The sequence below is a fragment of the Thermobia domestica genome, chromosome 15, assembly GCF_964235325.1.
Source record: "Thermobia domestica chromosome 15, izTheDome1.hap1.1, whole genome shotgun sequence".
NCBI lineage: Eukaryota > Metazoa > Arthropoda > Insecta > Zygentoma > Lepismatidae > Thermobia > Thermobia domestica.
Genome location: NC_137468.1, coordinates 102,653,306 through 102,725,394, shown reverse-complemented (window position 1 = coordinate 102,725,394; position 72,089 = coordinate 102,653,306). Strand labels below are relative to the sequence as shown.

At 34.3% G+C, this 72,089-nt stretch overlaps 1 protein-coding gene across 1 annotated transcript; it reads left to right on the top strand.

Annotated features, from left to right (window-relative positions):
* The first annotated feature begins 22,761 nt into the window (after positions 1-22,761).
* LOC145671173 (protein Fer3-like) lies at positions 22,762-62,729 on the top strand. Its single transcript, XM_081740015.1, has 2 exons — positions 22,762-23,638; positions 60,000-62,729. Exons 1-2 carry the CDS (start codon positions 23,382-23,384, stop codon positions 60,397-60,399), a joined length of 657 nt encoding a protein of 218 aa, XP_081596141.1. The 5' UTR covers positions 22,762-23,381; the 3' UTR covers positions 60,400-62,729.
* The last annotated feature ends 9,360 nt before the right edge of the window (positions 62,730-72,089 follow it).

Genomic DNA, 72,089 nt, shown 5'->3' with positions numbered 1-72,089 from the left:
TAATAATAATAATAATAATAATAATAATAATAATAATAATAATAATAATAATAATAATAATAATACTTTGCTGCCTAGAATACGAAACAAAACTTATAAACTACTATGCAATTTTAAATTTGTTTGGAAGTTTGTCAAATGTAAAAAAACAAAATCTAAACAAACGCTGATATTTATAGGTAAGGCATAAATAACAATAGTAATCAGAAAATTAATGTAAGCGTGTAATATACGTCCGCCAAATTTTGTAAGTAGTATTAACATATTGGTGCCTTCCAAGAAAGATTTTATTAAGTGGAATTACACTATAGATCAAAATCAAATTATCTTTGTATTAACTTCAGCTAGAAAGACAAGACGACTCACCCTTTCAATTAAAACGTAAGCTAACGACCGTTGAAAATCCAGTGACAGACAAAAGAATGGAAACGTGTTATTAATATCTTTCTGTGGGTGAGGGAAGGAGGAATCTTATTAAGAGAGTGAATGGACCGAAATTAGTGTCAATCCATGAAAATATGTTTCAACTGCGGTACTCTCCCTCCCGCCCTCCCTCTCACACACACTCATATATTCAACAAATGTATGTGTTTGAGTGTGTATATATGATAGGAAGTTGCCAACGATTAGCGAAATGAAAAAGGGAAGAAGATCTCCTTCCCTCAACAACATTCTCCTTTTGCCTCTCTCGCAGTTATTGGTGCAATCTCACACATTCGCCACAGAAAGACTGGGACGAAGAAGTCACACGTGTGCCCAATAAGACGATTACTGTCTGCGTACTTTTTCCATAACTTTCCGCATCATGCTCTTTTTTGTAACAATAACTGAGAACGGTGGATGGGAGGAAAAATCTGGAGCAAGCATTTCTTTTTCCTCTTTCTGGTCATTGAGGAAATTGCAAAGCTCAAGAATAATCCAAAATATACTGCAGGGTAAGACAATATAAGTTAAATCTATAAAGAATTGTATTATTGGTGCACTGTTCCTCAAACTCTGATCCGCGCACCACAAATGATTCTCGAGGTTTATTCTTGTGGACCTCTTAGATTGAACATTAATCCAAAAGAAATAGAAGGAATAAAATTCAGATGAACACTTTGCGTTCACAAAATTTAATAAGGCAAAAGTTATGGAAATTCTAATAGTTTATGTAGATGTATTTTTATAAAGTATTTATGATAGTTAAGGTTCATATATTTAAAGAGTTTACAGTTTGAGTGATACGGGACACTTTTCCATCACAATTACATGGTATAATGTAGAGATTTTCAGTCCTTAGATTTTCCATGAGAACATACATCCTGTTTGGCATTTTGAAGCACATGAAACGATTTTAATTCATAGCAGATCAATATCACATCAAGCTAGTCGTGCTTAATTATTACCGTGTCCGCTAGTGGCACTATTCTCACAACAAATAGTATGATAATCAATTGAATCGTTCAGTTCCAAAACGCCTCTTGTCCATTTCTATCAAATCCCAGTAAAGTGAGAAAAACTATAGAATCGATGCGTTTTGTAGAACTGGAAATATTTGAGGATGTTCAATTTTTTCACATGAACACATTGAAGTATTTGCAGTTCTACAAAACATGCAGATCCTACTTTTTTTTTTTTTTTTTTTTACGTTTTCTGGGATATACTGTAAATGAACAAGGACCGTTTTGGAACTAGACGACTCATATGACAATTTTCTGACGATAGCTGTCGATTTCTTGGCAATTATGTTTTAATTTAAAAATAGGACAGTTAAACACAAACCCACAAATTACGGGATAATTCTACTGCCCGAAGAATTTTGTTGGAACGCCGGGACACAGCCTCGTAATAAGGGACGTCTCCGTAAAATACGACATGTATAGTATCCTATTGCTAGTCTCTAATTATTTATTATTATTGAAAAAAAAAGACTAATCGCAATGGATCGGCTGATTTTAAAAACGAGAAAATGATTATATTTATTTGGGTGTAACAAGTTGGAATACAAACTAGACATAAAATCATTTAGTAATTTCTTAACTTAAATCACCGAACAGAAAGCAGTGTTGAACACACACACACACACACAAAAAAATCGTACTGCATCACAAAAGAAAATTATCACAATGATATATTTTTTAAAAAAAGAAAGAAAGACAAAGAAAAGAGTTTTCTTGTGTCTGTATGTCAATTCCAGAACTGAAACGTCGCATTCACAAAGAAGCTTGGAGAATTCCTTTAGATATGCTGCAAAGAGTAATGAGTGACCTTAACAAGAAGGCTATTAAATATGTACAGCGAAATGGCAGCCATCTGCAAAATGTCATTTTTGGGCAGTTACGTTTTCGGTGGAACAATATTTCTCTTTATTTTATGCCACACTGTTTTCTGTTTGGTAACGTAAACTCATAAATAACTATGCTATCATGTTTAGTTTGTGCTCCAAATTGTTACACCCAAATAAATGTAATCATTTTCTCGTAATAACGTTTTAAAAATCGCTCGATAAACTGCCGCACCCTGTATGTACTTTTGCTCTGTTAATACCAATATAACACTAAAGGAATTTAAATTAATACAATTTTAAAGCATAGTGTTAGTGCTCAAAACGTTTTAAAATAGATATATTTGGTTTCGAATGGGCTATGAGTAGGGTAGTCCGTAGAACATTATAACTAACGAAAGTGGTTCTTACTTGAAAAAAGTTTGAAAAACACTGGTCTAGCTATAGTTAGGAGCTTCTATTTATTTATTTATTTATTTATTTATTTATTTATTTATTTATTTATTTATTTATTTGTTTATTTATTTACAAATTGATTTTAGTATATCTCCATTCATATTAAATGATGCTTTGCTACCATATATAGTACCAATTACACTTGAATAAATGTCTAACACATCTAAAACTCAATTTTTATCTGACGAAAGACTTAGTTGAACATTTTCTCGGAATGTTTTAAAAATACATAACTGTATTTTTGAACTTCTGAAACGGTATGTTTTCCCTGAGAATTGAGAATTCAGTCTTCGAGGGACTATAGATGAAGAAGAGGCTTTTATTTGAGTGATGTGTTGACACCACATGTGTTCTGTCATAATTGATTCTAGTTTTCTAGAACGCAATTCGATAGCTTTTAATTGTGTAGCATCCTAAATATTTTACGGTGCTGGGATAATACCAAAACTTTTATGCATCTGTTTGTAATTGAAAGTCCAAATTGAAAAACCGGAGTACTTTTTTCCAAGAGGAACAAAAAGCATTACTATATTGAATGTTCTCGTTAGAAAGTGCATTTTGTGCTTTATCTTTTTAATTATGTTCCTTGTAGCCCCTCCTTAAAGTTCCTCCAAGCAGATATATCAACACGAAACATGTGTATATATGTCTTTCTGGACTTCTGATGTTTTTCAATTCACGTCCTCAATTCCAAACATTTTTATGTTGTTAAATATCGTTATATGTTCAAAGTGTGAATGATTGGTTACATTTTAATATATAATTGAAAAAATGTGAATCTCTACTTAGGCCTACTAAGGTCCAATAAAGCATTACAGCAGAGTAAATTTTTTTATGTCCATGGGCGGCGATTAGGGGGAACAAAGGGGGGCAGTTGCCCCCCCACTTTTTTGAAGCAACCCATTAATGTATATACGGTAGTTTCATTAGAAAATATAAAGTTTATGTATGTATTACTGTTTCATAAATAAAATGGTGCTATGTAACATTTGCCGTTGCGTGAGTACGTATTGGTTGTCTTCCCGTGAATTTAAGAAAGCTACAGGAATTGCATTTTAAGTGCGACGAAAAACAACCCAAAAATTAACGTATTGGAGCACAACAATTCGAGCATACTTTCAATCCAGAGGTATAGAAGCCAAACCTGCTAAATCCATTTTCAGTTTTGTCAGGAAACGAAGAAGTGGTGTCCTTATGTTTCAGAATTGTTTAACAATTTCCTTGTTTAGAGGTCCCTACTTAATACAAACCAGTGAAATCAACCATTAAACAAAAAAAGTTGTTCAACAATTCTGAATACATTCTTTTTCTTCGTTCCCAGACAAAATTCAAAAATTGATTTAGCAGGTTTAGCTTCTATACCCCCTTCTTACAAGGGCTCGATATGTTAGTCAGCCGCTTTGAAAGTAATTGAGAGAACATTTCGCAAAAAAAAAAAAAAAAAAAAAAGTATTTCACAAGTTATTCTTTAATTGCACAAAAATTGACAAGTCGTAAAATGTCTGCTCTTCTTTCTAAAGTAAGAAATATTGATTAAAAAGAGCGTAATAAGAAACAACTTCTACCTTTTCCATTGTTTTGTAATGTAATATACGAGTGAAGTGGTGTGTGTTTAGGGGTGTAACTGTATATACAATTAAATTTAGTAAATTCAACATAATTCTAGGTTTTAGAATTACTTTGTATAGTAGGAGTATGGAGTGATTTTAAGTATTGTTGTCTTTTGATGTGTTCCAAGAAAGTGAAAACTGCATCTAGTGGCAACGAACATGTTTCGGGAAGCTGCAAAAGCAAATATTGCTTTAAATGTCGTAGCATATGCTTGTAGTATTTACTGTCTTTCATTTTCTAAGAGTAATAACATGCATTTAATAGCATATGTGGAACTAAAAATTAAGTTGTTCAATTATTCTCAGTTTCAGTATAGCATCTACAAAACAAGACTCCTTATTCATTACTATGATTAATATTATTATTTCTATTTATTTGGTTTTCAAATTTGTTATTAAATAATCTGATTACACAATTTTCCAGACAGAATTTTAAGATGTTCATGAGCAAGGAATCCAATCTCTTCTTACATTTTCGTTATTTCAGAGTACAAAGTTCTTGTATCTACTTGCGTTGGTTTTGTCAATTTACTTAATAAAATATGAAATACGATATACAGTATTTTAACTTAAGAATATAGTATCCTATTAGTTATACAACCTATCGTGAAACAAAGTGTTAGAAACAACCAGGAAAACTAAGATTGATATACAAATATTCAGATCATGTCTTGCCCCTTCACTTTTAACGTCCAATCGCCGCCACTGTTTATGTCATTCAAATTTTCCATTGTAAAGATGTGATTTGCATGAATGCAAAAACCTAAATCGCTCAACTGTAGTATTTAGCTGAAATTATTTTGTATTAAAAATAAGATTTTGAGTTAGAGGGGTTTGGTATGTAGCTTCTGCGTTCCTCCATCTTCTTATAAGCATCGCTTCAGTTATCTGTGGTTCCTCGGTGCTCTTTCCATTATGTCAATGTTATTGTGGAGTGTGTTTACTATATATAATATAGAACTACATACAAAAAAGTGAAAAATTATAAATAATATTTTCTATAAATTATATAAAGAGTACATTAAGATTTATCCTAATTAGATATACAGCAAAAACATATATTTCAGAATAACACTTTGATGGATGGTTCTCAAATGGTTAATCCAGTAAAGCATAAGGTCTTTACCACTCTAGGTTCAAAACATGTGCAAAACTAGGGCTGCTCATCGAGACGAAAAGAGACTAAGTTTTTGTGACGAGATATAGGAGAAAACAACTCTTTCGACATCAACAGATACACAGACGAAACTCACTTTCACGATAGGATATCTTTTTGAGACTAAACAGCTAAGTTCTGTCTTGTAGGCAACCTCACGGAAAACTAGATATTAGGGGGCTGGAGAGAAGAGTATATTGACAAGTAGAGTTATATTTGTAGATTTTACATTTACTGGAGTAAAGCAAGTGTTAACAAGTGAATTTTCTGGTTTTCGTCTTATTCTTTTAAATAGTTCGTCTTTTTTCCAACAAAATGTTGCATTTAGATCATGACAATTGGTGGCCAGTTTAAAAAACAGAATTTCGATTTGCACGTGCCATACAGGAATAATTGTCCCACTCACCGAAAGATCAATTATACCATTGAAGTCTATGGAGTGAAACGACGCCTAGGGATATGTAACCATTCATGCACCTGCGTTTGTTAGTGTTGCATAACTTCTAAGAATATGTGCAACGGTAGCTTTCAGAAAGATTCCCTGTATCCTTTGAATAGAAAGCAATTTTACATCAAGACATGCATAGTTAGTTTTGTAGGAATTGACTGCGCACAAAGAATTCCTTTCATACTAAATACGAAGAAAGTATAGCCGTTCGCTATATACACAGCAACACATACAGCGAACGCTTTTTAATATTCAAACTCCAAGGGGACACGAAACAATCCAGATTTCCACAATTCGAAATATTAAGAACATGCCTTATCAAATATCTAAAGTAAAAAGACACTCCATTATTATTATTATTATTATTATTATTATTATTATTATTATTATTATTATTATTATTATTATTATTATTATTATTATTATTATTATTATCTATATATTAATAGCGGTGTCTGTGAACAAAAAAACTTCAGATCCAAATTGAAAGTAACTATGTTTGTGACTCTTAATCTCTTGAACCACCCGACCATCTCGATCAAATTTTTGACGTAGATGCAGTTCTGGCCTGGGAGTGCTTTCAGCTATTCACTTTGACGGTAGAACTTGGGGGAGAGGAAGGACGGTGAATTATAGAAAAATAAATAAAACTTAATAACTCTTGAACCAAACGACCAATTTCAATCAAATTTTCAACATGGATGACGTTTGAACCTGCAAAGCTTTCTGTTATTTCATTTTGATGGTAGCATCTAAAGGAGGGGAGGGGAGGAAGGTAAATATATGAAAATGAATAAAACTTAATAACTCTTGAACCACCCGACCGATCTCGATCAAACTTTCAACATAGATAAGGTTCGGACCTGAGATGTTTTCATCATTTTACTTTGACGGCACAGTGTAGGGGAGAGGAAGTGGGAAATATATGTAAAAAAAAAAAAAAATAAAATAAAATAAAAGTGACTGTCCTTGTGACTTCATCACGGTTAAACCACCAAACCGATCTTAATCAAATTATCAACATAGATCAGGTTCGGACCTGAGGTGGTTATAATCATATCCCTTTGACGGTAGAACTTATAGTAGGAGGAGAGGAGGGGAGAGATATATAAAAATAAACAAAACTTAATAACGCTTGAACCGCCTGACCAATCTCGATCAAATTTTCAGCATAGATGACGTACGAGCCTGGAAAGTTTCTTTTTAATTTTCACTTTGACGGTAGAACCTAGGGGACGGGGAGGGGAAGGGGAGATTAATATATAAAAATAAATAGAATTTAACTCTTGAACCACTCAACCGATCTCGATCAAATCTTCAACATACATGACATTCGGGCCTGGGATAATTTTTATCATGCACTATCCCGCAACATGGGGAGGGGAGAGGGATATTTAAAAATCACCGAAAATGATCAATATCAAAGAGCGCTTTAGTAATAGTAAAAACGGAACATTATTATTATTATTATTATTATTATTATTATTATTATTATTATTATTATTATTATTATTATTATTATTATTATTATTATTATTATTATTATTATGTATTCTGCCTTTTCGCTGGTCCTGGGACTAATGAGGAATTTTTTCTTCTTAATTTTCAATTTGGGCCTGCAAATGTTTTTCCATGTTTCTCAATTATCAGCTTCCTCTTTTAACAACCAATATTTCCTTCTATTTTTCAAATCATCAATCACTTGTGTTCTTCTTCTTACCATTCCTCGCTTCCCTTCTATGGCGGTATGAAGAAGACAATTTCTTCGCAAGATGTGTCCAATCCAATTTGTCTTTCTACGAAGAAGCGCCCTCTTCTCCCCTATCTGCTTTAAAACATCTTCGTTTGTTATTCTCTCTGTCCATTTTATCTTCTCCCTCTTCTTCCAACACCACATTTCGAAGCTCTCTAAATATTTCTTCCCGACTTTCGTAATGTCCAAGTCTCTGAACCATAAAGTTCAATGCTCCCGTACCACTTGATCAATTTCTTCCTTAGTCCAATAATAAGACTGCTTAGTTAAGAGTGACCTTTTCTTGTTGAATGCTTCTTTGGTTATGGCAATTCTCGACCTGATCTCTTTGGTGCAGTAGGCGTCCTTTGTCAAAATACTTCCCAGATATTTGAAATGGTCGACCTCTTCAAGTATTCTTTGTTCTACTCTGACCCGTAAGGGCAAATTTCCACGGGATATTTTCATGACTTTCGATTTTTCGATGTTGATTTCCATTCCATATAGTTTTCGAGTGTCAACTATTTAATCAATCATCTCCTGTAGTGTTTCTTCGGTTCTAGCTATAATAACCGTATCATCTGCATACCTGATCTAGTTAATGAATAATGATCTGTCTTCCAATCTTGAAATCTCCAATTCCCATTAATGCTTCCTTCATTAAACATTCACTGTAAATGTTGAATAATTAGGGTGACATACTGCATTCTTGTCTGATTCCTCTTCAAATCTCCACACTATTGGTTTCTCTGTGATTCAAGCGCAATTTTACTCGTCGTTCTATGTACAGGTTTCGAATGAATTGTCGATCTCTCCAGTTGACCCCAATTTCCTTAAGTATTTGCAGAAGTTTCGTCCAATTGACCTGTCGAAAGCACAAACACAACTCTTCCTTTACATCAAGAACTCCTTCTAAGCTAATTCTCAACTCAATGGCATCTCTGATGCCTTTTTCTTTCCTGAATCTAAATTGATCTTCCTCCAACATCTCTTCTATCTTACTTTCCAGCCGCCTGTTCAGTATGCGCGCAGTTATCTTTCCAGTGTAGGAAATAGGACTATGGGTCTGTGATCGTTGCACTTCTCTGCTTCCTTTTTCTTGGGTAATGCGATGATTGTAACATCAAGAAAATTCTTTGGGCATTCTCCATTCAGGTAGATCTTGTTAATAAGTGAAGTAAGTGCTTTCATTGCATTGTCTCCTAATCTCTTGAGCAAATCTGCTGGTATGTCATTGTTTCCAATGGCCTTCCTTCTTCGCATGTCCTTCATGGCTTGTACTACTTCACTTTTCAATTACTGGGTCTTTTTTCTTCATTATCCACCTTTTCCTCTGCTTCGATCGTAATATTATTGGGGCGGTTCTTCTGGCCATAAAAATCTTTATGAATTCCTACATAACTCTAAGAATTCTTTGATGGTCAATGACTATATGACCTTGTTGATCTTCGATTCCAAACGCGTATACATTTGATGGCTTTTCCTACTAATTCTTGTGCTGTCTGATACATCAGATTATATCTGCCGAACTGTTGAAGTTCCAATATTTCTTCACGTATCTGTTCCATGTACTTTTCTTTAACTTCATCCGTCGCTCTTCTCAATTTCTTATTCAGCCTTCTGTATTCTTTTATGTCCGTGTTTTTCGCCTTTCTACGTTCCTCCATCTTCTTAAGCATCGCTTCAGTTATACATGGTTTTCTCGGTGCTTTTCCATCTTGCCAATGTTATTGTGGAGTGTGTCAAGTAGAATCTGTTTCACTTTTCCCCATCTATTTTCTACTTACATTATCTACCATATCCCCATTGATTCAGTCTCTTCTTTCACATCACTGTCCATACTTATTAGTCGTTCTAAGTTCCATTTACGATTTCTCCTCGCATTTGTTTTGATTGTGTTTAACCAGGTTTGCACTTCTGTCACTAGGAGATTGGGATCCGAATCGATATCCGCTCCTGGTAGTGTCTTCACGTCTCGTACACTATTCCTGAAATATTGCTTCATAAGAATGTGATTGATTTGGTAACGTTTCTTATATATATATAAGGAAAAATCGCGGCGCGGATTCAAGGGGGGCTATAGGGGCTATATCCCCCCTTGACGCAGAGGTATACACTGGATAAAATGGGCTTCAATCCTGCTTTACACTGGATAAAACTGCAAACTATGGTTTAGCCCCTACCTTGATCATGTCCTGGATACGCCACTATATATATACAGGGGCGGATCCAAGGGGGAGCTATAGGGACTATACCCCCCCCTTCAAGCTCAGATATATATACTGAATTAAATGGGCTTCAATCCTACTTTACACTGTATAAAGCTGCAAACTAGAGAGAGAGAGAGAGAGAGTAGACTTTCTTTTAAGTAAGAAATTTGCTTTACTTGGTCTTTATGTGCGTAAATGCACTGAACTTTCTAATTTCCTAAACTAAATCATGTTATGTTGCAGTTATTACTGAAACATGTATTTATTAAATATGAACAAAATTATACCTTCGGAGAGGTTTGTTCGAAGAAAACTCAACCTCATAAGTAATCATGTGTGGATTTTTTGATGACAAATGATTTCCATGTATTAGAGTTATTTATGAAACAATGTTTATGAGATATCAACAAAATTCCATCAGTCATATTTGAGAAAATATTAAATAATAATAATAATAATAATAATAATAATAATAATAATAATAATAATAATAATAATAATAATAATAATAATAATAATAATAATAATAATAATAAATAATAATAATAATAATAATAATAATAATAATAATAATAATAATAATAATAATAATAATAATAATAATCTTGTAAAAATTCTCTTGAGAAGTGGTTCGCGCAACATTGTGAAGTTGTTTATGACATGTGAACTAAACCATTTGAATCTTTTTAATAGAAAAACTCAACTCCAAGAATAAACTTCCCCTTGTGATTTTTTTCAGAGTAAATGAGTCATACCAAATTGTTAGTTTATTAATGATAGTGTATGATAAAGTCAAAGTGGATAGTTGGCGAAACTGTAACACCTTTAATATTTTTTACTATAAACGTACTCTTTTGCTCAGCGAGTAGTTTAAATCAGATTTAAGTCTATTAAAAGCAAAGCTTGTATATACAATGGAAAATAGAAAGTTTTCCTTTCACTTCTATACTATTATATAAAAGGACTTGTTCATTAAAATAAAGGCCATACTACATGCGTACTATAGCTAGAAAAATAAAATATGGACAGGAAACTCCCTTGCCATAAAAACAAGTGATAAGAAAGTTTTTCTTTTAGAATATTTATGTGTCCCAAGGAAGGTTAAAGGGGGTTCAAATCTTTTTTCCAAGAATGAAGTATCTCACATTAGGAAGCTAAAACTTGGCATATAGACTTTTCATTAAAAGCATTTTTCGAAAATTCCGCTCTTAAATAGGGGAAAGGGAGCAATTTCTGTCTTACAAAGTTCGATTCTTTATTGTGAAACTGCCAAATGCGAGAGTTCACTCAAGTTAGACGTGTGGAATTCGGTATTTAAACTCTTAATTAAAAAAATAAGGGAATACATGTTTCAACAATTCTGCTTCTAATGGGGAAAGGGTATAATTTCTATAATATTCAAATTTCCAATTCTCAATATTATATATATATATATATATATATATATATATATATATATATATATATATATATATATATATATATATATATATATATATAGTAGCGGATCCAAGGGGCCCCCTAGGAGCTAAAGCCCCCCTTGACGCTCAGGTATACACTGGATAAAATCCTGCTTTACACTGGATAAAACGGCAAAATATGGTTTAGCCCCTCCCTTGATCATATCCTGGATCCGCCCCCTGTATATATATATATAGAGAGAGAGAGACCCCTATATATATATATATGAGTATTTCGTCAATTTGGAGGTAAGAAGTATCATGTATACACTCCTAATTAAAAGTAATCGAAAACGTGTTTTTAGCCTTTTTAAAACTTCATATCTAAAAAGCGACAATTTCCGGTATTAAAATTTTCGATTATGTATTCAGAAATGTGAGTATTCCCTTAAGTGAGAGGTGTGAAATTCGATGTATAAACTCACAATCAAAAATGAGTAATACATGTTGCAACGTTTTCGACATGTACGCTTCTAAAAGGGAAAAGAGGTACAATTTTCACAATATTCAAATTTCCGGTTTTATATTTATCTTTAAACGTTCTTCTTCCCGTGTGAACAATGGGCACTTCTATTTGTTCTATTATAAGCATTCGTCATTTGCTTTAGTAAACATGTTTAAATAAACACCTAACAGTCGAACTCCATTGGGGAAACATGAACTCATTTAGGGAAGGACGGGCTCCCATTCCTCCTCCTTTGCACTACAATATTTTAAGATTCAGAAAACCACACGTAAAAGCTTAACACCTGAACTGATTGCTCCTCCTCTGGCCCTGGATCCAGACTGCAAATATTCTGGTATAAGTTTATGGATAAAATGTTTCGAAAGAAAAAAGAATTTATTTCATAGTTACCTTAAAACAAGGATCTTTAGAATATGTAGGGTTTTGTTTAAAACAAAATGATTAAAACTTGTTTTAAACAATTGGTTTTGTTTAAAACAAATTTTATATACGTTTTAAACATTTTGTTTTAAACATGTGTATTTTTAAGACTTGTTTTAAACATACTCGTATTTTTTTATTTTATTTTATTTTTGTAAAAAAAAATATGCCAGAGAAATAAAATTGCTAAAAAGTGCTACTCATTCAGAAGACTATTTTCTTCTTATGTGAATGTTTTGATTTCTTGTGTCTACAGCAAGTCAATGTGGTGATCTACAATTTATTTTGTCTCTTTTTCTCCACTTGTTTTTAACGTTCATTGTATTGTTCAAATGTTTATCAATTAACTTGCGAGAAAGTGTCGTAGTCGAAGGTTGGACTACTTGTAGAACTGATATTAAAAAATAAATAAAAGAATTATTATGGAAACAAGTTTTTGTGTTGTATTCAGAAAACAAACAAAGGGTTCTCTGCAAAATTGCGGTTCTGAAATTAAAATATCAAAGGCATTCGTTGATACGGTAGCCTACATGTTGGTCACAAGGTACATTCGCGAAGTGTCCCCTCGGGATTCGTGTAAATTTGATTCAAATGTAAAGTTCTCCGCTGCCTAATGTGTATTGTACTAAATTTAGCTGCCCATACCGGTAATTTGCATATTCATGGGCCTTCATATATCCGGAATTCAATTACACTACTATAACGCTCGGACAGAAAATTGGTTTTAGTTTCTTTAGATGTCACTGGACATGAATGTGGGCATATGCAAAACAAATTGGATCAAGTACCGCTTCTGACACATGTTACCAACCCCGGCCGTCATCTTGGATCCGCCATATTAGATTTAACTTTCGGTTTTTCAAATGGAAACAGGTGCAAGTGACACATCAAATTCACTTACAATTTTCTCGGAAATTCAATGGTGTAGTGTATTTTATCGTAGCTTGTACCGTTTGGAAGGTGTTACCTAGGTACGTGTTGAATCATTTCAGGCACTTCGCGAATAGACATTGCAGATTAATATCAGTTACACTTACGTTTTTGATGTTGACAAATCAAAACAATTTCTAACTGGAAAACTCCTTACAACATAGATGTCATAATCTTATTACATTTCTGTGAGTGATTGTTATTACTTCCATGTTATACTATAATAAGGAAGTATCGTATTACGATCAAAATGCCTAATGTAAATCCAGATAAGACCAGATTTGGGTGAAGACATACCATTTTCGTATTGGCATCTGTGTGTCTGCATATATACATGTTCAGAGAATATTTCATCAACGATAACTCACGCAAAGATTACATATACACACGGGGCCCTGCACAACTTTCTATTTGGTTCAATATTCGTGAAGTGCCTGACATTTAAAGGTACAAGCTACGGTAAAACTCATTACACCAATAAATTTCCGAGAAAAGTTTACATTAATTTCATGTAACATTGCACCTATTTCTAATTGATAAACCTAAAGCTGAATTCAAGAAGGCGGCCAAGGTGGGTAACATGTTTTAGAGAAGCAGTACTTGATTTAAATTGTTTTGCATATGTCCACATTCATGTCCAGTGACGTCTAAAGTAACTATAACCAATTTTGTGTCCGAGTATCATAGTAGTGTATGATTGAATTCCGGATATATGAAGGCCCATAAATATGCAAATTACCGGTCTCGCCCGCTTAAATTAGTACAATACACATTGGGCCACGAATAACTTTGCATTTGAATCAATTTTACACAAATCCCGAGGGAACACCCGTGTCAGTCTTTTTACAACTTGGAATCGTTTAACATGAGTTTTACGGGAAGAAAAAAGGACATCATTTGGAACAACTTTCCAATTTTGATCATCTGTATTTCCTCCGTATTTATTCGGTGTAAGGACCTCAAACTTACGTAAATTGTTTTGATTTGTCAAAACAATTATTTTGATAGTTTAGGATTGTTGATTGTTGTGTTGTGTTACGAGTTTTGATTGTTACGCAAATTACTTTGATTTGTCAACATCAGAAACATTCTGTTGGACCTAGCTTATTGAAAGGTTTCTAAAAAATGCCATACTGCCCCCAAAATCTGAAATTCAGGGTGGAGTGGGGGCGGCTGCCCTCCTTCCCCACTGACGCCCCTGTCTAGTGGCTGTCATATGAAACTATCCCACGCCCTTTCACGTGGTTTTAATTATATTTATTTCGGTCTCTTGACTGCAATGATATTACGTGTGGAAATAGAATTCATTTGCTGAGCAAAACTGAACTTTATTGAAAACGGACTTGGATCTATTGTGCCTGAACGCCCAAATGTCTTTTCTTCCATGAATTATTGACTTAAAAAAACAACCAATTACATAAGCTTGCAGAAAATATTCTGAAGTTAGCACAACATGAAGTGTGCTTCAAACATTACTTTTCGAATTTTTTTTATTTTAAGATAATTTTATTAGGATGAGTGTTCTGAAATACTAATCAAAGTTTTGCAACTAAAAATCTCCACGAAACGCGATCTTAGCCCCTAAAAGCCTAATTAGAACAGTAGGACAACATTTTTTAGGATAAACTTTCAGAAGCAGTAACACCGAAATGACTTGTTTTAAAGCTAAGCGTATTTCTTGTAAATTTCTAGCCTTAAAATATGTAACATGACTCCATTTGCATTTGAAATTTTGAATACCAATCAAAGATGACAGCCAAGATGCTTGATAGCACCATCTGATGTGCCAGATCACTTAAAAGTTTCATCATTCTCCCTCAACCCGTTCTCAGCGCACAAGGATGGTGAGATCTTTTGTTTCATCATGCATATTGATAGATTGTGTTAAATCTCCATAGTAAGTAGATTTTGAAATCTACCTAAAAAGCTTATTATAACCAAAAAAGTACTTATGAGAGTCTCTGGCAAGAGGTCGGGATATGAAGTAAGTTGAGAATTACTAATCTATAGTGAAATATTCTGTACCAAATACAGTGGTCTTAACCAGGATAAAATAAATGAAAAGGTCGGTTGAAAGTAAAGAGCAAAAAGTCTTAACAAACAAGTTATTACATGATTTTGAAATATGTTTAAAATCGAGTTTTAAACCGTTCAAAATGTTTAAAATATATTTTTTGTCTGTGTTTTAAAACATGTTTAAAACATTTTGAACATCTTGTTCATGCTTTAAACACATGTTTTGTTCTTTTTCAATAAAACTGTATCCCTGATGTAAAATGATAATACATTGATACTACTAAACTCCAAAACTATTGTATATTAATGAACCAATAAATGTTGGGCTAAGGGTATTTTGTAATCTGCCGTAACAGAACCACTAACGTTAGAATACGGCGTTCAGAACTTCTAAACAAAAGCTGTGTGCATTTCGATTCAAGATTGATTTCACGTAGCCCCTACCTATGGCACCAAAAAAGGTGCATTAGGCTTAAAAAAATGGATAATTAATGAAATACTCCATGATTTGCAGTATTACGATCCCGACGAACTTTCATGTATCGTATTTAGTTTTGTATCCATGTTATATGGTCAGTTGAATATGAAATTAAAAAACATTTTTAGTAGCATTCTAATGAAAGCTGTCCTTGATAGTATTTAATTGAGACGATCGAGAAACAGGGTAAATATCACCGAGCAGGTTCTACAAGAGAGGACATTGAAAGGACTTCAATTGATATGAAACCAACAGATATGAAATAATTAGTGGAATGATAATGTGGGGTAAAAAACGGAGAATTCCGAGAAAACCGACGAATACAATCTTGGCCATCACAAACTCACATGACCTGGTACCTCCGCATCAGAGATGAGTGCTATACCACAGATCCACCGTGCGTCCAATAACAATCTCGAGGTATCTATCCTATTTCATAAGTATATCTAATAAAAATGTAAAGTTTTAATTAGAACGAGCATTTTTAAGGCATTATAAGACGGTTTGCGCAAAAGAAAGACTATGTAGCAAAACTATTTTTGATATGCCGTTCTTAATTTGTGCGTATTTCTGTTGCCCTTTAGGCAATTATGGATCCCTAACATTATGATTACACTTGCATGTTACATAACTAACTCTATGGCCTATGGAATCCGTAGGCTCAATGCCGCGTTCACAAAAGCTGTCCATTGACTTCTATCTTTAGTCAACTGGATCCAGTTTCTACTTTGTATTCCTATTTCTGCGAGATTCATCTTAATATTGTCCTCCCATCTGAGTCTAGGTCTTCCTATAGGGCCTTATTATAACGGTCGTTTTCCGATTGGTCTTCCAGTTAAGACTTTCAAAGTGTTCCTACTTTCTTCCACTCTGGCTACATGACTTGCCTACCTGATCCTCCTAGACTTGATAACCCTAACAATGTTTGGTAAACTGTATAAATTATGTAGTTCCTCATTATGAAGTTTCCACCATTCTTCATTCCCGTTCTTTTTGGGTCTGAATATTCATCTCAGGATTTTGCTCTCAAATACTTTCAGCCTACCTTCTTCCCTCAGAGTAAGCGACCATGTTTCGTAACCATAGGGTCTACAGAACAATAGGTATGATTATTGCTTTATATATTTTAAATTTCTCGACGGAATTCGCTACGAATTCCTCGACAGAAGATTCTGAACCGAATAATAATAATACGAATGTCCTGCTTTTAGACGACATTTAATTTCTTCGTGAATATATTTTTCATCTGTTAATATTGATTCTAGATATTTGAAAGTATCCACTTTATTGAAAGTATGATTTGATATTTGAAATTTTATTTGCAGTATTATGATTCCGACGAACTTCCATTTACCGTATTTAGTTTTGTATTCATGTTATATGGTCAGTTGAATATGAAATTAAAACATTTTCAGTAGCATTCTAATGAAAGCTGTCCTTGATAGTACTTAATTGAGGCGGTCGAAAAACAGGCTAAACAAGATCAAGCAGATTTTACAGGAGAGAACATTGAAAGGACTTCAATTCACGCTACACGCATCTAGGACGAACTGTGCATGTGCCCCGTTGTTCCGCTCAACTTTGCTCAAACAGAAAAGTTACAGTAATTATTGAAACACGATAGAGAAAGCCTAAATCTTTATGTTTTACTGAAAATCCGAGCTTTGCTCAAATTGGTCCTTGTCCCGGTTTCCTGCCGAACACCTCAATTCTACGTACTTAATGTAAAACCTACTGTCTTATCTTTATCTTTTCCAATAACCTAGGAATTTAGACTAATATTTGGGTAAATATTCCATAACTTTTAAGAGGGCATAGTTTTCTCTATGTTAAAAATAATGTATTCAATTTGGCCAATTTACAACGAACGTTCCGAGAAATTGTTGTGGTAGTCTGTATTCACTTTCGTGTTATGTATACTTGCATAACTCGGATTTAATTTGGCTCTGTTGTGGGGAACTAATTCTGAGAGCAACCTTTTACATTTTGAAGTAGAATTATGTTGGGCATTTCAGATCGTGGTCACAATTAATGCTTGTATGTTTCTTAGTTTAACGTCCCAAGATTAGGCAAAGAGAGACGGTGATAATGAGATGAGTGATAATGGGGGAATGACAAAAGTGGAAGAAGTTGGGAGTTTCAGAGAAAACCTACGCACACGCACCACAAAGATCACGTGGAGCGAGCTGGGGTCTAACAAGTACCTACCCTTGAGCCACCGCGGCCCCTTAATTTTTTGTTTATGTCACAAATAGGAATGTAATCTTAGTGTTCTATTACTCTGTTGCAAATAATTATTCAAAGAGTTATAAAACATGAAAAATCTTAATGAAACTATAACTTAAGTCAACTTAGAAATAAGGTAGTAAGATGCTCTAGAACTGTTCAATATTGATATTTTTTTCTTGTTTTCTAACTATTTAATTGATCAAAAAATTTGTTTGATTTTTTCGTAAAAGTACTAGGTACAATTTTCATTTTCATCAAATGTCCATTGCACAATACTTTCAACACATTATTACATCTTTCAGAGAATTTTATGACTCCATCTTTCCAGAACTATTGATTTATTTTTATTTTTATTTTTTTTTTAAAGGAGATAACTGCTCCATGTGCCATTTGAAGCTTTGTAGGAAACCAAATTCCTTTCCATTAAGAGCAGTTTGTTAAGTTCAAATTAAATCCGACGGTACAATGTCCGACGAATATGGCGGATGAGTCAGAAATTCCCAACTGATATGTCAAGAATTTTGCCTGGGAATCAGAGAAAAGTACTGTTTTGGTTGAGCTCAGAATTTTCGAGGTGTTTTCTCTTTATTAATTCCAGACAATTTTCGGATATAATGATCAGTTGGTCTAAATGGGAATAGTATCAGTTAAAATTAGTTGTATGCTTTTATGAAAGGAGTCCCATAGAAGACGCTCGTCCAATTCCACCATACATCATCTTTTAATGTAATTGCCACACAACCTCTTACGTTACACATTATCGTACAATAACCATTTCTCATCGTTCATTCAATATCCTAGTTTTAAAAATTAAACGTTTGGATTGTGCATGAGGAAATAGATTAAGACTTACTTAACGTGGAATTCAAACATTGAAGCAATTCATAATACCGAACTGGTACAGATGAATTAGGATAGTTAAAGCAGTCGACTATCCTTGGCATGGTATAATTGCGGATTGTTCTCAACTATCTTTAGACTAAAAACTACCAACTTCAACTGTACTAACCGACTGTGGGATATTTTTCAGAGGAAAACTCCACAAAGAAACCTCGCAAACTATTGCTGACACATTCAGTCAATCCCAACAGATATTGTACGAATATTGTCTGTTTTTCTTAAAATTGAGTTTATACCTTTCTACATAGAAATGTGTAAGAAAACACAACATGCTGATATGATGAATTTAATATATTCTTTTATCTTGAAGGGTAACATGGATACACAAAACCGAACTAATCAGAACAAAATTTTGTATACATGCTAATGTGACATCTAACACAATACAACAACGTAACATAATAGTTTCGGATGGACTAACTTGAATAAATTAATAAATTTACTTGGAGCCAGAGGGATAACAATTTCTACATGTTTAGATATATTTAATCGGTCAATCGGACAATTTTCAATCTTAATAGTCTCAACCATAGTTATTCGTTAGACACAAGGATAATTAAATAAAATATTTACTTCAGGAAATTTTACCATGGACTTTTCAAAAATTCTTTTTGGAAATCTTTATATTTCTAGCGGTAAGAGTACAATGTAGAATCATATCACTCTTTAACGGTCAATTGATTTAATATTGACCACGAGATGAGTCAAGACGAGAAATGTTTTCTCATTTCTTCTAAATTTCGAAGAATTCCTTCTCGTCTTGTCTTGAGTCTCGAAATGCCTTTCTTGTCTCAAAATTTTCTCGTTTTCTCGTCTTGTCTCAAAATTTTCATTGTCTCACTTTGTAAATTTTTGTACAAAATTTATGCTGTGCTTTATTTCTTAATTTCGCCTACAAGTTAAGAGAACCCTTTCGTGCCACGAAAGCTGCAAGGAGGGTGTGATATAACAACATGTGAAACATATTTGTTATTGAAATATGTTGCGTAATAACTTACGTATCTTTAATTGCTGATAAATATTCTTCTCTGCTAATACAATCATTTTATCAGTTTTGTACTATGAATTATGTAACACTAAAACAGTGTTTGAAATCTAAGATTTGTGTGAAATAGTAATGCTCATGGGATTCTTGAAATTTCTCGTCTCGGAAACGACATGAAAATTCTCGCCTCGAATTTCAGAAGATAATTCTCGTCTCGTTTTTTGAGATGAGAATCGAGACATACGAGACATTTCCGTTTAGTGGGCAACACTAGTTCTCATATGACCTAATTTTTCCAGGTTACCCGTTCTTACTGGTACCATTTTTATACTCTTTCTTTGTTCCTTCGTTTAATTATCGCTAAAACGCTTTTAAAAATCACCGTTTCTCTTATTGCAGCAAAAAAGTGCTTTATTTTTCTTCTGCTCCAAGAAACAGAGGAAATAATCATGCAAAAAAGTAAATAAATAAATAGTTCTTATTCAATATCCCAAATCAATCTTTACACGTAAGTTCCTCAGCTTGAAAATACTATATGATTTGATTGTAAAAGATTTCATATTTTATTTTCTAAGGACATTTTACAAGACTTACAAGAGATCATCCATTTTTTTCAAACTGTTATAAACATACAAAACGCTCATACTTGTTGATACAATATCAACGGAACGTTGTTTGTAATCTACCACACTTCTCTGAAGGATTGAATTACATATACAGCAGGCGATTGGTAATAATTCTGCATACAGCATAACTCAAATTATCTGGATCGCCATTACGAAAGGAGAGTGACAAAAAAGAAACGAATGCTAACCATACGAATTGAAAATGTGTAGAACATAACCAAGAAAACTCGAAATGAAATGAAATGAAATCTTTAAGTTTTACATCCCACGGTTATGCCGGTTACGCTAAAAGAGACGGTGATTATGACAAATGAATGAAATGGTGGAATGAAGAAAGTAGGAGGAAACGGGAGAACCCCGAGAAAACCGACGAGCACGGTGTTTGTCCACCACAGTCTACACGGTGCGAGCTGGGATCGAACCAGGGACCCCAAGCATCGGAGGTGAACGGTCTAAAGAAAACTCAAGTACAACGTAGGTGACATAACCGAATGGTTACAGTACTTTCAACGAACCACGGTTTTCAAAATTTGAGCGATGGTGAAATTATTCATAGCATCGTGTTCGAATCGCAGCAGATGGATGAAAAATGTGACGATGGTTTTGATTGAACCCTATCTACTCACAGCAAACTAGACATTTGTTTATTTTGATATTGCATTGGAACAAGTTTAACGGCAGAATGAATGCGACCACGTACAGCTTCTATCCGTCAAGGATTTGTGGGACCTAGTAGCACGTAAATGAATGTCTACGAAAAAAAAAAAAAATCGTTGGATATGTTCTACTAGCACCTATAGAGATACGTATGCACTACTATTGTACTCTATTTATTTGTAGTAAAAGTGGTATTATTTTCAACATGCATTAGATATAGCTTTTTATTAAACAAAAGCTATTTTAGAGATTTTTTTTTTAATTTTATAACATAGCCTCTTGATGATTGTACTGACTATTCGGATTTCTTCATATCCGCATTGCATCCAGCAGTCATTAGTAAGGACAATTGGAGTTTCAGTGTAATTAATTTTAGGAGTAAAACGATAGATTAAAATTAAAATTGTTAGAATATTCTTTTATGATTTGGTTTATGTGTCTTTATAAACTTTTAGAGGTTTGGTTATTATATAAATACGTGGAATTTAAGTCACAAGATTTGACCCTAATGAATAAACAGAAAAGGAAAAGTGTCGGATTCAGAATTTTCTGAAGAGAGCGCACCAATAACTATCAGTACATTTGAATTAAATTTGAATTTTTGAATGTCTTTAGGCATCTGTGGTGTAAATGATGAATTGCCCTATAAATGCCTAGTGTTTGGTTTCGGAAATCGATCCCACGATTTTCCGAATGCAAAGCCAACGCTTTACCACGGCCTCTTTGTATCGGTATAATTCTCAGTATGTAATTAGCTTGATGTTTTAGATCAGAATTTTTTTTTAATCGTAGAAACTTGAAATATGATGGATACTAGTATCGTACAGAATCCTTATGAAACTTGCTATTTTCGCTGTTGGCTTCTCATTTTAGATAGTGTATATTTACAACGAAGGGAGGGGAGGGTGAACATGCATCCCGCTAAATCCGGCCCTGTATATGCTTTACTTTTTATTATTATCATACTTGTTCGTAATATTTTAAAAAAATGGTTATGATACCTTGTCCACAAAAGAATTTAAAATACTTAATAATACATAAATAATAATAATATTAATTTTTTGCTTAAGAAAATTTAAACTTTTTTTTTTTTTTTTTTTTTTTTTGCAAAAGTTAAAATTGTTAGCAGTTTGCTACACAAGTTGCAAAATATAAAAATATAATCAAACAAAATTAAATTAGATTAAATAAAATTAAAAAAAATGTCTTATATACGGTAACACATGTTGTTGTGCTAATCGTAGTAAATATGAAGATATATTATTATAACATGTTTCAGCGTGTTGCCTCGACGATTCGCTGAATTCTCTACAAGATCCAGCTCTTTATGTAACTGTTCCAACAATGAACGGACAAAGATAGGGGAAAGTGGAGGTACAAGATAGAAAATGGGGTAGCGTAACGTGGTCGATAAAATCCTTGCCCAGAACAAATGTCCAATATCACGTCAAGTTTATACAACTAATAAAGTGGCTGATTTCCATGATGAGCGTTTAATAACAGTTGGATATTAAACCGGAAACAGTTAGATGAAATCTCACCCTACCGTTCTCTGGAAGGGATAGGGACAGAAAATGGTGAGTATGCAGTGATGACAGGTTTTAGGCGTGGCCAAGTGTAACAAAAGCCAATAGAAATCGTTGTGTGACACGCCCACCATATAGCGCAGTAGCAACTGTAAAGACGAATACTGGACATACATGCGACTTTGTGGAGAAATGGGTACTTTACCACTGGTAGTCAAAGCGGTGAAGTTAAGACAAAAGGGTGGAACAGTTCTATCTGTGTGTGTGGTCAAAAGGGACAATAGCGAGACAATTTCTTAAGCAAAATGCAGCAAGATCGATAAGTGAGATATCTATTATTTCTTCATATTATTCATATATTCATAATGTTAATTTACACCAAATTTTTACTTACATTTATGGATCATTTAAATTGGTGACCTCATTTAACATTCACTGCTATCAATTTATGTTTATTGTGAGCTATTTTCAACGAAAAAAATATACTTGTGACTAATGGAAAAGAAAATATTGAGTCGAATTGGTTAATACTCATTTACCTAGTGGACCCTTTTTTCGCCATTGATACTACTAAGCAACATTTGGACTAAATATGAGAACAATTTAATGACAATGAGCAGAATGAAATATTTTGAAAGTAATGGTTGATCAGATAACATCAACCAAGTATTAATTTTGAAAAACAAACAAAATTCAACACTTTATTACTTTTTTTTTTTCGTTCTAAACAACGGAGGATAGAAGACAAAGTGTCAATATATAAGAGGAAAGGACAAAATCTGCAAGATATTTCGCAGGATATATGAGGGGATGTCCTCGTGTCCTGGGCACCCAAATTTCTCATCTGCCTATCCTTCGGACCCGCCGACATCCTTGTGGGACCTCACGAACACAGAGCTTGGTTACGAGCTCACCTACAGTGGCCACGGGGCAGCAGGCCCGTATAGCTCGTGCCCTCTCTGGGACGGCCCTCAACCCGTGGTGCAATATCAGCCAGATTTATTGGGACTTCCTTGCGATCTTTGGACATCAGGACCCAATCGTGCTCAGTGTATGGTGCAACAAAGGTAAGAGTTTATGTTAGAAAATATTCATATATTTTGTACCTAAATATTTCGTTCCATCGTCTTCTTCTTCTTCTCATTATTATTATTATTATTATTATTAATATTATTAATAATAATAATAATTTGTTATGGTGTACAGCAGTGGTTCTCAAACTTGTTACTGCGACTCACATTAATAACAAAAAGTATTTTGTGACTCACCTACTTTCATTCAAATACACATTGACATTCTACGTAATGGAGGTGTATTTCAAAGCAATTAAATTTTGTAAATCATATCTCTAATTTCAGTTCGTTCAATAACAGCTCGTATGAATGACTAACATGCAATTTACAGTATTTGAGGATGTTGTGAACACTCCGAGCGATTACGAATGTTTCAAAGTAGAGCTCGATGCTTAAATTTTAATAAATCAAAATTTAGTTGGTTTCTTTTATGTCTATTGTAAATATCTCATTTTCAAATTAAATTGTAATGTAAATTTATTAACATACTGGGCCTATCGATACGAGAATATAAGTCGGTGACGATCGAGCAAATGTGATGCAAATGTCTTTTTAAATAACTACATCATTTCAAATCGTACGCATGTACAAAGAGAGTTTCCATAGAAAAGTAACACAGAGCTAACACTACTCCTAACGCAATGCCCTACCTCGTGAAAGATTTTAACTCATCCACTCTCTTTCCATACTAACCCAGCATCTCTAGTGACTGTATAAGAGGGCAGGGCTCTAAGTAACCATATATTCGTCACCTCATTAACGAATGCTCGCAATTTTCATTTTCTGAACAGTACTTCACAAATGTTTCTGCATCATTTTTTTTTAAAAGGATAAACTTTCCGCGACTCACCAAAAAACGACCTGCAACCCACCAATGGGTCGCGATCCACACTTTGAGAAACACTGGTGTACAGTGTATTGTTAAAATGAAGTGCCCACTTCCAAGAATTACGATTTAACAGGGAGCAGGACAGGACAAAGCCACTATGAATTAAGAGCTTCAATTCAATGTGTCGTAAACATTTTTTATTGCTTATTCCCTATCTATGAAGTTTTACTTTTTCATATTTTTTTTTTTATTTTTTTTTATGTATTTATTTTTAAGTAGTATTAGTGTAACCGTTAGAAAAGGACGAACAACAATAGATACACCTGAAAGTTAACATTTTATTTGGCTGCAGATACAGTACAGAAACAAACAATAATTTATTCCAACAAAATAAAATCTGTCAATAATATTGAAGACTCGCTGTAGAAAACAATTTAAGTGCCGAAAACAATAGTTGCTTTAAGAGTAGAGACAAAACGTAGTTAATTGTGCCCAAGCGTCATCAAATAGAAAATATTATTGCTTAGAAATACAACCTAGCATATAATGAAGTGAAGCTATGTATGAAAATTTAACTAAAGCATAAACGTATTAAAAAATAAAATAAGTGAAAGTATTTCAAGGTGGCACTTACATTGTGTTCTACATTGGCAACGCTGATATACTTTATAGCGTCACAAAAGTTTATTTCTTTCGATTTTCTCGGAAACTACACATGAGATTATCCTCAAACACGTTATTTTGTCCAGCTCCATCTGGGCTATCATCTCATATATGTTTTATGCTTGTATAGTATTTCAGTTACACAGAAATTACTATTTAAGAGTTAATAAAACTTTTAGGCTTTATTTCATTAACCATACTATGCACTATCTTGCTAGTATCAATGGAGAGCATAGTGACATTACTAGAGCAACCTACATTATGCTTTATTTTTTTGTTTAATTATGCTCTATTTTTCCAAATTATGCTTTATTATGCTTTTTTGTTAATTTCAATCGTTGTTTTAGATTAATCCTGTATAACGTATAATCACTGACGCAAATCCCGGGGGGATGAGAGAGACATGTCCAGTTCAATCTTGGAACTGAGGGGACTGTCTCCCCAATAATCCGATTTGAAATGTGTTTTTTGGGAAAGAAATGTGATAATTTGTCTCCGTTTGCCGCAAAGGGAAGTGAGATGAAGTTGATGTCCCCCCAGAATAAGCCTCAAATGTACTGGCCTCTGAATGTTGAAGACAACTCTGCTCCCCGATCCTCCACAGGATTGTTTTTCAACTTCACAAATATTTTGAGCATCGCTTAAAAAAAAATGGAAACGGTCTTACTTGTCTCCTCCCAATGTTGAAGACAGATTTGCGCTGCTGCGTATAATATTTACTATACATTAAATATTCTAAATATCTAGATCTATTTATTAATATTTTATGCAACCATTTTCTTTCATATTTAATGAACTTTCTACTTAATGCACTGTGGAGAGAGATGGTTTACTTGAGTCAGCTTTTTATTACTTGTGTGCGCCTTAGAGGTGCATATATATACGTAAAGAAAAAGTAAAGATGCCTCCAAAAAGTACAGAAAGTGCTCAAGTACATATAACAATATAGTGTGGAGTGTACTATTCATTGTTGGCGATACTATTCATTGTAGTTTTCCTTTTTTTCTGCACATTAAAGTATTACACCGAAAAGTTTACAGAAACAAAAGTAAGATTTTCATTGTTGCATTGTTATGTTCTCAATGATTTTGTATTGTAAATATTGGTTTTTAAAAAAAATATTAAAACAGTATGTTAAACTTGGAGTTAAACAGAATTTTCCAAGAATTGTGCTGCTTTGTTTTCTAAAATTATGCTTTACTATGCTTTTAAAATTATTTTCTCCTGGACCCTTAGACAACCACAATCATGTTCAAGGTACCAACCATATGTGTAAATTACTGTTATGCTTTTTATGCTTTAGGTTGCTCTAGACATTACATGTATATTTCAATATTAGTTTCAACTCAATACAGTAAGTGACATAGTTCTCGTGCAAAATCAATGTTCAAATTTACAAATTAACTAGCGTCAATTATCTGCTTCGCTGGATTAAGATAAGAAAAATTAGTAGTAATATGTTCTATTAGTCAGTCACTATTACTGAAGTGCTATCAAATCAATAGAAACAAAGAAACTATAAATGAAAAATTAGACAATAGTAAGTAATCAATGTAAATAAAATTTAAATATTACTATTGTGGGTTGAATTTGGATTTAAACGGCATCGGACGTGTCACTATTCATCTCACCGAACTCGAAAACTATGAATTCAACACCAATATTGGCCATTTTCGATCATATATATATATATATATATATATATATATATATATATATATATATATATATATATATATATATATATATATATATATATATCCCTCCTCCTCCTCTTCTAAGTTGCACCATCAAAGAGAAATGATAAAATCCTTCCCTGGACCGAACCTAATCTATGTTGAAAATTTGATCGAGATCGGATGGGTGGTTAAGGAGTTATTAATTCACAAACATAGTCACTTTTATTTTTATATATACAGCGTGTTTCAAAATAACACTGACAACGTTTGGGAAGTGATTCCTGATACCAACATAAGACGAAAAGTATAAACTAACATGGGTGCACAAATGCTTTCTTTCGGAGTTATAGGCTGCCGAAAACACGAAAAAATGAATTTTAAAGGTTCATAGCTCCAAAACAATGGGATCTACCGTAGTCAGTCAAGTCTTCACTTAGGAACCAATATGTGAGCTATCCAAAAATATACGTTTCAGAATCCTAAGGTACAGACCCGTAGTCAGGGGGGGCTAGGGCGGGCTCAGCCCCCCCTAAATTTTTTGCAGCCCCCTAACTAAAATCATAGTTCGAATTAACGGGAAATGCCGGGGAAATTCGAAAGTTTAATTCGAACACTGACTGAAATGTTGGAAGAAATTGTATTTCCAAATGTACTTTAGAGTGCTAAATTAAAATTTACTTTTATTATCCTCATTTAAAGTATTGGCCTATTTATGCGCTACGCTTCTTTGAATTGCTAATATTTCTTTGAGCGCGAGACTTTGTTTTAATGCTTCATGTGCAAACAACCCTCGCTGCAGGAGAAAAATAATTTATGGTTATTCTATCGGCAAACATGCATTTGTGTTCAGAAATAACATACTTTTACCTTAATCTTACCTTTAAGAGTTTACTTTTTCCTGTCCTTTTTTGGAATTTGCAACTGAAAACATCCTTTTGCTGTGAGTCATTGGCTTTCGGTCAATATGCGAGAGATTGAAAAGACAGCATCCCTCAACAGGGGGTCGCAACTGTTTCGCTTTAAACCACACAGGCGATTTTGACTACGTTTTATGTCACGTGATAACGGAGTAAGAAAAGTATCCTTTTCTGAATTGTATTTACTCTTGTTCTGTTGAGTTGAACATGGTTGTAATTGAAAGTTGATCGATGCTGGTTTCTGAAGATGCACCGAAGTTGAATTGAAGAGTGACATTGTAGTGTAGCAGCAACTGGATTATTTGTTAAATAACTTGGAATAAGTAAGCAATATTGTTAATATATCTTTAAACTAAAGATAAGTTCGATTGACTTAATATTTATCGGGGATGAATTATTAGATACTTATATTAAAATAATTTAATAATTGTTGCCAATCTTTGGTGCCAGAATCAAATGTTCATTCAGATCATCAGACGTAAGCCTAATCATCCAAAGTTACTATTTTGTAAAAGAATACCTTGCAATTTTCTGGTATGTAAACAAAAAATGCAGCGGACTAAACGGAGGTAGTAGTTGCACTTATACGAAAAACAGAATTTTCAATTAAAAATTGAACCTTATTGGATGATAATATGTATAATTCTTTATAAATTTGAAATTTGACCTTTGACTTAAAACAAGGTGCGTTGGGGAGTTGAGCGTCTCTCTTCTGCAAGGAGGCTATATAGACACGGGACTTATAGTTTAAAGTAACATCCAAATCACTATCGGTTTGACTCCGAGGACTCCCAGTACGGTTTGAACCCGAAACCAGACGCGCCGAAGGCGAGCGCTGTACCCATGAGGCTACGAGGTAGCCCACAAAAGTAACAATTTGTTAATGTAGTTTCATTTTGAAGAAGAGATATCTTCAATAGAAATAGTAAATAGCTGTTTAAATCATTAGTTCTTAACTTAAACTTTTTAGTACCTACGAAAGCAACTGATCTCGAATTCTTATTTGTACAATGTAAAGAAGAATTTCATGTATACTTTGATATGAACTGTACTATACAAAGAAAATTTAATGAACTGTTACTTCTCTTATCAATTTCGTTTCGAGAAAGAAGGTAACTGCGCTAGAACAGGGAACTTTTTTTTGGAATTGTTTCTTATTTGAATGCTCGAGTACCAAAACATGACAGATTATTTTTACTTAAACATGACTTTAGTAGCAATCCTCCTAAAAGATTGTTGATAGTATGTTCCAAAGAGTCTAGAGCAGTGGTTCTCAAACTGGAGTCCGCGGACCTCGGGGGTCCGCGTGACCTGCCTATGGGATCCGCGAAGTCTAAAAATTTAAAATGTGTTGTGATAAAATGGAATTCACGGCTTCTATGCCAAAAGTATTTTTTCAGTTACAAAAAAGAAAGCAATTAGAAATTATGCCTACCTTTGTAAATTTGAATATTTTCTTTACTAAATTTCTGCCCTGAAGCCGGTCAACCGTTATATAGGACTACTTCAGGTGAGAGGAATTCTTTCTTTGTTAGGGCATTTTTTTTCAAAAGGAATTGTACATTAACTGCACCGTGCCGATCTTGTTTTGTTGAGTTACAACAAGGACATCACCAAAAAGCTCGATCTGAACACAATTATTCTAAGATTGGCAGCATCCAAAACAAGGAGACTTATACTGTGATTGTGTTGTTAGTGATTGTTCAAATGTTCAATTTGTTTCTACTATAGTGTGTTAACATGAGGAGTGTGTATATGCGTGTTGTGTTTGTGTTTCTTAATCTTATGAAATTTATAAATTTGTAGATAGCAAAAATCCATAAACATATCATTATTTCTTTCGAACATCACCATAAAAAAACTGATCAAAAAATGTTTAGAAGTACAAGTGTAAAATAAAGCGCGTGATATTTGAAGAAATATAAAGTTTCATATTTAAGGAGATGTAAATAATAATACAGGTAAGATGTTAATTTCATTTTTCCAATATGCATATATTTGTTTAGGCCACATGTATTTCCAAATATTGATTTAAGATTTTGAGACCCTTCTCTGTAGAATCTCTTTGAAGGTAGTATTAAATGTCATTACTCTCTACATGTCATTTCTTCAAGTTTCACAAATATTTTTTAGTCGATCAAAAATTAAAAAACGTATTTCCTGTACTAATTCTTTGGAAATTTTAATGATTAGTTCGTTCGGCCAACTATTTTTTTTAATATTTTTTTATTTCCTAGAAGATGAGAAAACGGGAAAAAAATTGTCGCCATAGCAAATAAATAAAAAGGAAACGCACAGTATTCTAGCTTTCAGGTACAGTTGTACTAACGCTATAGGGGAAAATTTTAATAATAATTCCTTCACGCTGTAGTTTTAATTTTAAGAGCATAAGAAATTACTCATCATCACACACGGAGACAGACACTATATATATATATAATGTCTGTCTCTCTGTGTGTGTGCCCACCCTAATTTACATTTAGCCCCCCCTAAATTTGGAGGCTGGCTACGGGCCTGCTAAGGTACTCACGCAAGAATTTTTATAGAGGGTGTAAGGCTACTGGCATTCACCAACTATCTCTATAAAAATTGTTGCGAAAGTACCTTAGGATTCTGAAACATGGATATTTGGATATGGCACATACTAGTTCCTAAATAAAGTCTTGAAAAAATGAAATGAAATCTTTGAGTTTTACGTCCCATGCTAATGCCGGTTAGCCTAAAAGAGACGGTGGTGATGATAAATGAATGAAATGGTGGAATGAAGTAAGTGGGAGGAAACGGGAGAATCCCGAGAAAACCCACGCACACGGTGTTTGTTCACCACAAAGTTCACTTGGCCGGGGCGGGAATCGAACCCGGGACCCCAAACACCAGAGGTGAACGCTCTACCAATGAGCCACCGCAGCCCCAAATGAAGTCTTGACCCGACTACGGTAGGTCCCATAGTTTTGGAGCTATGAACCTTTAAAGTTCATTTTTTCATGTTTTAGGCAGCCTATAACTCCGAAAGGAATCATTTGTGCTCCCAGGTTGGTCTATACTTTTCGTCTTATCTTGGTATCAGAAATCACCTTCCAAACGTTGTTGGTGTTGTTTTGAAACACCCTGTATATATATATATATATTGCTTTTTCTCCATTTTTTTTTTAAACAACGCGTTAGTTTTACATTCACGCGTATCCATTTGTTAATCTCAATAAGGTCCACCGATTGGTGTAATTCTCATCTTTGAACAACATTTCCTCCCGTTAAACCAAATTATACAATAAGATTATAGAATTTGAAAAAGGGCACAACTGATAGGAAGCTTTATGAGACATATTAAAGTTATTATTATACGACGATCTATTATTTATCAAAATCTCCATAAGAAAAATCGATTATTAATACAATAAATTACAACTTTAATATTCCCCATCCCATGAAGCATTTACCGGCGCAGCCAATTAACATATCTGTCGTTTACATTGAACTATTGTGCATTTTTTTCAAAGAAACTTAACACTTTCAAATCTCCTCAGGCCCGTATCCAAGGGGGGCTAGGAGGCCGGGTCTCCCTAAATTTTTACGGGACCCCTAAAATTTTAATGGTAGGCTTGCAAATGAACTACAATATGGTGATGAAATATAATATAGTTCGATCGCCCCCCCTACATTTTTGGGCTGGCTACCGGCCTGAACCTCTTGTAGTTGGAACGACAGGCTGTAAACTGACGTTAAATTCGAGTGACGTTTGGGAATTTAAAATGCCAACCAAAAATGAATTTTGTATGCTCTTTTATTTGAAAAAGTAACTTTGAGTGCTATGTGATTTATCTATTGGCAAACCTGATCCAAGAATGCCTTTCAGTCATTAAGAAAGAGAACTAAAAAGGTATATCATTTTCATTCACAACACTCAAGCATTATTACTATTCAAGAAATAGTTATTGTTTGCAATAATTAATCACTTATGTCTTGTATAGAAACCGGACATCTTCTAGTAGAGTTGTCCTTTTACTTTCATTTCTGAAGGTTTCAACCGTTTAGAGTGAAAACAGAAAGATATGATGTTTTAAAATAACCTTATTTTCTCCAGGACACATGACTTTGTCAATTTAAATGCCCCTAGGATGGAAAGTATTAATAGACCCGAGACATAAATGATAAAAAAAAATGTTTATGACCCATGGTTAAATCGGAGCTCTTAATCCATATTTAGCTGTATCTATCCACTACTGCATCTTCCTAAAATAACATTCAAAACTGATTTTCCTCTTGAACTACCACCACATTTTGAGTATATTATAGCTTAATTTAAAACAATATAGGTTAATTTAGTTAGTATAACAAAACCCGGAATGAAAAAAAATTGCATTATTTTCTTACTAGCACACAGAGAAAAATCAGTTCTCCAGACAGCGGTATATTGTACTGTACAAATATACGGTATCCTCTTGCTTACTATAGAAATCAGTACGGAGCATACGTTATCCGTATGCTACATAGGCACAGCCCTTAGATGTTACATCATTCCGTTGCAGGATGTCTGACATCTATCAGTTTTCCGAATATCACATACATATACTTATGTTACCTTCGTCAGCTATATGTTATATACGTCCATTTGTATGTGAGATCCTGACCGCCTACATTGTTTCATACGGAAAGTACGTATAGATGGAACACTTATATAGAAAGTATTATAAAACATGCGTTTTCAGTTATACGTCTACTGTACGTTAAGTCCAAAAACTACAGGAATTACTCATGTAACCTATCTTTTTAAGTATGTCATCTTCAATTTTTTTTCTCAGTGCGGCAAAATGATGTAAGAATTGTTCCGTGCATGTAGCGCCCGTAGACTTAGCGCCCAGTGTTTCTGGCTCACAGAAGGAATTTTATATTGATTTTATCTCACAATCAGGGATGTCCAGTTCATTTTACCACTCTTTCCACAGGTCGTTAATTCCTGTTATTTTCTTACATCCATGTTCCGTGTACTTAGTGTCCACTAAGTAAAACTGTTATGAAGAGGGAGAGAAAGAGAGCGAGAGAGAGACAGAGAGACCAGCCAATAGCACTGATTATGACGCTTCAATGAATCATAACCTCCGGGAGAAAGGGTTAAACACAGAAACGTAGTTATATATATATATATATATATATATATATATATATAGATATATATATATATTTGGTCTAGGAATTAATTCGTGCGGTTGGTACGCACACATTGAAGCTGTAGTACAAACACAAAATACATAAATACCTTAAGAAAAATATTGTTCATCGCTAGCCACCACTTTCGCCCATCTGTCAGGCAATGTACGGATTCCGTGGCGAAAGAAGTCCTCATCCTTGGAAGCGATCCAGTCAGAGACCCATGTTTCGATATCTTCTGAAGAAGTAAACCGCTGTCCAATCAAATCGTTGTTCATGCAATCGAACAAGTAGTAGTCCGAAGGAGCAACGTCTGGTGAATACGGCGGGTGGGGTAAAACTTCCCATCCGACATTTTCTAAATAGGTTTTGACCGGTTTTGTGACATGTGGGCGAGCGTTATCATGTTGAACAATAAGTTTATCATGTCTGTTCTCCCATTCTGGTCGTGTTCTGGCCAGAGCTTGCTTCAAACGCATTAATTGTCGTCGATAACGTTCTCCATTCATAGTTTCACCCGGTTGCAGCAGCTCATAGTACACCACACCTTTCATATCCCACCATATGCACAGCATAACCTTTGCACAGTGAATATCTCGTTTTGGTTGTGATGGACCTGGTTCACCTGGTTTCACCTAGACCTTTTTTCGTTTAGGGTTCTCGTAATGGATCCACTTCTCATCACCCGTAATAATTCGATGCAGAAACCCCTTTCTGCTCTGTCGTTGAAGCAGCAATTCGCAAATGGTTTTTCGTCTTTCAACGTCTCTGTCTTTCAATTCATGTGGAACCCAATGTGACATCTTTTGAATCATTCCCATGGCTTTCAAGCGTTTGGAGACTGTTGTTTGATCAACGCCTAATGCTGCTGCAAGTTGTTCCTGCGTTTGACACGAATCCTGCTCGAGCAATGCTGTCAATTCTTCGTCTTGAAATTTTTTTGGCTGTCCAGCTCGCTCTTGGTCTGCCAAGCCGAAATCCCACTTCTAAACCGTGCAAACCACTTCTGACACGTTCGCTCAGCTAGACCATGGTCACCATACACTTCCACCAAAATACGATGACTTTCAGTCGCACTTTTCTGCATGTTAAAGTAATGCAGCAGGACACCCCGCAAAAACACTTTATCAGGCACAAATTGCGCCATGTTCACTTAACTACAAACTGGTGTTGTTGACGCTTTAATCCACTGCCCTATACTACGAACGATACGCGATGACAGGGGTTTGCAACACATGTGTGGATACACGGAACTGTGGGACGCTCCGTTCGTTGCGCCATCTCTTGTCCAACCGCACGAATTAATTCCTAGACCATATATATATATATATATATATATATATATATATATATATATATATATATATATATATATATATATATATATGCATGTATGCATGTATGTAACTGTACTCCGTGGTATGCAATGCTCTACAATATTTAAATGTACTATAAACTAAGGTTACATATTTAGCTTTTAATGTGAAAACTATGTAAAACAGACGTAATCTAGAATACCGCAATGAGGATAAGGCATACAAAAAACGGTGAACATATTCTCACGACTGAGAACCGGGACAAAATGTAAACTGGCGAAACACCGGGATAAGAGTCTTCATGGAGGTCACGGTGGTTCAGTGGTAGAAACACTCACATCTGGTTCATGTGATCCCTGTTTTTATCCCATCTTGCGTCAAATGGGCTTTGTGGTAGTCAGACGCTGCGTGCATGGATAAACTCGGAGTTCTCTCGTTTTCTCTCACTTTCTTCATTCCACCATTTCATTCATTCTCACAATCACCGTCTTCTCTATCCTACTCAAGGTTTCATTTCATTTCAAGAGCTTTCAAACCGGGACTGTCCCGGTAAAAACCTGGCATATGGTAACTCTGACTATATAACAACATCGGTTTCGATACCAAAAAAGAAAAAGTCAAATTATCATATGATATTACACAGTTTCAGAAAAAAAAAAACATCTAACAAGCTAGCCGCATTAAGTCTGATACATATTTCACAATTTTATGCGTAATATAAATCTATATAGTTAAGCAATTGATATCATACACTACAAGCACTGAAAAACAACGTAACGTTCTATAATAAAAAGAACGTTGCTTTACGAACCAATAAGTTAATCGCTCTACGAACCTTATTGCACACATTATACCCTAAAGTTACAGCCTTATGCAGTAATCAATTCCAATCAGATATTGAACGAGTATGGTGTTTCTTTGAGAATAATCCATCACTAAGTTGAACAAGCGCCTTTGAAGGCTAGTCGTCTTCCATTTTATCCTCTTCTTCGATAATTCATCTGGCTGTTCTTGTTCGATGCAGTTGAAACCATGGCCTCATCCTTTTGTAATGTCCATCCACAAGGAAGAATGGACAGGTTCAACCTTTTGGAATTTCAAATTCGAAGATTCTATCAATTTACTCGTTCGTGTCTCTTTCTGTAACTTTGCTATATGAACGGGTATGTTGCGAGGAAACAAAAGAGGCTAGCAAAGAAACTGAATCGTAAGATCACCGTAAGATGAAAGTCGCATACTCCAGAGACTACCTGATGCGTAATGTTGATCAAAATAAATTAGGAATTCTTCAGTTTCTTCTGGTACGATTTGTTGTAAGTAATCCATCACTTCTGACCCTTGTCAGAGAGAAGGAAAACAAATCCGTCCACCATTCCATAGAAATCGGACTTTCTCATTCTCCCTGTAAAGATTCGCCAATCCCAAATGCTGCAGTATGTACTTCGTGTTTGTGTGACTTGTCTGGAACACTTTGGCTTACGACTTCCCTCACTAGCCACGTCTGGTTGTGAGTTTAATTTACATATTCCTATATATGTTTGTTTATCTTTCCTCGCTGGTCTAGTGGCAAGAACGCAAGCCTTTGGCGTATGAGGTTCAAGATTCGATTCCTGGTGGGAGAGCATTGAATGACCAAAGTGGTTCGGATTCCACTATAATCAGTAAATTCAAGTCTTCTTTAGCCTACCTGGCAAAACCATGGGACATAAAACTAAATACAAACTTATTTATTTATTTATTATTTTTATTTATTATTATTATTATTATTATTATTATTATTATTATTATTATTATTATTATTATTATTATTATTTGCAAAAGGAAGGTTTTATTATGAAGTAAAACACTATTCAGAAGTATAATATTGAAATTTGCAAGAAGAAAACTTATTTCTGCGTAACAAAATTTAAAAATTAATTAGTCACAGGTAATTGTTTTACAATTCTCCATGTCTTTTTAGGTACTTTTCACTACACTAATTAGCACTTTGATAAGTCGTGATGAAATGTAAACATAGTTTCGTTGCAATTCTCCATGTCCAGTAGGCATTTTTGACGTACTGTTATTAGTGCTTTTGATATTTCGAGATCAAAGGTTTGAAGGGGTCTGTGCCCCACCCAACCATTTTTCCCAGGGAAATACGAAACACATATTCCATTATTTAACGTTTATAATATCTGTGCACAATTTCATTCACTCCGGCTAACTTCTTCTTGTCTTTCGGACCTCAAATTTCTCCAAATTTTGGGTGGAGGCTTTTACCCCTTAAAACAGTTTTCCCCAGAAAAGAAAAAACACGTATTCGTTTATTTCATGTGTAATATCTACCTGCCAAATTTTATCAAAATCGGAATGTTACACTTCGAAAATGTTACATGTCAGTACATTCATGTAGCTTGCATTTGCGGCAGAAAGTTCTTGTTTTGTGCTCCCTCTTTGCTGGAGAGAATTTCTTAGACTGTTCCTCTTCAGTATGCAGGGAAGCTTCCATTCTCCGTGATTTTTTCTCAACGTTGGCGAACTGCTAACCAGACGAAATGAAGAATTTACGGCATTTCAAACTTTTTAAATGTCTGTTTCTCGTTTGAAATTACGCTTTGATGACACAATGCCATAAGTGTTGAGTCCACTTACATCAGTTATGTAAAATACTGTCATAGGCCATTTTGTTCATTGTTTTGTAATCTAACAGCGAGCCATATGATTGTTAGTGTGAACGTGTGATTTTGTTGTGTTGTAATATATGATAACTTTGAGTTTTTCCTCCGCTCTAGAAGTGACCACTTCAGGATAGTTGTGCATTGCGTTTTGCAATGGGTGATCTTACTGGGTATATATTGTCAAAAGAGACAGCGCACCCAAAAAATGAGAAATTGTTCGTCTACAGTCATATTATACGTAAGAATAAAATTATATTGCAGAGTGTGTGAAGAATCTGCAACTTCACAAATTAGGAACAGTTCATCATCAGGTATTCTAATAGCGCCGATGTTGTCATCAAAACATAAGGCAGCCCATGTAGGATCGCTTTTCTCCGGAGTTTTGCTTTTTGCATTAGCAAGTGCTTTTGCATTAGCTATAGGTGCTACGCTTCAAACTTCTAACCAATCCTCTGGATAAGAAAACTACTCAACGTCTCATTTCAATATCGGTACCTGAACAAGAAACTTCAGTTGCATTTGTATATAAGTCTGCTAATATCTTATCGTCTGTCGGGAATCAATTTCTTCATTGTTTATTGATTTACCAAAAATATTCCTCCTCTACCATCAATAGTGACGTGTATTGTTAGTGATCTGTTTGTCTACCATGTGCAATGATCAAAACACACTAACAATAAACAAAACTTTACATACAATCAGTGGCAAAGCCAGGATTTCTATTCGGAAGGGGGGGGTCAGTGTCCTACTCCGGAAAACTTTTTTGTTAATGTGGAGACTAAAAGCGCAAATTTAGATTTTATTCTAGCAACTTTTTAAAATTTTGGTTCTTGGGAGTTCATATCGCGGGAAACTCCCCCTATATACGCAACTGCATACAATGGAAAAATTAATACAGTTTGATAGACAAAAGCAACTATTATGCTTCTGACAATGGACTGAATAAATAAATAAAGAAAAGCTGCTACTAAAATAAGCAAAATTGCAAATAATTAAATCAATCAAACTAAATAATAACACATAAAGTTGCAATATGTTATATCTGACTTCATTGGGACAGTTAGAAGATTATAAGAACGTTCACTCCGGTACGAGCCACAATCTCAATCTATTCTGAATCTATCCTCATATTTCTTCATTAAGGCTCGAGTTTAATGGACCCACTCGGTACCCAATGCTATAAATTTTAAAAACTATCACTTAACTCACGGAAATTAAAAAAAAAAAACACTTAAATAACGTAATACAAGAACACAACCAGGGAAATGTCATAGAATCTCAATACTTACTAAGCCTTAGTAATTATTAAAGAAAGTATGCGTACGAGTGCAATGGACCCACCTGGTAGTCCTAGGCAGTGGCGGCTGTTGGACGTTAAAAGTGGGGAGGCAAGATATGATCTGAATACAGTATTTGTATGTCAATGTTACTTTTCCTGGTTGCTTGTAACACTTTGTTAGACTAAAGGCTGTATAACTATTAGGAGGCTGTTATATAGACTAAAGGCTGTATAACTGTGTAACTATCTTTTTCAGTTAAAATACCGTCTATCTTGTTTCATATTTTGTTACGTAAATTGACAAAAGCAACACAAGATACTAACTCTTTGTACTCTTATACAACGAAGGTGTAAGAAGAGATCTGATTCCTTGCTCATGAAATCAAAAAATCATAAAATCATGCATCTTAAAATTCTGTCTGGAAAATTGTGTAATCAGATTAGGGACCTATTTAATAACAAATTTGCAAAACAAATAAATAGAAAGGATTATATTAATCAAATAATCATAGTAATGGATAATAAGGCTTGTTCTGCAAAAGTTATATTGAAACTGGAAATTAATGAACAACTTATATTTTTAATTCCACGCATGTTATTATATGTGTTATTACTCTTAGAAAGACAGTGAATACTACAAGCATATGCTACGACATTCAAAAAAATACTTTTGCAGCTTCCCGAAACATGTTCGTTGCCATTAGATACAGTTTTCATTTTCTTGGAATACATTAAAACTCAACAATACTTAGTCACTCCACATTTCAGTTATACAAAATAATCCTAAAACCTAGAATTATGTTGAATTTACTAAATTTAATTGTATAACAAAACTGTATATGTACACCCCTAAACTCGTATATTACACTGCAAAATTATATATTCTTTACTGAGCTCCTTCGTGGCTAAGCGGTTAAGGTACGCACCTTTGACGTGAGAGACCTGGGTTCAATTCCCGGAGGGAGCTCACGTGGTTCGGACTCTACGTTAATCATTAAGTTCACGTCTCATATAGCTTCGCTGCTGAACAGGATGTTAAACTGAAAAAAATCAAATCAAAATATTCTTTACTATAAGAAAGAAGAAAAGAACTGTCAATTTTTCAAGAAAAGAACTGTTTTAGGAACCGTCAGTTTTTGTGCAATTAAAGAATAACTTGTGAAGGACTTCTTTTCTTGCGAAATGATATCTCAATTAGATCCAGAGAGGCTTACTAACATATCGAGCCCTTGTAAGATGAAATGAAAGTACGCTCGAATTGTCTCGCTCCAGCAGCTTAATTTTGGGCCATTTTTAGTGGCATTTTTAAAACGCAATTTCTGTAGCTTTCTTAACTTCACGGAAATATAACCAATACGTACTCATGGAACGGCAAATATTTTATGGCACCATTTGTATTCTATGAACCAATAATACATACAAAACTTTATATTTCCAAATGAAACTATATACATTAATGGGTCATTTCAAAAAGTGGAGGGGCAACTGCCCCCCTTTGCCCCTCCCCTAATCGCCGGCCGTGGTCCTAGGGTTAAAAGTGTATCCTTGTATGGATATTTAGATAGAGGAAATACTAGTTCTTGCCGAATTTCTTTAACTACTTACGATATGTTCCATTATTTTTAAACTAGGGTTTAAAATGTGATTGATTGCGTTTAGGGCGGCTTATAACACTTGACATATGTTCATTAGAACGTTTTATTTTCATTTGATATAAAGAATTACCCAGCAAATTTTGGCATTTGAATTTTTTGACACCCTGTATTTACGATAGGAAATGAAGTTATGCAATGTGCATAAATAATTGCTGTTTTCCATGCAGTAGTATTTGCATTAAGGTGCGTGTAATTATTATTATTTAAAACTATATAAATTTTAAAATAACGCTGGCACATGAATTCACATCCATATATGAAAATCTCATAGGTGATATGGTAATGCTCTTAAGTCGTAATTAAATTGTACGTAATTACAGATGTACATGAAAAGTCAGAGTGTTAGAGCTGACGGTGATGAACAGAAGAGGAAGAAAAGAACACATTTCTTTCAACTTGCCTAAGGGGTTTTAAAAGTGACATGACAATTGTGCAGGAAGTATAGCAGGATCTTTCAAGTAAAAAATTTTTGTTCTTTAGTCGTCAAAAGAGAGGGGATGGGATAGATGATTTGAGTACGAAACTACATTTATACATATAAACTAGTTCTCTCTTTGGTCAACCCTAGCACACTGATAAGCATCAAATATTTTCTGGGCGCTAAGTATACGATATTATATGTGGGCGCTAAATCTACGGGCGCTAAGTGCACTCCACGGTAAGAATATGCCATTCACATTTTGAGAAAAGTAAAATTCATTTTCAAAAGAACATACTTTTACTTCTTGTAAACTTGTTTTCTACTGTATTACTATATATACTACTTTTCGCAATGAAAAGCTATGGTTATATCATTGACGGTGAAATAATTTGTTACGGCAGGCTTATATTTCTCAAATTTGATTTTGTTGACAGCACTTTATTTTTAGTCTTCAATTCATAAACACTTTTCCTACTACAATTGACTTTTGTAAAGTCGACAACAAAAGTACAGTATCTCTTGGTTTACGTTTGATAGAATAATAATATTACTCACAACTATTAAACTTAGGACAAGACACTGTCTTTTAAATAAATTTATAGACTACGACTTTTTAGTTTTTATTACCGTGTGCGTGAATTTTCTCGAGGTTGACCCGTTTCCTCCCACTTTCTTCATTCCACTATTTCAATCATTTAATCATCGTCTCCTTCAGTCTACATGGCATATCCATGGACGTAAAACTGAAATATTATTTTAGTTTTTTTTAAAGATAAAATCTTTCAGTTTTAAGTCCACATTGTTAGGATTTTTTAGGTAAAAAAAATCTGATTAACGAAAATGAATGATTGATAAAGAATTGCTATAACAGAATGTGGAAGGGAAACGTAGAATTCCAGAAAACCCACAAACACTACACGTGGTCTGGAACCAAGCCAGAGACTCCTGCATCAGAGGTGAGCTTTTTACTACTAAGCCACCATACTCTAATTTAGTTTTTGTTATTAGAATTTGACTCTGGAATTAATTTAGGAAACTTTCTTCTGTACGAATGTTAACTTTTATCATGAAGGGATTCAGGTAAACAAAGGCTAGATTTTGATACAACCAGCATCCTTTTTGAGCAGTTTCCTTTGTTGACTGAGTATGAATTTCCGTTATTGTTAACATTTTTCGTAAATTTAAGTTCTTTGGGCATTTCATATTTAGTGTTCCGATATAGGTTGAAATTTGGAATTGTTGAATTATTGTAATTCATTGAAACTTTCCTTTATTTTAAAAGTGGATCAAAACAGATGATCTACACTAGTTAACTTAAAACTATATTTTTTACTTAGACACAAATACGTGTAAACGCATTGAATCACATAAAAACAATTTACAATAGTTAGTAAATACCTCTATTTGTTTTAATTTCTATACATAAAAGAAGCTCTGAGTGAGTGAGTGACTGCTTGACTGACTGATTAACGCCTAGGCCAAATCGCTTAAGCTAGAAAGTTGTAATTTTGATGGTACATAACATTTGTGACATAAGGCTTCACTAAGGAAGATTTCTTTCGAAATTCAGCTAGGAAAGGGAGAATATGGGTGGCAATTATTATACTAAAACGTTCATATTTCCGAATCTCTAAAGCGTAGAAACATAAACTTTGGTATATTTATTTTCCATACCTTTCTTCTATTGTTTACTCCAGAAGGGAAAAAAAGGATGGGGCTACAATTATAATAATAGGATAGCCATATCTCGAAATTCTTTAAGGTTAGAAACATGAAATTTGGTGTTTAGACTTTTCATTTAAAATAATTAAATATGTGTTTTGGCGTCTTTTAACATTTCCCTTAGAATGGACGAAAAAAGATGGCAAGGAAAACGAGGGGAGTTACTATTGTTATAATAAGATGACCATACCTTGAAACCCCATAAGGTTAAAGGTACGAAAATTGATATTTAGAGTTTTAATTTAAAATAATTTAAAGTATATTTAATCGTTTTTAATGGTTTCCTTAGAAGGAAAGAAAAAAAGACGGAATAAATGGAGGGAGTTGCAATCGTTTTAATAAGATGGTTATATCTCGAAATTCCTTAAAATTGAAGATAGGGATATCAAACTTGATACATAAATTCCTTATTCGAAACAACTGGACATATGACACAGCGATGTTTCCAGAAATTCCGCTTTTAACGAAAGAAAGGGAGGCAAATTCTATTTTTTTTTTTTCTCAAAATGTAAAAGTTCTTTCAGATTGTCAGTCTGAGGAAAACAGGTGAACCATTTGAAATGAATTTTTTGAACACAGTTAGCACTTGAACCGACATGGGTTTCTGTCACTTAACTTTGATTGAAGTGCATACTTTAAGGGGAAATGAGGATTAAAGTTTTCACAAAGAATAATGTCATAAACGTATTTTTGCCGTGTGAAGGATCGACGTAAAGGCTGAAATATGAAGTGAGAGGTCGTAGGCCGAACAAACGCAGAGGTCTGGGAGCGAAGTCCCCAACTAGTCAAAGGCTAGATTTTTTAAAATAAAATATTTGCGTGTTTTTGACTTTAAACAAACGAATCAAATTTAATTATTAAATTACAATAATGTGATTAAATGAGATAATGCACAAGGTGACATTTTCCTTCTTGAAAAGTTGAAGTCTCTTGACTGAGGAGGAGTTGAGATTTGAACTCATAGCAATAAAAGTTTTACACTTATCAACATATAAACAACTCCGCACTGGATAAGCTAGTTGGAATAAAAATTTTTGTAACTTAAAAATAAAATAAAAACATGCCCATTAAAGTACGCAATTAAGTTTTCAATAGTTGTCTTAATTTCATACTTGTAGAGAAAGTAGTTTAACGTGGAAGAATTAAGTGGGAGCATGCTTGTTAGCTCTATTAAGGAGAATGTGTTTGTGCTAAAAGAAAGTTCTGTGCAAGTGTAGGATGTTTTTAAAAATATTTTCCCCTATTTTCATATAGCTTGACTTAAAAATACTAGTGGAGGTTTATGCACTCACGATTTTTTTTTTTCTGAAATTATAGGAAAAAATGAACAAGACGTCGAAAGTAGCCCCTGGACAGAAGATTCATTCGTTCTGCTAACAACTTCCTAGTGTTGTCTTGTATTCGTACAGTTCATATTCATTATCATGTTACAACTAAATTAATTATTGACTGTCCTTATTCTTTTCCTTTCTCTTTATCTATGATAACAAAAGAGAAACTCACAACCCAACGAACTGCACAAGTTCTCGCCACTAAATACACATCATTTCCCACCAGAGGGCGTAGCTCTCTAAGAGGTGTTAACGTTTCGGCTTGCTTGACCATGAAATGAAATAAAATTATAACAAGTACATCTTATATTCACTAGAATACGGATAAAAACTTTTGGACCATTCGTACAATAAGCGTAATGCTACGCACAAAAAAATGCCCGGATATGCACTTCTTCCACCATGATGACTAGTGAGACAAGTAGGCTGCCGAGAAGTGATATCGATAAATATGTTTGGTTTACCAAAACTCCTTTATATATTGTAAACTTCTGAGGAAAAAGAGGTTGATAGAGACAAATGATGGTACGCGTGATTGGACTTTCTTCCATAACCGTTTTATTACAATAACTTTAGAGTAGTACAATTCTAAAGATGGTCCGAAGACCAATATTCGTAGTTCGTTAATTTGGTAGTTGGTGATTAGAGATGTCCCAGGGCCCAGTCACAACCAAGGGACAGGTTTGGGAGAACCTCAGGGCCCAGACGCAGCCAAGAAAAGGTAGGTGAGATGAACAGTCCCAATGCAAACTGATGCCTTTGAAGGCGCTGCGCCGTCTTATATCCTATATCCTATCCTCGTGAGTCATTGTGGATCCTCGTGATGGTGATGACGTTCGTCCTTTTTCGGATCACGTATTGATTAAGGCTGTTGCTACCTCTTCGCTGAGTCGAGTTTTCCCCTATCTAATAACATTGGAACTTTTTTCGTGTTTTTCTCAGCAAGCAATGAACAAATCCTTATAAAAATTTGCATAGAGTCAGGTCGATAATAAAGAATTCGTTATATGAGCTTATAATTTTACTAAAAGCCTCCAATTAAGTTATTCATTCCCCCCTTTTTTTCATGTGAAGATTTGCAACAGTGCGATCTCTGCTTCTCCCTGTTTGTATTAGCAGCGTGAGGGAAATTCGGGCTAGCCATTTAAAACAGGTTTTTAAACTCTGTCCATATCACATCTGTGGAATGAAATTTTCTAGCCCTCTCGTCCTTTTCGAGGACAGATTTATGGTACTGAGAAGGAGGGGGCGTTCTTTATTTTCTTTGCTGAACCTATTGCTTTTAGTATATTCGTCTAGTCTCATTCGGAGTTATTGTGGTTACTTTCAAACATAGCAAGATGCCTCTTGCGTCTCATGTATTTCAGTCTTATACCTGGTGATTGGTTATACAAATATAAATTAGCAGACGATTGTGATAGCAGATAAATTTCCTGTGTGGGGGCCGCGGTGGCTCAGTGGTAGAGCGTTCATCTCAGTTGCATGGGGTCCTTGGTTTGATCCCAGCTCGCGCTAAGTGAACTTTGTGGTGGACAAACATCGTGTGCATGGTTTTTCTCAGGGTTCTCCTGTTTTCTCCCACTTTCTTCGTTCCACCATTTCATTCATTACTTATCATCACTATCTCCTTTAGCCTAACCGGCATAACTGTGGGACGTAAAACTTACAGATTTCATTTTATTTTCAAATTTCCTGTGTGAAATAATAATAATAATAATAATAATAATAATAATAATAATAATAATAATAATAATAATAATAATAATTATTATTATTATTATTATTATTATTATTATTATTATTATTATTATTATTATTATTATTATTATTATTATTATTATTATTATTATTATTATAGGAAATTCTTGGCCAAGGAATATCAGTGCGGCTTGGCAGTAGTAATTAAGTTAAAATTTGTGGTCACCACATCGGTTCCTCCTTGCCGGTGTTTCCTTGACCAGAGACTGGCCGCGCTGCCGACACCAGTGGGGTTCTCACATTGAAAACACCAGCGCTCTTTGACTTTTGTAACCTCACGGAAACAGGTAAACCAGTGGAGATAGCATTTTGGAATAATTATATATATGTATATGCAGACCCGTATTCAGGAGGATCTAGGGGGTTTGCCTCCCTAAATTTTCGCTGGCCTCCCTAAACTTTTCACGGTAGGCTTGCAAATAAAATATAATATGGTGATAAACTATGATATGGTTGGATCGGGCTCCCCTAACTTCAGCCGCCCCCCTACATTTTTGGGCTGGCTACCGGCCTCTGTATATGTATTTGAAACTGTGAATAGTAGTATAGAATGTTTATGCTAAATAATAATAATTTCATTTTTACCACATACGAAGGAAATTTAGAAATAAACTTTTTTGTTACACAAATGTGTTCTTAGCGTGAATGCTGTCGAATTCTATTCCTAATGATGACAGATTTTTCGGTGTTGTTTCAGTATCGTGAGGCAACTGGGAAACTGAAGAACTGACCACACATTACCCTTCTAACAGAGCACATTTGTAGGAAAAGTTAAGTGTAATATCAAGGATTCTTTTACTAAACAGAAAAACATCTATACATAATGAAATATGTAGTGTTAATGTAGATACAAACGTCATTTTCTTGGTAACGTCTTTTCTTGGTTATTACTTTACGAAATATGAATAGGGACTTATTTCTTGGTAACAGGGAATAGGGACTTATTAGTGTTACCTGCTAATAATAACCTTGTAACTTACGCATTCTAAATAAGAAATATTTATTTTCCAGATGGTGAACGCGAAATTTCATCTATAGCTACAACATATATATATATATATATATATATATATATATATATATATATATATATATATATATATATATAAATAGTACAACACATATTAACAGAATAATTTTAATTTTATGCATTATTTTTTCATGCTTCATTTTAAAATATAGGGCTTTTTTTTTGTTGAGGTACACCAATTTGTCATTGTCATACATATTAAACTAAAGCATTACCGTATGAGTATAAAAATATGTGATGGAATACTTCGTTACATCAAGCCACAACATTATGTAAAATAAATTATTAAAAAATAATAAACAAGCAGTATAATCAAAATGCTAAATATCACCGAAGCACTATTCACAATTTAAATATCTATGAGCATACTCCAAAATCCCTAGGTAAGTTTCTACATTGAAGAAAAAGTAAACAAAATTCACAAGGCCACGCTAAACATAAATACAGGAAAAGTTAAATAAAAAAAATGTTATCAGTAAAATTTCTACTCTTCCCCTCCAAAATTATGTCTCAAATCAAGTAAGTAACTTGCTTAAATTATACTGGTCTATGATTTTTTAATTTTGTTGATAAGTGGTCAAAGTTACACTCGAAGTATTGACTTCAATCAATACAAATAAATCAAACAAACACTAATATTTCACATTTATTTATACAATGAGTATGTCATAGTTTTTTTAAAAAACAATTTTCATTTCATGTACAGTATAAATTTTAAAGAAATAATTCGGTTTCAAATGTTACTTTCACGCAAAAAAAAAAAAGAAAAAAAAGAGAAAAAGAAAAAGAAAATATACTATGGTAAATTAAAGTGAGATTACAGTGTTACGTTAGTTCAAATAAGATGTTAACGAAATTTTGCGGACATCGTCTTCTGAGTGTTATTGTTGTGGTTGCAGATAATATTACAATATTTACCCTATCAGTCCATGTGTTCGTTCGTCAGAAAAAATCTCGAAGACTGGATCACCATCAATTTTGGCCAGGATGTAGAGAATTAGGAATCAGGTTAATTTATATATATGATTTTCAAACCAGAAATTGTAGAAATCGGCCATTTCCGATTACAACATTAATCATTATATTTGTCTGTATAGAGCAAAACCGGTAATGTATAGCGAGAATCTGTTTCCTGTAATCGATCAAGCATCTGAAGACTACATTTCATTTCCATCTTTAACTCTCTACTAAAACCGGAAGCATAGAAATCCACTAGAACTTCCTCTTTCAATATTGATCGGCGAAACCGATAAGAGATATCGAGAAGCTGGTTTTTAATATCAGTTTAGCGTTACAAGAATAGGTATCATCTTCTCTCTTAATCCTCATTAAAACTGGAAGTGGCAGAAAACAACCACTTTTGGTTCTAACGTTGATTGCTATGGAGGGAAAGCGGTAATAGATAGTTAGAATCGATTTTCTGCAATCAATTAGACGTCGCAAGTAAATATTCCATCTCTACTTTAATATCTCTACTAAAACCGGAAGTGGTAATTTATTTCCGGTTTCAAGATTAATTGAAGAATACCCTGCTATAGAAACCATATTCCTTCACGTGATGTACACGTGACATTAATACTAATTTATACTTACATTTGTGAAATATTACAATATTTGAGCAATGGTATCGATAAACGTACTTTTAAATGTATGTTTAAGATGTACTATATTATATCATACTTGAGCAATGGTATCAATAAATACATTTTTAAAACTTACTGAGCAGAAAATCAATAAAATGTATCAGAATACATTATTAAAATTATAAAGTTGAAAAGCATGAGGAACTTAAAATAAGTGATCTTTATGAATTTGAGTACGCTCTAGAACCACACTGTCCAAGACAGAAAATTGGTTGTGATTATCTGGTTCTGAAATAATAGTGATATACATTATTGTATTTCCTGTGCCTGTTTGCTATTCCTATTAAAAAAATAATAAAAATTAAAAAAAACAAACCACTGTTAAGAAGAAAGTGGCAATTATACAATTTCTACTGCTTCTAAAATAATTTTGTCACGCACAGTTAAATTAATTAAAACGTCATTCAAAGCAAAAAGTTCATTGTCAGTTGAATGAGATAATTTACGAATGCCGAGAATAGATTATTTTGAAGTAGGAATCTCATAACACTCATATATCTTCCAAAATTACGTTACTTTCGAGTATTCAGCTTATGCTAGTAGTGTCGCCCATCGAACAAATCTTTACTATGCTCTCCACACTTAAGTTTTGTGTATAATTGACACACGAACTACAAACAATATGAGAATTTTGAATGGTAGTCAGTATAATATTAAAAGAATAAATATTATCTAAGATCAATATTAATAGACGAAAACCATATTCACGAAGAAATTAAATGTCAACTAAAAGCAGATAATTCGTGTTATTATTCGTTTAAAATCTCTCATCGTCGCAGATTTTGACAAGGAATTTGAAGCTTAAAATATATAAAACAATAATCATGCCTGTTGTTCTGTATGGTTGCGAAACATGATCACTTACTCCGAGAGAAGAACGCAGACTGGAAGTATTTGAGAACAAGATTCTGAGACGAATATTCGGACGCGAGGTACGGGAATGGAGAATGGTGGAAACTTCATAACGAGGAACTACATACCGTAATTTATACCGTTTACCAACCACTTTTACGGTCATGAAATCTAGGTGGCTGAGGTGGGCAGGATATATAGCCAGAATGAAATGAAGTAGGAACGCTTTCAGAGTTTTAACTGGAAGTTCAATCGGAAAACAACCATTAGGAAGACGTAAGCGCAGATGGGAGGACAATATCAAGATGAATCTCGCAGAAATATAGGAATATAAAATAGAAACTGAATCCAGTCGGCTAGAGATAGAAGTTAGTGGAGAGCTTTTGTGAATGCGGCATTGAACCTCCGGGTTCCATACGCCATAGAATTAGTTAGTTTAGTCAATATAATATTTACAGTCAGGAAAATTGAGTGTCTGACAATTGTGACGTCATACATTTTCAGATTGACGCCTAACACCACCTGGTTAATCAAAATACAGTAATTGCCGTCTGCAACTACACAACTCTGTAAACTCTCAGCCAACGATTGGATTCCGTGGCTAAGAACTCTAGAATCTGAAAAGCAGAAACCTTGTGTGAGCATAATAAAAACTGCTAAGTTAGAATATAGCAATATATATGTTCCATATTCTTGTAAGTTCATTCAATGTCAAAATTATGGTATTTAAAATCATGGAAATGTCAGATACGGGTTTCAGACACCAAATTTCCAGCGGCGTAGGGTGGTTTTCTGCTAAGAGAAACCTTTTAATTTTAATGCATTAATCTGAATATTTAGTGAAATAATCATTCATAATGTGTAGCATTATTCTTAAATCATTAATGGATTATTTATTTTCATTCATTATTCTGTTTAGTCAGGGAAATTACTTCTACGCTTTACATAGCCTCTAGAAATTTCCACTATTTAATTTACACAGTTAAGAAAGATAGAACTAAAAAATGTTACGCGTGCCGAAAACCTTACTACATATAAATCTGCAATGAAAGTAAAAGTAATAATATGTAATAGCTGCATCTGGTGTGTGATTATTTCTTTTGAACATTAACCACAAAATCGACTACACTACTTTTTATTTTTTACTTTTATTTATTTATTTATTTATTTATTTATTTATTTATTTGCAATCCACACTATTTATCAATGCACTGAGAATTTATGCTATGCTTTGAAGGGGAAGCATTTTTTATTAAAGAAGTTTATCAAAAAATAAATATGCAGTAATCTACACCTTGTGGAACATCATATTCTATTTTTACATCATTGCTTTCTTTCCCATTTGCTAAGACATATTGTGACCTATTAGATAGCTGTCGAACCAAGAATGAGATACATCTTTAAATACTATATTTTCTAGCTTTTATAGCAATATATTATGCTTAAATGTATCAAATGCTTTCTTCAAATCAATAAATAATCCTGCTGCAAGTTTATTGTTACCCAGACATTCTTGGATTTCTACCACTATATCAGTTATAGCATTCTAGGTGCTTGATTTATCCCTGAAATCATATTGATATTGATAAAAATAATCCATAGAATCCAAATATGTTACCATTCTATTATATATACACTTCTCAATTACATTAGAAACTCAGCTTAATATAGATATAGGTCTATAATTATTTGGATTTAACTTAATCTCTGCCCTTATAAATTGGAGTGGAGTGACTTAGGCAGTTTTGCATTGCATAGGATTTAGATTCGATTTGAATTTAGCGTCCCGCTCAGAAGCAAGGCTATATGAGACGTAGCTTAACATGAGATACCAACCACATGAGCTCCTGCAAGGAATAAAACCTGGATCTTCTACGCCAACGCTATATATATAGCCACGAGGGAACTCATGCATTGCATTAAAAATTCATCTAAAGTAAAGGAAGAATTTACCATTTAAGATGTTTCACTAATAGTGTCCTTGCAACTCATTATGTAATCCATCTCTTGTTTGTTTCTTCTTTCTCTTTAGAGTACCAATGATTATAATAATGCACGCATGGGTAACTGGAATAAAATAGAATGAATGGGTACTTGAGATACCCATATTCAGCGCTTTATTTTCCAATAAGAGTATATTTGATGCTAATGTTCTACCAACGCTTACAAAATAATCATTCAATACATTTGGTACACCTTCACTATCAACTAAAGTACTTCCCGTTTTCCTTTTTCATTTGATTTTTCCATGAAATATGAAGGATATTATATAGTACGAGTTCAGCAGAACTCACCAAGGTTGGTATGATGGTAGAACCTGATTTGCTACGTAAGCGTGTGAAATATTATGCAGACTTACAGTTCCCAAGTTATGGGATATTGAACTCTGAACCATATTTTGAAAAGCAACAACGCATACACCAAACTCATCCATTCGCGGTCAAATTTGGTCTGGTTGTAGAGTTTGATCTGCTTTTAAATATTACGTTGTGCAGGTTTGGGGTTTTCGAGTTATGCACAATCGAATTTCTGAATCACTGGACATAACAAAAACATAATAAATACAGTTTAAACTGTATTTAAAGGTTAGTCTTGGACAGAAAAAGTCTAATACAGGACTATTTTTTTAATGACTATAGTATTTCGCTTCTTAATTGTACACACAATATATACGTATATTATTGTTAGTTAATAACTCTTTTACAACTAGGGGGCCGCGGTGGCTCAGTGGTAGAGCGTTCACCTCTGGTGCATGGGGTCTCGGGTTCAAACCCTGCTCCCGCCAAGTGAACTTTGTGGTGGACAAACACCGTGTGCGTGGGTTTTCTCGGGGTTCTCCCGTTTCCTCCCACTTTCTTCATTCCACCATTTCATTCATTTCTCATAATCACCGTCTCCTTTAGCCTAACCGGCATAACCGTGGGACGTAAAACTCAAAGATTTCATTTTCATTTTTCTTTTACAACTAAATAAAATTTCCTATCAGGCAAGCATTTTCGTAATTTTTGTAACAGTACTTACTCTATATTTGCCATCTTAACTTGGTTGCCATATTTTAAGTTTTCTATGCTCATTGTGCATATTTACATTATTTCGAAAATTTTAATCAAAGGGTAATATTTATCTCTCATCTTTACTAAATTTAATTTCTCATTTATCCAAGAAGACTTGAGTTTGTTTTCTTTTCTACAAACTTTGTGTGTACTCTCATTTTTAACGTTTAGCTATTTCAATTGCTTCTGATAATTACTTTATCAACTGACTATATTGTTCAATATTATATATATATATTCAATACCGGTAGATTGTAATTTATTTATTAGTAAAGAAATCATGCTACTAAAATAATTATATGATTATTACATATAATCATAGATATATTATCGTATAACGTATTTAATAGTACGTATACGAGGACAAGTTTCAGTACTCTCCACTTAAAAAGAGATAAAATTATGGAAAACATTTTATCAGGATACTAGTTGATGTAAGTTCCAATTACGCAAAAATCTTTATCACTTACTTCCAAGATGAAATTTCCCAAAGGCAAAAGATATTTTTAATAATATATACATATTTAAATTTCTTTCTTTGTTTAGATACAAAAAAAAAAAAAAATCTTACACGTGGCTAAAACTCATCATCAGCGAATGATTGTGATTGTTCACCAATACATTAAGATCATCAGCTTTGAGATTTTTCTGTATTTATCCAATATTGCTTAATGTTGTTCCTTGTTTTTGTGTTAAAGAAAATGATTCATTTAAAATATTGTGTCATCAATATTAGAAGTCTTTCACCTGACGGAAGGAGAAAGGGAGTAAAACTTATACCAATGTACAATTCAGTATTTGTCCGACGTAATCAAAAACTTGAGGAGGACTTGAATATTCTTTGTGCAACTAAAGACCAAGGTGTTATGCACTGTAATCTCCATGGTAAAACAAAAGCGAATTTTTCGCATCGTGTGTTTATAAAAAGAGAATAAAGAAAAGTTTCTATTAATTCTCACATCTTACAAATAGAAAACCTAATGCAAATACATATACATTTCCACTAATATAAAAAATTGTGGAAGGCTATATAAGTATTACCTTATATCGTGAACGCATTGTTAGAATAATAGCAAATGAATACAACGTTGATATTAGAGTTTTCTGCAATATTGTTAGGTATAACAAAAAAATGAGGATAAGATATGTATCAATCGATAGATATCAATGACCAGAACAAAATTATTTATTAAGTATAAACTTTAAGTTCAGCGTAGTTTTCGAGAAAATCGATAAAAAGAATTTTCGTAAACCTGGAAATTAATGATCTACGGTAACTATTCCACCTATTAAGATGAAACTGAAATTGAAGTTTACCCTTATAAACCTTTTCATTATGGGATTAACAAGACGACAGTATGCAGTATAACTAATGAAATATATTCTAAAATTATGATTAGGTCTTAAAGTTCAATGTTTGTTTGACTATAAGCAAAGATAATACATATATCAATAGATACACCACATCGAACTGGACAAAGTGACAAGCCTTAGGGTAAATTTCCATTCTTAGTTTTTGAGAAAAGTCGAGAAAAACAATTTTTAATGGCGCTAGAAAGTATATCGTTTATTGCCAGTAATAGTATAATTGATAGTTTTACTTCTAAATCCTGGAACAGATTGTTTATTTATGCATTACATATGCAAAACAATACACTGTTAACTAGGAGACTGTACCAATTGTTTATGTCTTCTAATTGTGGTACACATACTTCTAACAGTGATACACATACTCCTAACAGCGATACATATATTCCTAAGTGATGTATATACATTCCTAACAGTCAAACACATATTCCTAATAGTGATACTCATATTTCTAACAGTGATACACATATTCCTAATAGTGATACATATACATTCCTAACAGTCAAACACATATTCCTAATAGTAATACTTATATTCCTAACAGTGGTACACATACTCCTAACTGTGATGCATATACACTCTCAATGGTGATACAATATTCCAAATAGTGATTACATATATATTTCTAGCAGTGATACAGATATTCCTAACAGTGATACAAATATTCCTAACAGTGATACAAATTCTAATAGTGATACACATATTCCTAACAGTGATACATATACACTCCTAACAGTGATACACATATTCCTAATAGTGATACACATATTCCTAACAGTGATACATATACACTCACACATATTCCTAATAGTGCTGCACATATTCCTAACAGTGATACATATACACTCCTAACAGTGATACACATATTCCTAATAGTGATACACATATTCCTAACAATAATAGACATACTCCCAACAGTGATACACATACTCCTAACAGCGACACACATTCATAACAGTGATGCACATACTACTTGCAAACTTGAATATTCAAAGATCTTATTCTGTTACTGTATTAACTATAGTATTAATCACAGAAATAATAATGCATAATATCAGGGGCGGATCCAGGACGGACTTCTGGGGGGCGGTGGGTTGTAATACTGCTACTTACAGCTACTTCTGAGCTCCAATTTTTTTATTTATATATAAAATAAAGAAGTTTCCTATTGTGGGGGGTCATGCCCCCCTGGATCCACCACTGATAATATTGAACTTTCATGATTATCTTTATAACCTTTAGAAATAACAGAAGGTGAAACTATAAGAAGAAATGATAAAGCCTGACACATAACACACATATATTAAAACCTCAGTTAAGAAAAAAAAAGAAGAGAAGAAGAAGAAGAAGAAGTCGACTAATATTTCCTTGTAAACTAGCTGGCTATTGTAATATTAGGTAATGTATAATAGAATGCAAAGCGTATGTATTAATAGTGTGAAAATGGTTCGTGTAAAAGATCCTTACCTGTTCTTAACATTTAAGTCATATATTATTTTCTGCTTTATGCACTTCAAACTATAACTTTTTTTTAAGGTAAAGGGTCAGGGAGTTGTAGGTTGTACTTTATTCATCAATTTTCATTTTTATTTTCAAAATTAGATGGTTTGGTGTATGACTCCTGGCCCTAGCCATTAGAGGGTTACGCCCTCTCTTTGGCACAAAATTGTAGACATTGTTGTTTTAAATCATGTATGATGGTCTAAGTGCAGTCTTATAAACAAATAGTGCTGAAAAGTAACGAACAATAACAAAAACATATCAGGTGAGTGAATAAATATAAATATGGATACAAGAAAACAAAATACATATCTAAATAGTGCAAGTATAAAGAGAACTGGTATAGACGCAGTGTGTTGTGCTTTATGAAATAAACATGATGATGTAAAATGAAATGCAGTGCTTACACGCCACAGTCACAAACATAGTGTTAGATAAGCAAATGAAGTTTAGTTCTTCTGTCTCGAGGCGACTCGAGACTGATGGCAACAAGGGGAAAGCCCAAAGTTAGTATTGAACTGAGACATTGTGCTAAAATGGAAATAAATGAGGAAGGTGATCGGGTATATGATATATATGAAAGATGTCGTGTTCTTCAGCTGTAGGATGTGCGTTTTTGATGTATAACGTGATAAGAACGTTTAACGCTGTATGCAAATATTTATACGGTGCGTCAGTTTCGGCATCAGCTTGTAAAGTATCAAGAAGTAATGGGTGGGAGACTGGCAGGCGAGAGACTGTGTATTTCAAACGAATGTCGGCAAGGTGATGGATAAGTTGAGGAAAGTTGATGTGTTCATGAGTCAGAAAGTTCGGATATGGTAACTTTATGCGATACGCAGTTCTAATGGCATGTCGTTCTAGTATGGATAATCGGTCGTAGAACTTTGTTGGAGCATTGCACCAAGCAATATGGCCAAACGTTAAAATGGGCCTGAGGACATTTTATATGTATTAATTAAGAGAGGTGCGTGTAATCCCCAAGTGGTTCCTGTGAGACGCCGTAAAAGATTGAGTCGTAACTTAGCCCTTTGCGTTATTTTCGCTAGATGAGCTTTCCAAGTTAATTTAGAGTCAAAAACTACCCCGAGATATGTAGCCGTAGGAGTTGGCCGAAGTTGATGGTCTTGCAGAGTAACGTTAAGGTTCCATGGGTTACGATGAACTTTCGAGCGGCGTTTAGGAGGTAGAAAGACCAGTGCTTGCGTTTTGGTGGCGTTTAAACTTAATTGCCATGTGTTGCACCTATAACTTCAACTTGCCATTAGTCAAGTAAAGGGTTTGGAATAAGGTATATTTATTCTGTCAAAATTAATCTCTATATCACTTTTTGATTATAGTACTCTTTAACCGATTTATTTTATCTTTAGTAAAATTGAAAGAAAAAATACTTCTTAGGACAGATAAGTAAATACAATAAATCGAATCACATGAATGCTTAAATTACTAATATGGATCATACAAAATCTCATCACCTTTTATTCCTACATTTCAGTTTTGGATAAAGCAGGTGAGTGTGTGTCTGAAGTTGAAACGTTACCTAGATGGAACAGGACTTCGTCACAAGAGCAGTTTTTTAATTGCTGTTCTGATCATTAAATTAATGATAAAGCTACTTTACTTTTAATAACTGTTTCTGATTGCCGAGTTTGCATCTATTGCATTTCACGCAACATTTTAACTCAATAATTCGGTGAACATACACAGAAACCAAGTGATGGTAGATTAGTTGGTAGCATTCTTGCTTTGCAATCGGGAGGTCCAGGTTTAAATCCGGTGATCTGCCATTCTGACTTAAGTGTTTTCTCTAGAGGTTTTATTCAGTTCAATTAGACTAAGCTGATTTTTTATATTTCTGTTCCCATTTTGTTAATAATTCAAGGTTATATCTGAAAATATCACTTAATAAAAATTAAATAAAAGATCATAGTAGTGGTAGTGAGTAAATAGAGTACTTATTTTTCTATAGCCCTCTTTCTGGTCTAGTTGCTAAAGTTCGGGCAGGGATCCCCGAATTCAAGTCGAGATGCACTTTGTGAAATTTGAGACGAGATAAATGTGTCTCATGTCGAAAATTTGAAACAAGACATGAGATCGCTCGTGAAATGTGTCGCCTCGTCTCAAATGTTGTGAAAAAATTAATTTTTAGAATTATTTAAGAAGGATTCACTCAGAAAAAGATATCTGTCTTAGGCATTTATTAATTTAAAAGGGTATTATCATCATTATTATTAGTATTCTGCATTATTCTCACTTGCTGCAACTGTGAAACTTCCATGCTCCAAGGCTCTATTAATTGTAGTCTCCTTCGGTCCCTCCCTCTCTTTTTTGCCATCATATCCTTTAACGCGTCCCTCATGGTACAATTCCTTCTTACGAGGGAACCTATCCAAGTGCAACTCTGACTTCGAGTCGAGACTATGGTCGTTGGATACCTTGTAGCAAAAAAACGTAACACGAAAAGTTATACATCCTCGATCGCAACCGTTGCGGAGATATAAGCGTGTAAAGTTAGAAATTGAGCTCCATACTATACATTACAAAGTCAGCTTCCGGGTCAGATTTTTCGGAAACGGTCAGGTAAGGAAACTCAGCGAATACATATCAAATTAGTGTTGGGAGCCCACCACCTTTTGAATGAAAAAATGTTGCCCCCGGGGCATTCGCAGGGTCCCAGGCGGGGTCCAACTCAAAATTGGCAAATGGAACCGGGGGTCAAGTAGCATATTGTATGAAAGCTATTGTTAAATAAAAGAAGATAGAACAAATCTCAATTCTCTTTGATGACCCTCTATGCAAACGGGCAACTGGTCAAAATGTCAATACAACCTACATCAAAAAATATATGGCCACTCTTCTAAATCCGTTAAGTTGTGACAATAACAAAACAGAAAAACACGTTTAAAAGTGCAAGGTATTAAAGTTAAACAAATTGTTGCAGAGTCTCTCACAGAGTTACACAACGAACCTTATCCAAGTATAAGTGTGACTTCGAATGACCAATGAACCATAGAATGACCATGGCCATTGGATTGCGTGTCCTAGAAGAGTAAGGATACATTGTCAATCGCAACCGTCGTGGAGGGTGAAAAGTTCAAAAGGCAAAAGTTTCTGTTTTGTTATTGTCACAACTTAACGGATTTAGAAGAGTGGCCATATATTTTCTGATGTAGGTTGTATTGACATTTTGACCAGTTGCCCGTTTGCACAGGGTCATCATAGAGAGTTGAGATTTGTTCTATCTTCTTTTATTTAACAACAGCTTTTATACAATATGCTACTTGACCCCCGGTTCCATTTGCCAATTTTGAGTTGGACCCCGCCTGGGACCCTGCGAATGCCCCGGGGGCAACATTTTTTCATTCAAAAGGTGGTGGGCTCCCAACACTAATTTGATATGTATTCGCTGAGTTTCCTTACCTGACCGTTTCCGAAAAATCTGACCCGGAAGCTGACTTTGTAAAAATGTATAGAATGGAGCTCAATTTCTAACTTTTCACGCTTATATCTCTGTAACGGTTGCGATAGAGGATGTATCACTTTTCGTGTTATGTTCTTTTGGGACAAGGTATCCAACGACCATAGTCTCGACTCGAAGTCAGAGTTGCACTTGGATGGGTTCCCTCGTTAGACAATGTCCCAACTAGTTTCTCTTCCTCTTCTTAATAATATTTAAAATTGTTCTTTTCTCCCCCACCGTTTCTAACACACTCTCATTCATTTTCCGCTCTATCCAGCTAATTCTCTCAATTTTTCTCCACACACACATTTAAGAAACTTCCAGTTGTTTCTTATTATTTTTGCATAATGTCCATGTTTCTGCCTCATACAATACAGTACTCCACACGAAGTACAGTACTCTATTTCTTAACCCTTAACTTAAGTTTTTTTCTTAACTCTATTCGAGGTCCCACAAAATAGTACTTTTTCCCCCTAAAGACTTCTTTCGCCATGCCTAAATTTAATTGTTAATTTTTCGAAATCAAACTTTATGTAAGAAGAGTGACATGCGGATACTTCGTATAGGATATATAAATAATAACGCATGTTAAGCGCTTTATTATTTAAGCTATTATTGATATAAACTTTGGTGTTTAATCATATCCTTAGTGAAAGTCTGGATACGCAACTGGTATACAGTTTAATATTTATATATACTTGAAATTTCGTTTATATGAGATCGATCTTCACTAGAAATTAAACTACTGCTAATTTTAGAGTTTTTTCTGTAATATCTAAAAAAAAATCGATAAGCAGAAACGTAGTGAAACAGACAATACAATTTCGCATGTGATACCGTTATCACAACTCATCTATCTGCTTTCGATTTGCAATTGTAGATAGATTTAGCATTTTTTTTTAATTCTGTAAATAGCGGCATACCAAAAGCAGAAAAGTGAATTGTGGTAAATGCAGTGGTGCCCACCCCCCTTATGTCCATGACGCACCACCCCCCCCGCAATTCTCTATCCATAGGTGTTCTTCCATAAAAAAAATCTTTTCGATTAATTTTTATATCCCCCTCAAACATATTTATATAGATTTTTAACCCCCCCAAATATTTCAATGACGCAGTTTGCGTCATAGCCCCCCTCCTTGTGGGCACCCCTGGTAAATGCATCACATGCAAAATCGTATTGTCTAGTTCACTACGTTTCTGCTTTTCGAATATTTTTTATTTGTTTTGAAGATATTACAGAAAAACTCTAAAATTAGGGATAGTTTAATTTCACTATAGTGAAGACCCTTAAGATGTTAAGATTAATTAGTTGCTTATTTTGGATCTTTCAGCTACTTGAACTACAACTTAGCGTGGAAAACGAGCCACATGAGCTAACACCTGGAATCGAATCCGGGTCATATGCTAACCATTTAGTCATGACGCAGCTCTGTGTCGACAACGAGTGTGTATGTATTAATACACCAAGTATATTAATTTTATACGGTGGTGCAAAAGCTGGCGACATCTATTTGTCACATAATAAGCGGAATAGTATCAAACTTATTTGTATGAAACAGATATTAGCGTGTTTGTAGCAATTTAAGATTTTTGTAATTGACTCTTTGGTATTTAACTCACCAACCCTATTCCCATTTTTGTTTTCAAAATAGTTCATAAATGAAAAATATAATAATATTATAATTTCTTTGTGTGATTTTCTTACATAAATCAATATTAAGGATTTTATACACAACGTGAGAGACTATGACAAAACTATCGATTTAATCGTTGCAATATTTTATGACCAGATGTGTGTATTTATGTACGGAAATATACAATTATGTACGAGTTCTAACTGTATATTATGTTCATCGCAAGAATACTATATTACAAAACAACTATTTATAACAAAATTCACGATAAAGCTGACTGGGACCCAGATCTAAACCCGAAGATATAGATTCTTAATTGAATTTTTAAAAAGAAATGAATGATGTTACAGTAATTTCAGTTTTGTTTTTCAGCACCTAAAATTTCGTTTCCAATTCATTTGTTCCATTTATTTATACACTGTTGTTCTCTGTATTTCTAGGTTTGGGCAAAGGCCCGGAAATTCTTCACAACCGAACAAAAAGCCACGTCGAAGAGTGGCAACAATGGCACAAAGGAGAGCAGCGAACATTCGGGAGCGGCGGCGCATGTTCAACCTTAACGAAGCCTTTGACAAACTCCGACGTAAAGTTCCCACATTCGCCTACGAGAAACGGTTGTCTCGAATCGAAACCTTACGTCTTGCTATCACTTATATCTCCTTTATGACAGAAATTCTGACAGGAAAAGACCTGAAAAGTGAACGATCCAAAGGGATGGGAGGTGGCCCAGGAGATCCTGGGGTTGGGATGGGACTACGAGGTGCAAATCTTCTTCAGTTGGCACCTCCCCAACATCAACGAGATTATATATCTTATTCACTTCCTTCGTTACAGACATGAACCATAAAAGAATGGAGACTATAAGAGGAAGTGATGTATGTACTCGACATTTTGTGTGTTGATCTGATGGCCAAAGGCAAACAGTGCGTAATTTTAGCTTTAAAATGTGTTTGATGGATTCTTTAATGAAGATTCTACTTTAAAAATGGCGATACCGCAAAGAGAATTACAACAAAAAAGTAATAAATGCTTAACTTTATACATTTGTTTAGTTTAATGCTAAGTATCAAAAGACACTAGTCTTACGCTGGCAAAAAATAGTTTGCCTATCTTATATCTTTTGTGATATCTCAAAAGGAATTAATAAAAAGAATCTCATTAGTTTTACGTTATTTTCATATTAACACATCTTACTGTAATCACAGATAAGGTTTTACACCTGATTTGAAGGTAGTTACGATTCTGTACTTAGTTTAAAAAAAAAAAAAAAAAACTGAAGTGAAAAATCTTCCAAGAATACTGACTTGGCGCATTATGTAAGTCTTAAGAAATAAACATGCACTGACCATTAAGATATGTATGATCAACAAAGCAAAACTTTTTTTTTTTTAACGCATTAATTTATGTGTAATTCTCTTTCATTCATCGCCATTTCTATACTAAGATAATTTGTAGGTCATGTATTCGATATATCTTTCAAATTAAATGCAATGCTGGGCAAAACATTGATGTATTTCTACTTTGTGAGCTCCCTTGTGACTGTATAGCTAGCGCACGCGCTTTTGGCGCGGGAGATCCAGGTTCTACACCTAGTAAAGATTATGCGGTTCGGATTACATGCTCAGCTATAGGCACACGTCTCATATAGCCTCACTACTGAAAGGGACGCTAAACTCAAAACTAACCTATTCTATTTCGTATTCAAAACACATTAGGATATGATCATTATGCTATTTTATTGATGCTAATTCCAATGTTAGTCATTAACAATGTCCAACAAGCATTTATTTGCGCAAAAATAGAAGAAGAAATGATAAAAAGAATAAGGGCGGATTTTCATGCAAGCGTCCATTGCGTTCGTTGCTTGCTATTTTTATATGTAGCCAACAAAAAGTTGTGTTACACGTAGAACTGTACTTAAACAACTTTCTCAATTGGCTATTCAGCCACATCGCAAGCAAAGATGTTTGCATGAAAAACCGTCTTAAGTTTTAATTAGTAAAAATTTCTCTTCTCTGGTATAGTAGAAAGAGATGATGGCAAACTATGACTTATATTTTCCTAAATGGGTCCATGTTAAAATATTCTTACTAACTTCACAATGAGCGAACAGTTTTAAGTTAAGATTTCTGTAAGTTACATTGAAACCATTTAGTGCGACAAATCTGCGTTGTGGATTTAAGTTGTTAGTCCAGACATTGGTACTGAATTGAGATGTCAAACTCCATCCATAAACCTCAGCTTCTCCATATGTAACATGAATCTATTCCCGATTATTCATTTCGAAAATATTGTCGAAATAAACTTGAGAGAGTTTTTCATTTTTAGGATTTTTTTTTTTTTTTTTTTTGTTCAAACCAATTTTAGAAAAAAGCTCCGCATGTATTTACTCAATTCACAACTGTTGAAAAAATCTTCAACTTTCAACTGCAATACTACCATACATACGTTTGTAGTATACGTATTATCAGCATAGGCAAGTAACATTTGCCATAAGAATGCATAATGTGAATTTAGTAATAAAAATAATATTCGAATGTGAAATACAACACTATTCTAATTCTTCCAGCACTGTCTAAATAGTAGTATAAATTGTCTAGTTTAATTTAATGTGAACTTTATATTCTTGTGTAGTTGGCCTATCTTACAGATATTTCATCATAGGGTACTGTTCAAATTGAGCCAAAATTTCAACATATTATTTTTGTGCCTAAAAATAACCTAATTACAATTGTTTTAGAGAATTCTGATGATCACAGTAGACTATTAGATTAAGATTGGATTTTAAGTGGAAGATTAAATAATTATATTGTAAAAAAATGTTTTATTGTACAGGATATTTATTACGTTTTCATTAAAACAACATAACAGAGTTTAAATACATTGTTATTAACTCCCTCCTACACAAAATCATTATTGATTATCTTGTACTCTTAGTACATTTTATTATACAGTGTGTCTGTAAAGTTACGCAACCCAAAGTTTGATTGCGTAAGCTATATCTTTTGAACCAAGAACGATAGACCTGAGACTTGAAACAAATGTAAACGTGTTCTATGTAGATATTTTGAAGATAATGACAAATGTTGGAATTTGTAACGCTTTTTGTAGTAACGAAAGAAAATACTGAAAGTGTAAAATTTATAAAATGTACAAAATGAAATCAATGTTCGTGGAAATTGCCGGACCTATGATTCTTTAAAAAAAATCTCTGCATATTTTTCTAAATGTCAGGCATGTGATTTTCTCGAGCTCATTAAGTTCATCAATGAGCTACACATCACGGAACAGTTCCCTGATCTGTGGGCCTACAAAAAAAAAAAAAAACTCTTTGATTTTAGCATCACTCATTGTGGGAAATTTAGTTCTTATATATTTAAATCCCTGCCAGTTCTGTCCATGCTTTTGACGAGGTTCTTAATCAGACCGAATTTTATGTGAAGAGGTGACAGAAATATTTTTTGACGATCAACTAAAGGAAGATATATGGCGTTCTCTTTTCCACTGGAGTCAGTTAAGTTCGTTTCGGCCATACTTTCTTAACATACTGTCCCGACTGTCCCATTCACAAAGGAAGATATTGCAACGCAACTTGGTACACAAATTACCTTTAACCTATAGTATTTTTCAAGATACATCATATTTTGGTACCAGTAACCAAAGTAGCTCCATAGGTGCAAACTTTACCAATAGGGATTTTTGAAGCAGGTTTCCTGCATTGTCCTTAATTTTCCGTTTTGTGTACATCATGCACAAAAGTACCCTTGGAAAGCTGTTTCATTCTGAAGAGAATGACATACAAACCATGATACTCGGATGGGTAGTATTGCAACAGTAGCTACTTTCTTATAAACCTGCAGCGTTTGCAGGGTTAGTTGTATTGTATATACATATACTGACTCTGGCAAACTCTAGGTGATGGATAAATTTCGAATACGGATTCAGCTTCAGCAAGCAAAACTATATCAAAGTTAGTTAATTTCAACTCTGAAACAAAACCTTTGTTGATTAGTGTTATTATCTATAGATGGAAAGGATATAGTATACGTAAGACCGTCTGAGTTCCAGAAGAAGCTGGACGCTCATACTTTTAGGGATTATTCATTGAGTATCTACGAACTTAGAAAGGGGGTAACAAACCCACTTTCATTTACTTATCCACTGATACGAAAATAAAAAAGAACGTACCTATTTGCCCTTGTACTTTATATGCTATAGCGCATTACATTATATGCAACAAGGATTTTGGTCTGCATCATGATATAAATTTAAAAATATTTAACATTTTTCGAATCGAAATCAACAAAATTTATTCTAGAAAGTAAAAATAGAATGTTAAGCACATATAATGAAGACAACGCAGTGATTTAATTTGGTAACGTATAAATATATAATATGAAGTATCCTCGCGCACGGAAGACAGGGGGTTCTCATGTATACTATTACCGATGGAAATGTGATGATCTATAGATGCTCAAGCAAATATGAATCTTCTTACGGGCCTCGACGAGGAAACCTACACATTGGACGACTTCATTTGGTTCACGTTATTGGTGCTGGTATAGACTGTTTCTAATTTTCCAGGTACCTCTTACATTATGTTGTCGTATCTCTTCGTGATGTCAAAATCTGACATAACTTTTGGATATCTAATATTTTATTCATGAATGCGATGCGACATTAACAGCTTATTTAGAATTATTTCGAAGAAAGTATTCATTCAAAAACGGTTATCTGCTTTGAAACCAATATTAGCATTTATTACTTTAAAAGATACAGAATGCATTGAATCGAATAGTCAACTTTTCGAAAACAAGCTTTAATTTTAATCTAATTTTTGTTAATTAAAACCAATAGTTGTATGTCGCGATATTTGAAAGTACTTGCTACCTACCGTCTCCCTTGGCACTGGCTCCTAAAACTAGTCCCTAAAGAAACAGTTGATAACAACCTGGTTCAGAGTTCAAGTCCAGTTCGAGCGCAAATTTATAAAAGTAGAAAATAAGTACTACAACATGGATAGCCTCAGTGGTTCGGAAATCAAGGTTTGGCTATATTTTACCTCTGCGCATATGCGTGCATATATACGACAGGCAAGCTGATAATTCCATAAGTATTCGTACACACATAAACGAAAAGAAAAAATTTCTATTAACCTACCTTAAACAAATACATAAGCGAAAGAAAGAAAACTAATGAGTACCCACAAATTCTAACTTGATAAGGTACCGTCTGTCAGGAAAGTAAATGTACATATGTTTTTTGAATCTGGCATTCCTGCGTTCTAACCATGAAAAATATGAGAACTAAATCAATCAAATATGTAGTAAGGGTAAGGAGAAAAGTTTAACCTGAATAAGACATTGCAGAGGAGCACAAGCTGTGAATAGTGTAAATAAAGGACCAGTGTTGAGTAAGTTACTTGTAAAAATGTAACGGGTTACAAGTTACTTCACTTTCTCATAAAATGTAACGCGTTACTTGCCCCAAAAAAGTAACTGTTACTTTACTTCGAAAGTAACGCGTTACTTTTAGGTCCAAAACCTTGAATATGTCAAAATTCTTATTCCTTCAATTTTGCGTACTACTATTACTACCGCTATTATTATTATTATTATTATTATTATTATTATTATTATTATTATTATTATTATTATTATTATTATTATTATTATTATTGCACATTCTGAATCGCTTTGTGTAAATGCAAGGACAATTTTTTACTTGGGATGGGCACGAGCGAATTCGAGCAAGTTTTCTTTGAAACTCGATTCAACTAGAAACAGACATCTTTGAGCTCCACCCGAGAACTCAGCTCGAAAAATTTCTTCGAAGTCGACTCGAATTCGGGACGAGTTTCGAGTCGAGTCGAGCCAAATCCGGTGTGTAGTTTCGAGTACTCTCTTCAAGTATTTTACATAGGCAATATATTATCAATGATACTACTACTACTACAACTTTTATTATTGTTATTATGATTATTATTATAATAATAATTATTATTATTATTTTATTTTATTTTATTTTATTTTATTTTATTATTAATTATAATAACACTGTGTATAAACATGAAAGATACAGTAGTCGGTTTGTATTTAAATACTGAAAAAAGTAGTTGATTGCCAACCTAGGTAGTCGTGAAGTCTAGGAAAAAAGGACATTGTTCACGTGCTTCTGAATTTGGGTTGAAGGTCTAGGTTGAGTATTCGGGTCGAGCCAGACATGGTTAAAAGTTATAGGGCACTGGCCAAATATCTTCAAAACTGCTCGGCCCAGGTTTAGAATTTTCAACGACTCGAGCAGCTCGGCTCACAGCTCATTCTCTATCGACCCGGGCCGAGAAGTGAACCGAGCCACTGAGCCAACAGCTCACCCAACTTAGTCGGATAGAGCCCCCGGCTCAGTTGAGCTGAACCGAGCAGAAGGCTTATCCGAACCAAGCCAGCTCGAGCCGATAGTTCACTCCAAGCGAGCTGGCTTGAGCCATCGGCTCAGTTGAGCTAAGCCGAGCTGAACTTGTTATAAAAAATCTCTTGCAATCTCACTATCGAGATGAGACGAGATGCGAGCAGTGTGCCCTCTCGTGAGCAACACTAAAAGTATTCCATGTTACTGCTTAGCTTACATTTCTCATGGCTTTCGCTTTCCAGTTTAATCAGGCCATGATTTCAAAACGAGTTAAAACGAGCGAGTCATTTATCAAACTCGACTCGACTCAACACTCGACGCCAAAAACAGTGAATCGGCTCGGAACTCGTCTCGAGAATATTATCTTTGACTCGACTCAAAACTCGACTTGAATTCGAGTCGAGTTTTAGATTGACTCGTGCCCATAACTCTGCATTAGAAAAAATGGTTGCTTATTATTATTCTGCTAAACTAATTTTATAATAACGATGTTGTTATGTAAAATTAAAAATACAGAATATAGAGAAACATTACATTACAACTAATAAAATGAGAACACATGAACTGGGGGTGAATCAAAACTTGCCAGTAACTCTAAAATCGATACATGCTTTGTAAAGCTAATTGTTCCAAACTCTATAATCTACGGGACTCTAAGATACGCAAACTGATCTGAAAGAACTTAAATATTACATACCATCAACAAACTATTTTCTAGTAATGAAGTAGCCTGATCATCAGAACACATTTTATTCGTACTAACCCCTTACTGTATATCGTTAATTACGGCACCCTAGTTATTGATAAATATTTCCCTCCGGGACACCACTTTACTTTTAAGTCCTGTCCACCATCATCTTCAGCTTTTAAGAAAAAGTATTCTTTCAAATGTTCGAACGATAAAATATTTTCGTTCTCCATCTTTATGAAAACATCACCAATCAAAGTAAAATAGACTACCGGTACCATTGTACTCGTAATTCACTCACTGAATGTATTGATTTGGAGCTGTCAAAATCTACGACAAAATGTTCCAGGTGCTTGCAATCAGTACACGTGATTTGTCTGAGGCTGTCCACATCTTCCAAAAACAACAAGTTGCACTATGGTCTTATCTGTTTCTTTGTGTGCCGGTGACTGACTGTCGGTCACCTACATCGTTCATGCTCTATTGCTCCATTCAGAGAAACTCACTCACAGGAAAGAAACATTTGATTCCGAAAAAAAAAATACATATGTTGTACTTACTCATCCGAAATGCAACGCGAAAAAAGTAACGCAAACTAGGTACGTTACTTAAAAATTTGTTACGCGTTACCGTTACAGTTACTTTGGAAAAAATGCAACGTGTTACTAAAAACGTTACTTTAAAAGTAACGAGTTACAATGAACGCGTTAGTTGCGTTTCGTTACTTCCCAATACTGTAAAGACAGCATCGAACAGAAAGTCAGAAACAACTGCTAAACGAAGAAAAAAAGAGTAAAAATTGTCGAAGTAGGAACATAAAATACAAATGCAGACAATTACGCCGACAAGTAAACGTCTACCAACCAGTGATCTTGGGGTAGCAGTTAAGGTGCTGGATTACAAATGCAAAGGACATCAGTTCAAATCCACTCCAAGGAGAACTTTTTTATTTTTGTTAATAATGCATACAGCTCATAAGAGATTTTAAAAGAGATCGTATTACCCGTTTAATATGTTAAGTGAAAATGAGATAAAAATTTTAGTGACATTTATCAGAGAGGTGAAACCATGAAAACGAGGAAGTAAGTATATCTAATTAGAGGTACGTATCAGAGAGCGGTGATCGGAAAAGCGAAATTTTGCTGAATTTCGAAGACGTGAATCTCTACAATAGGAAAATTTCTTCAGAAATATGCCTATTGTAGAGACAATCATGTCAGAAATGCTGCAAAATTTCTAATCACTTTGCCGATCATCACCCTCTGAGACGAAAACCACCTTCAGTTCGAAAGTTTCTCTGTGTGTGTGTGTCTATATCTATCTGTATATACTTCATGTTTCAAAACAACACCGACAACGTTTGGGAGGTGATTCCTGACACCAAGATAAGACAAAAAGTATAGACCAACCTGGGTGCACAAATGCTTCCTTTCGGAGTTATAGGCTGCCGAAAACTTGAAAAAATGAAATTTGAAGGTCTATAGCTCCAAAACTACGGGACCTATCGTAGTCAGGTCAAGACTTCACTTAGGAACTAATTTGTGTACTATCCAAAAATACATGTTTCAGAATCCTAAGGTACCCACGCAACAATTTTTAGAGAGGCAGTTTGACTACGGACATATAATTTGAAGTACTCACAAAATACCTCTATAAAAATCGTTGCGGAAGTACAACAGGATTCTGAAACGTGGATATTTGGATAAGGCACATACTAGTTCCTAACTGAAGTCTTGATCCGAATACGGTAGGTCCAATAGTTTTGGAACTATGGACCTTTAAAGTTCACTTTTTCGTGTTTTCGGCAGCCTATAACTCCGAAAGGAAGCATTTGTGCACCCAGGTTGGTCTATACTTTTTGTCTTATCGGTGTCAGGAATCACCTCCCAAACGTTGTCGGTGTCGTTTTGAAACACCCTGTATATACAGATAAATATAGACGCATACAGAGAGAAACTCAAACTGAAGGTGGTTTTCGTCTCAGAGGGTGATGATCGGCAAAGTGGCTAGAAATTTTGCAGCATTTCTGACATGATTGTCTCTACAATACGCACATTTCTGAAGAAGTTTTCCTATTGTATACAGTGATAGTTTCGACCCCACAACTTAGAGGAGGGGAGGGAGAGATATTTTAAAATGATCGATATTAGTGCTGAATCCACATTTTTTGGGGTCGCTGAGATGAACGGTAACACTTTCGATGCCATGGCCCGCAACATGAGGGAGGGGGAAATATATACTCCTCACGCTCTACCGTCTTGCATTATAGGTTTTAAAGCATACAGAACTAGTGACCTTTTCCGAGTTGTTGTATCTCTTCCAAACTCAATTTCTCCCTTCTGTTGATGGCAACACTGTTCAGCGGATGTTTCTAGACTTAGAGTCAACGTAAACAATTATTGTCAATATCTGATTTGAGGTGTACAAAACCTTCGTACTTCACTCCCTATGTGCGCCAATACATATTACACGTTATTTCTCGAAAAGTTTGCAACACTGATCTGCCTTTACTATCTCTTTTGTCTTTATTTCCATTGCTGCTTTCAATGATGATATTTAATTTAGGCCATTCCATTTACAAAAGCACAACTTTGTCTTGGGTTGGCAACACTGTTCATCCGGTGCTGTTTGCCATAAACGAGCAGATGTCGTCCTTTCTCTAGTTGATTCATGCAAAGTTTCGTTTCTCTGTCTCTTTTAGTTTCTCCGTTATCACGGTTGAAAATTTTAAATTATATTCTAATGTGGAAACGCCATTTCATGACTTTGTCGTCAAGTCGGCACGGGTTTACGTTCTCGTAGAGAGCTGCTATTTCACTAATGCTTGTTTATGGTCACATAAAATACATTTGAGGGGTGTGCGTATCGCAACACGAAATTATCGAAAATAAGGGACACCCTAATATATATATATATATGGTCAAAAATGACCGATATTAGTGTTGTATCTATAGTTCTTGCGGTCGCCGAGATGAGCAGTGACACTAATTGAATTACGGGAAAAAATATTTATTTCTACGGTATTAGAACACGAATCACACCTAATTTACAACTATGAGAAAGAATTGTTACTACGTCATAACGTTCCCAAAGATTAATAAAAATTGTGTAAACATGCTTGGTGGAATAAACAATAAAATACATGAGATACAAAGATGTTCATTTAAACTATTTATTTCAACCCAGCGAAGCGGGTAATATATGCTAGTGCGGAAATAATTTGAAAATGTAGTGGTGACGATTTTAAATTAAATAATAGCTATTTCTTTTAAATTTCGGGCTTTGTTAGCAATGCCCTTGATACGAGTCGGGAATGGTATTAATTTGCAATTTAGAGGTATGTCTTTCCTGGACCAAAAACTAAGACTCGAACCAGTGTCAATAATTACTGGTAGACTGCTTGAATTTACTTTAATATTAAATAATAACTTATTATTTTCTGTCCCCAAATTGAAGTGCTCTCGTCGATCGTTGTAGGTTGTTTGAGCTTAGAAATTGTCCTCCGTACTATTGAAAATTTCCGCTACTGCTCGTTCTTTCTGAATATGATGCACTTGGTTGTTTTCTGCTAGCGGTGGTTTGTGTATGGCCCGTACCGATTGTTCTGGAATGTCCCTCGAGGGCGAGCCCAACCACGCGTTTCCCTGGTTGGAATTTTAAGGGTTATTCCAACACGAAAATACACCGTGATTTTTCTTATAGCAAATTGCGCACACAGATATTTTATCGCCTTTTTTAAGTTTTTTTTTTTTTGTTTTGCCTATCTCTATTATTCCTTTTGTTATTATTCTTCGCGCCCTCCTTTTGTGGTCCGTTTCCCTGACACTGTTTTCCTTCATTGTTGCGCCTAAAGTTAGTCCTCATCGCATTCTGCGCTACCATTAATGAAAGTTCAGACATTTGGTTGACTAGTATAGTTAGATCAATATGAGAAGGTTGTGAGGATGGGTTTTGATTTTGGTGGGGGTGCGGATTTGAAATTTCAGGTTGAGTGGAAGTTGACTGTGGACGGAAAATAATGAGGTGCAGGTTGAGTGTGGTGTACAGTAGAAGTAGGCTGCTGCTTATAGGTTGCCATTAACGAATTAGGAGTCGGTTGGTTATTAAATTCATTTAAGGGAAACGTTGATGGGCGATTGGATTGGCCGAAAAAAGAATGAATTACCTTCGACAATTCCACATAGTTCCTTTTCTGCAAGAGGTCCTGAGCCTTTTCTAAATCATGGAGTCGATCCTGTAGATGCGGTACAGATGAGTTGTCTAATGGTTCTTAATTTCCTTATAAAATATGCGTCGACTGGTTCATTTTCGCTCTGCTGAATTTGAAACGTTTATAATTCTGCCTTATAGGCTGGTAAATTTTGGGCGAGATACTAAAATTAATTTCGTTTTGAGTAGGTCGTAATTAACGTTATTAAATTGCTTTGGTTTTCTAATTGAAGTACAAAATTGCGGATACATCGGTACTATTTCTTTTTTTCTTTTCGGAAGTCCATGCCTGGAGTAAGTCTAAATGATCGAATAACATTAAAAAATCGATCTGGGTCGTCTGTACTATGACCTGAGTATCTAGTTTCATTGTGATTATTAACAGGTATTAGAGAGCCTGGTTCTGCCAAATTATTTCCGTTCTCTATATACGTATTTTTCCTGATCGAGTTGTCGGCATGAATACCTGCCAGCCTAGCACGAGTCAATTTACCTTTAAAGAGTGTTATAAGAATACTACAGCAATAATTTACTGTCTTTATAAAATTCTGTCTTATTATTACTAACTCGCACACACTGCACGTTATATTAGAAGAGAAAAGTTATGAAGTCCGTTTATATTGATAAAAATAATGTCCCGTAGAAAAGTCCTTAAAATCTCTGTCGGATAGACGCTCCTACCGTATAAACTTTTCTCTGTTCTATAGAGTAGAGCAAAATATGGTACACGGTGTTTGGACTTTTACAGAAAGTTCCTCTTGAATACAATATATAAAGTTTCCAAGTATGTTACAATAAGTAAAGTTTCCAAGTATGTTACAATAAGTAAAGTTTCCAAGTATGTTACAATAAGTAAAGTTTCCTCTAATTATGTAGGTTAAAGAATGGATACCAGGCGTCTTAGGGTTTTGCTGGTTAGGTTTCTCTCAATGACCGGGCATCTTAGAGAGGAAAAGGAGCTCAATGACCAGGCGTCTTAGAGCATGTAGGAAAGCTACCTCTAAATGACCAAGCGTCTTAGAGAGGAAAAGGAGCTCAATGACCAGGCGTCTTAGAGCATGTAGGAAAGCTACCTCTAAATGACCAGGCGTCTTACAGAAGGGTAGGGTGTTCTCAATGGCCAGGCGCCTTAGAGAGTTGGTAGTTTGATCAACCTGGCTAGATTGATACTTCTTAAGATGAGCTCCCCTCTTTTATATCAAAATGTTGCTGACTGCTGGCCTTT

What these genes read in the sequence shown, in the direction of transcription:
- LOC145671173 (XM_081740015.1), top strand. Translation starts at nt 23,382, where the DNA reads ATGTCCTCGTGTCCTGGGCACCCAAATTTCTCATCTGCCTATCCTTCG. An exon ending in CAGTGTATGGTGCAACAAAG is followed by an intron (nt 23,639 to 59,999) that starts GTAAGAGTTTAT and finishes CTGTATTTCTAG; the next exon opens with GTTTGGGCAAAGGCCCGGAA.